General features: G+C 42.7%; 2 protein-coding genes across 5 annotated transcripts in view; both read left to right on the top strand.

Moving 5' to 3' along the window:
- cep112 (centrosomal protein 112) overlaps nucleotides 1-36,915 on the top strand; it is a 116,744-nt gene extending 79,829 nt beyond the window's left edge. For all 3 annotated transcript variants that reach the window (XM_028600583.1, XM_028600581.1, XM_028600582.1), the window contains 6 exons: nucleotides 933-995; nucleotides 10,368-10,517; nucleotides 25,645-25,734; nucleotides 34,610-34,711; nucleotides 36,093-36,157; nucleotides 36,694-36,915. In XM_028600583.1, the coding sequence (XP_028456384.1) occupies nucleotides 933-995; nucleotides 10,368-10,517; nucleotides 25,645-25,734; nucleotides 34,610-34,711; nucleotides 36,093-36,157; nucleotides 36,694-36,697 (474 nt within the window). In that variant the 3' untranslated portion in view covers nucleotides 36,698-36,915. The remainder of the gene's footprint in view (nucleotides 1-932; nucleotides 996-10,367; nucleotides 10,518-25,644; nucleotides 25,735-34,609; nucleotides 34,712-36,092; nucleotides 36,158-36,693) is intronic.
- An 8,389-nt stretch (nucleotides 36,916-45,304) lies between these two features.
- On the top strand, nucleotides 45,305-61,519 carry axin2 (axin 2 (conductin, axil)). Of its 2 annotated transcripts, none has more exons than XM_028599438.1 (11): nucleotides 45,305-45,834; nucleotides 47,311-48,237; nucleotides 50,078-50,209; nucleotides 52,396-52,498; nucleotides 54,457-54,597; nucleotides 54,708-55,231; nucleotides 55,354-55,521; nucleotides 55,634-55,849; nucleotides 56,063-56,197; nucleotides 56,945-57,094; nucleotides 59,834-61,519. In XM_028599438.1, exons 2-11 carry the CDS (start codon nucleotides 47,429-47,431, stop codon nucleotides 59,958-59,960), a joined length of 2,505 nt encoding a protein of 834 aa, XP_028455239.1. In that variant the 5' UTR covers nucleotides 45,305-45,834; nucleotides 47,311-47,428; the 3' UTR covers nucleotides 59,961-61,519. The 2 variants fall into 2 exon arrangements, with proteins under 2 accessions (XP_028455239.1, XP_028455241.1); XM_028599440.1 differs by lacking the exon at nucleotides 45,305-45,834 and adding an exon at nucleotides 46,142-46,207.
- The last annotated feature ends 10,570 nt before the right edge of the window (nucleotides 61,520-72,089 follow it).

Below are 72,089 nucleotides of genomic sequence, written 5' to 3'. Positions count from 1 at the left end.
TATTTCCTTCGTAATCAGGAAGCTTTCAAGAATTAAATATAGGTGCGTTATACTTTGTTCTATACTGGCTCATCAACGGCATTGCGGGATGCTCACTGGGGAATATAGAGCAGGGAGTTCAGCATCCCCTTAAAAGACTTGCCTGCCTTTCAAATAATGACCTATATCCCCCAATAGTTCAAGTCTGCTCTCTGCAGTACTTGTATAGACCTTGTCACTGTGCGTACAGGCAGCTATCAACATCCCTATCGAATTCCAACACTTCACACCTAATTATCTCACTCCACTGTTTAGCCTCTCATTGAAACTCTGGCATCACAACACAGCTAGCTGAATGGAGGCAGATCTTGTATTAGACACTCAGAGTCTTTGCTTCCAGCTGGCTGGCTTCCCATAGAGAAACAACCATAAACAAAGAGATGAGCGCCGCTCAATAAACTCCTAACAGCAACAATCTCCATTCACTCCTATTCTGTCTCCCCTGTTTTGTGTCTCCCAGCTTCTCCCGATCATCTCTTTTTTTTTTTCTCCCTATAGCTAATTGGCAGCAACGTTTAATTCCTCCCCTCCCCCCTTCTTGTTAAGTGATGATTTGTTGGCAAGTGATCAAAGGGGAGTGCCCGTGGTGCCCACTGTGCGCCATGCCTGTCACTACCTGCTGGCACACATGATCAGTGGGACTGGCGCTGTGCCAAGGGGCCACAGGCCTGCACCGCGGGGGCACACTGCCAGAAGGCAGAGGTCAACGTGTGTGTGTGTGTGTGTGTGTGTGTGTGTGTGTGTGTGTGTGTGTGTGTGTGTGGGTTGGAAGGGTAGTGTGTGCATGCACTTCCTAATAGAAGATTCATTTTCAAAACTCTCTCTCTTTGTGTCTCTCTATCGGTCTGTCTGCATATCTCTTTCTCACACTCCCCTCTCCCTTCTTATTGCAGACCAACAGCAGGTTGAAGCAGATTGAGAAGGAGTACAGTCAGAAGCTCGCCAAGTCTGCCCAGGTATTCAGTTTTCTTTTTTACCCTTCGTTTTTCCCGCTCTTTCATTTTATATTCCTCTTTTTCCACTGAACCCCTTGAAAGATTGGACAAACTGATGGAAGAGATGGGGAAGCACATATGAAAATATGCACACAAACACACACACACTCTTAAACACACAGCAAGCCACCCTGCCCTTTACCCTTCAGGAGATTTGCCCAGACACACTTGTGCACAGCACACACACATCCCATATCAGGCATGAAGTTCAGCAAATAAATCTACACCTAAAACATTGTTGGTATTGCATAATAAATATTAAAGCTTTGCTGTCTGGCTTTTCTCTTTACTGTTGCTGTTCAGCATTTCATCTCTGCTTCCAGAGGTGTTAGAGGTAGAAGCTTTCCTTCACAGCTCAGACAGAATTGTGTGAATGCAGGACAGGTTATCAGGTCCCGTACCTGATTTGTTGGATGTTTTGATAATAAAAATGTGCACTAATCAATATTTTTTTATATTGAAGTGAATCAAATATCTACATGTAAGGTCACTTGTAGCGGGCGAGAAAAGGGGGCTAGTAATAATTTATACTTTATAAATCCCGCAATCCCGCAAATTACAATGTTGTTAGAATACACATTACAGAGAGATCACGTGACCGACTACTCTCATTGAAGAACGTTTACGTGGCGCTTATTCAAGAATCACATTTACGTAAAAGAGATGTAAATCGTCTACAAAATAAATGTTTCAAAGTTGCTGCTTCATCTAGTGACAACACCAAAACCAAGGGCTCTAGTTTGTTGCTGTCACGGAGATGCACACTCACCATAGACAAAAGTAGTAGACACTCAGGCAGGATATCATATATATATATATATACTATGATAAGGAGTAGGAAAATAGCCTTCATTTCAGTATACATACCGGCTACATATGACGAAAGCTTTTTCCTGCGCCTAACCAATGAATTGCTCTCTTTCTCAATGAATATTAATTAATTATATGGGGAGACATGAATGCGGTACTAGATTTAAATCAGGATAGATCAGGGGTCAACCACACGAAAGCCCAAAAACACATATCGGACATGTTCAATGCAGTTGTGGAATCCCACCATCTTACAGATATATGGAGAATGCACAATCCTACTAGCAAAGATTACACCTTTTTTTTCCACACGTCACCTCACCCACTGCCGCGTTGATTATCTTTTGTGCTCCAGTGAACTTAAGGCAATGTTCCATACGATAGCAATGGAACCAGCAATCCTGTCTGATCACAATGCGCTGAAAACCACATTCCATTGTGATATGTTAGGAGAAAAATCCAGAAGGTGGCAATTTAATAATTCCCTTCTCCAAAACAAAGCTTTTGATACAGAGTTTAGAGCCAAACTAACGGAGTTCATATCAATCAATACTGACTCAGTTTTGGACCCGGCGTACATCTGGCAAGCCACTAAAGGATTTATAAGAGATTTCAAATCTTCCTTTGCAGCAAATTTGAAGAAAAAAAGAGAGGCAAGGATTGCGGAGTTGAAAGAACGTTATAAATCGTTAGAAAGGTCTCTAAAGACATGCTTTTCTAAAACTACACATACTCTTTTAGTCACTAATCGAGCAGAGCTAAATGACTTGCTAAAAAGGAGAGCTGAATTCATAATGCACAGAGTGAGGCAAAATTACTATTTTAATGGTTGTAAACCAAGTAAATTGCTAGCTCTGAAATTAAAACAAAGCCAGTCCAGAGCTGCTATCAGTTGCATCTGCACAGACCGAGGTATTTCAACAAATCCTAAAGATATCACTGCCACTTTCCAATCCTTTTATTTAAAGTTGTATGAATCCTCCTGCATTCCGGCCAAAAGCTCCTGAAAGAGCTAAACCTGCAGAAGAACTGGGTCAACCCATTACGTTAGAGGAACTCAAATTAGGGCTGTGCAATTAATTGAATTTCGATTTCAATTTCGATTTTGGCTCCCAACGATCACCAAAATAATATAATCGAGAAAAACAATTATTTTGCCATGTTCTGTTTTGCAAGAACACTCTTATTTTGTCTTGTGTTCTGAATAACACGCGCATGCGCACATCCGCACGCACACATCCGCCCATCCCGAAGCCATAAACTTTGTCAGCCTATACAGTTAGGGAGGCAAGTTGTGTGCATATCCTCCGCTGGAATATAAAAACTCATAGCGAATAAAGATGGCAGAAGGAAAGCAGCCACAGCAGCGTTTTGGTAAGCAAAAAAGGCAAAACCAACTTGGTTGTCTGGGAGCAGCTAACGTTAGTTAACCCTGCGGCTGGGGTCCCTCTGCCACTAACTCCCCGCTGTAGTAAACTTTGTATTCTCCCGACACGCTGTATTCACTTACTGTTTAAAACTTGTTCCAGCTTAGTGGCGGTGCATATAGGCATACTGCTCAAAAATAACAGGAAAAAACATAGTAACGTTCCCTCAGCATTTAGTTTTGTTGTTAAACTCTATGTAAAATGATGACAGTAGGCTAGTAGTGGTCATAGTGAGTGAAAATGTGATGTGAGATGCATATTGTGTTATGTATTTGGAATTGTTCATTAGCTGTGTAAATTATGTGTGATATCTGTAAAGCTGAACCGACTCACAAAACAGAATTTATTCTGATCCAAAGACTCTTTCTGTGAGATAAGATTATACCCTGGACACTATCCATTATATCCAAAGTTTAATGAGTAATCGTGTTAAATAATCGTGATTTCAATATTGACCAAAATAATCGTGATTATTATTTTTTCCATAATCGAGCAGCCCTAACTCAAATCATTGTTAAAAACAGCTAAGAAAGGGAAAACACCGGGTTTGGATGGAATTCCATCAGAACTTTTACTACAGTACTTTGACACAGTAGGACCTATCATTTTACAAACTTTAACCTCTGCCATAGAGAGGGGCACCTTTCATCAACAAACCAACACTGTACTAATTTTGGTCATACACAAAAGGATAAAGATCCTACGGAGTGCTCGAACTACAGGCCCATCAGCCTCATTGGAACTGATATTAAGCTTTATTCCAAAGTCTTGGCACTACGCCTAGAACGCTTCATTGAGAAGCTAGTCCACCCCGACCAATCAGGGTTTACACCAAAGCATCAAGCTACAGACAATATACGCAGATTACTCCATGTAATAGAATAGCCAAAAACCTTCCAACAACGGCAGCAGTTTTATCACTGGACACGAAAAAGGCTTTTGACCGCCTAGAGTGGAACTACTTGTGGCAAGTAATGGAGAGGCTTGGTTTGGGCGCCAAATTCATTGACATGGTACGTACTTTATATACGAATCCCACGGCCATAGTTTTAACCAATGGCCTGCATTCACAGCCATTCCCCATCGCGCAGGGATCGCGACAGGGATGCCCGTTATCTCCCATGCTATTTGCAATCTCTCTTGAACTGTTAGCCCAGGCCATAAGGCAAAAGAAAATATGTAATGTCCAGATAAAATCCATTAACTCAATATCGTTATTTGCAGATGATATTTTGCTGTACATATCTGACCTTGAGAACTCTGTTCCAAAACTTCTTAAAATCTTTAACAAATTTCGCTCAATCTCCAGCTATAAAATCAATTGGAATAAATATAATCTGCTCCTGTTGAACAACAAACAGGTGACATCAGCTATTAGTGATACAATACCAACCCAAAGCAAAATTACATATTTGGGCATCACCATTCACACATCGCTACAGCGAGTTGTCCAGGACAACTATGAAACTATACTAAGTAGTGTTCAAAGGGATCTGGCTAATTGGTCTGTGCTGCCGGCATCGCTCCAGTCCAGGATTGCTGTTGTTAAAATGAAAATAGTTCCTTGTGTGAATTTCTTAAGTACAATGATCCCCTTACCCCCACCAATATATTTCTGGAAGAAACTTGATACCGTAATCCGGCAGCATATCTGGAATAATAAACAACCTAGGCTAAAATACTCTACCATGCAACGTACCAAAAACATGGGAGGCCTGGCCCTCCCCAACCTTAAAGTGTACCACAGAGCCTTTCAGCTACGGGCCCACGAGTGTGGATGGACCCCTCATCTACAGTCCCATGGAGAGAAATTGAGCAAAACCTCACTGGAAGTCTAAGACTGCAATACCTTGCCTTCACAGGTGTGTGTCCAAAAAATTGTATGCTATCCTATGGCCCTATTATCACCAACACATTGACCAACTTTAAACAGGTGGAGGAGCAACTACGCTACACCAATAAGTGGCATTTGAACACCCCAATTTGGCACAACATACACTTAATGTCTGGTAACTGTTTTGTTACTTAATGACAAGTCTAAATTACATCTGCTTGGGAGACCGAAAAACATTTGGCTAGCCGGCTCAACCGCGACCAAGAAAATGATAGCTCAACGCTGGCTTCTACCCCACATGTGGACTCTTAAGCCTGCCCACAGGCTGCATCTTCACCAGCAAGTGATCCAATGAAATGAATGACGTTTGCGCGCAAGCTTTTCAAGAAAGCTCAATGAGACAGACACAGACTGTAGCTATTAGCTAATATGAAACGCAAAGCAGCTTGTTTTCATTTAAATTCAGCAAGAAACGCTCCGAGGAGCAGGAGGAGGAAACTCCCGCCATTTTAAGTAACACGGTTACAAGTGATGAGTTACCATCCGGCTCCGCTGTCCTCTTTTTTTTTTTTTTTTTTTTTTTTTTTTTTGGCTTATTTTAACTGGCCCATTCAGTTTTCTGGAGGCCCACCTATAATCAAAATCCTGGCGCCGCTAGTGGTCCTAATGACCTCAGCATTACAAGAAGTAGAGGAGAGTGACTAGGCAAGGTTTTTGTTTTTTTGTTTGTTTTGTTTTTTCTTTTCTTTTCCTCGCGACCATGGGGGTGGGAGTGGGTGGTTGTTCTTCTTCAAGTGTGTTTGTCTGTTCTGTATGTTTAAAATGGAAAAATAATTAAAAAAAAATTGATCTTAAAAAAAGAATACACATTACATACAGGCCTGAAATACACTCACATGCTCAGTACCTATACATGCACTAATGGAGAGATGTCAGAGTGAGGGGGTGGCAGCTGTCGATGGACATGCAGTTGGGGGTTTGGTGCCTTGCTCAAGAGCACCTTGGCAGTGCCCAGGAGGTGAACTGGCACCTCTCCAGCTACCAGTCCGCCACCATACTTTGGTCTGTATGGGGACTTGAACCCATGATGTAGCCTCTGCAAGATCTTGAAGCAGAAGTATAAATCAACCTTAAAAGATCAGTTAAAGTCCCTACTTATATTTCACACACTTATTTGTCCCCTGTCCGTTCACTTGCACCAGTATCCTCCTCCTCTCCATTCTCTCTCCTGTGCCTTTAATAGCTCTTTACTCCATACCTGTTTTTCTTCCTCATGTCATGGCACACTTCCAACTGAGGCCCATATGTTTAACATTACTGCTTGTCTCCTCAGACTGAGCCCCATTTAAAACTGAGGTAATTCTTCTCTCCAACCAGGAATATAACTTCCCAGGACACACTGTCATTCCGCAAAATGTCTCAGAAAGTTCAGGCAGCTTTTACCTCACCAGTTTAAAAGATCAAAAAAAACCTAAGTACTGTTTACATTACAAAAGAAAAGAGTTTTCTTCTTGATTATGTAGCAGGGTAAAATATCACAATCATTTGGCCGTAATTGCACCTCGTTACACAAAGAGGAGATTCAAAGGGGGGGGGAGAGAGATGTTTTTTTTTTTTTTTTTCTTCTTCTCCTCTTTAAATCCCCCCATTTTGGGTTGGCTGGCAAAGGCCCAGAGTTGAAAGCGGGGTTGACAAGCAGATGTTGTGAGAAAACGGTAGCTTATTAGGTTACACAATGCTCGACTTCAAAAGAAGTCGGATGCTGTGCGAAAGTTCAGCCATGTTTGCCTGCTTTGGCGGTACGCCGCCGCAGACAAAGCAACAAATGATTAATCCTCTGTTTTGGGGACACAAAGATGGCACAGGATCAACAAACAGCACTCTCTCTCTCTCTCTGACAATAAAGAAAAGTCTTGGTGTGCAGAATTCAACACCTTTGTTGAAGTGTTTAGTTATACACAGGCTTATGCTGAAAGTGTGGGTTTTTGTGCAAACACATTAATATGCTTGATTGATGCAGGGTATTTGTCATGAGCTTGGGCGGCTTTGTCTTAAAAGGTAAAGGTGGGACGGGTGGTGGGTGTTTCCTACCCCTTGGGGCAACTAAGTCAAATGTAAACAAGAGGCCTTTGAACCTCAAAGGCTAACCCCAGTTGTTAACCCCTCAGTGTCTGACATGGGGCATCGCTCTTGAGCTCAACTGCATGGCTAATAACCCAATTAAAAACATACCACACAGCACATACGGATATATGTTTACATGCATGCACACACACACACACACACACACACACACATATCCCTCTCTTGCACGTTAAGTCTTTGTTTTTGTCTCTCATTCTCTGCCTTTCTCTTTTACACACACACACACACACACACACATTTACACAGACTCCTAATTAGTGTCTCTCCAATCCAGTCCTGTGTGTTAAGCATCTAGCTGTGAGTGGTCCTCCTGGGTGACCTGTGAACTGAACAGGGCTGTGCTCCCTTCCCTCACTTAATGATCCAGCTACAGTGGGTGGTAGCTGTGGTACTGGCGGGAGATCATTACTTTATCCCTGACCGTCCCACCGTGGGAGTAGGTAGGTGGTGGAGGGAGTTTGCCATGGGAGGCACAGTACATGAGAAGTACCATGTTCTGGAAGAAAGAGGTTGAAGTTCACTCCATATGCAAATGTCCCTCATTTAATGTACCGCATGTATTAAACAAATAGGATATGTTGCAGTATTAATTCAAATGTAGGGATGAACATCACCAGACTTTACCGATTTTACTGTTCATCAGCGCTTTGTTCTGGTTTTACGCCCGCAAATTTACTGTTCTTCTTCTTTCACTCTAGCTGCTCTCCTTAGTGTTGTTTTCAGTGAAAAGGCTCTGTACACCACCACCCAACACAAAATAGCAGTCAAAGTTAACAAACTAGCTGGTGAACATAGTGGAGCTGGTCTAAAAATAGTTTTAGATTTATAGTCGATATTCTGTCGATTAACTAATTGATTCATTGACTTATTATTTCAGCTCATTTGCGCATGCCAATGCAGTAAATAGCATTTTTCTGTCACTTGCCATTTTGTTCTCACCTCACTATTTCAATTGCTTAAAGGAACACGGCGACTTATTGGGAATTTAGCTTATTCACCGTAACCCCCAGAGTTAGACAAGTCGATACATACCCTTCTCATCTCAGTACGTGCTGTAAGGCTGTCTGACGCCGCCAACGGCATCAGGCCAGCACAGAACCTGCAAGTGAATGGTTCGAGTAATCCTACTGCTCCGAATTGTGACAAAAGTGACAAACAACTGTAAACAAACCGGGAACTATATTCTCAGACAGGTTCCTGCAAAGCAAATCATTCCGCCCAAGTACTATATTCTTCCGCCTGAGAATATAGTTCCCGGTTTGTTTACAGTTAGAAGATGGCTGTGTCTCATGCTACGTTGTTTTTTGTACACGCTGTGACTCTACAAATCACAACATGTAAATAGGAACATGTTGGTGTTATTTTGTCACTTTTGTCACAATTCGGAGCAGTAGGATTACTCGAACCATTCACTTGCAGGTTCTGTGCTGGCCTGATGCCGCTGGCGGCGTCAGACAGCCTTACAGCACGTACTGAGATGAGAAGGGTATGTATCGACTTGTCTAACTTGTTGGTGTTATTTTGTCACTTTTGTCACAATTTGGAGCAGTAGGATTCTGGGGGTTACGGTGAATAAGCTAAATTCCCAATAAGTCGGCATGTTCCTTTTAACAGATCATAGGTGTGTGCAGCAATTAGGAGGTCTGGAACCAGGCTACACTATTTCAACATCCGCCACCAGGTTTTCACACTTATTTTCATGAAATTTTGCAAAGCCTTGCTTTTCCTATGGTGGCCATCGTTATATGGCCTTAGTTTTTCACCCTTCTGTTTACAAACAAGAGAATTAACACAATCTCCACTGCTTTTTTTTTTACCTCAGGCTCATGGATAGGTAATCCTGCCTTTAGCCCTGAACAGAGCTTGCTAGCAGGCTGGGGAAATAGACAAGTCTCACCAGACCAATTACAGAAGGCCTGGCTGGCTATCAGACAGTAAAAAGGTGCTGTATTGTGTATATATATACAGGAATAACAAGACAGACAGCTGAGTTCACTAGTTTAGAGTGCCGCCACCGCCTGGGGGTTAAAGACCAGCAGATGCAGGGAATCCATATTGTAAAATAATGATTACGCCCAGAAATGATGTTCCCATAATAATGTGTCATTTGTTGCTTTCATGTGGCTTTCCTGCTGACAAAATAAGCCTAATCTCTCTCTCTCTCTCTCTCTCTCTCTCTCTCTCTCTCTCTCTCTCTCTCTCTCTCTCTCTGTCTCTGTCTCTGTCTCTCTCTCTGTCTCTGTCTCTCTCTCTCTGTCTGTGGTCGACCCGCACCACTCACTCCCATACTCCCACACAGTGTGCAGATTCCAGCAGGGCTAGTCCTCCAGAGTTTGAACGCGGTAAACAATTATCTGTCTAGCCCAAAGCTAGCAGCAGCACTGCTCCCCAACACCGCTTCTGTCTCTCTCTTTCTCTTTCCCCCTCTTTCCGTTCCTCTCCCTCACTCTTTTTACTCTCTCTCATCTTTCCTCTGCCTTTCCCTGACAGTGGCTTAAATAGAATGTTAATTTTGACTGGAGGATTTCAAAGCCAAGGCAGTTTCTTTTCATCTTGGTGTGCACTGCAAGTTCACCAACACAAAGTCACTCAGCTCTTCAAAAAGGAAGTTGTTTTTTCCTTCCTGTCTATTTTTTATTTTTTTACTTCCCTCTTCTCTTCTTCTCTCTGCTTTCACTGTGTCTTCTGTCTCGTCTCAAAAAAGACACAAAACATGAGACTCTGGGAAAAAGCAGTGTTTCAAGGTGATTGTTACTGCCATCCAAATCCATGATGAATGTGAGGCACATTTTCCATTTGATACAAGTCATTTTATCAGCTGAGTGAAATGAAGCGAATCAGCATTTTGTTGAGTGAACATGTTTTGCATTTTGCAACAGGTTTTCTCTGCACTTTGACATTTTTTACTGTGTCACTGTCAAAAGTACTTATTACTTACCTATGCACTGGAAAAAAAACTTCCCAAGAGCATCCAGGTCCATTCCCCAGTATGTCAACATGTCTCACTGACCAGTGGGTCACTGTGTGATCAGTTGTCCATCTGCTGATTTTCTGTCAAATTAAGAATAAAAATCAAACTGGATTTGTTTTCCCTGTCTCTCCTCTTCTCACCTATAGCTAATTGCGGGGCTACAGACATCTGTCTGTGACTCAAAGGAAGAGGTTGTTCGTCTGCAGCAGGCCATGGCCAAGCAGTTGGAGGAGTCCAACGTTCGATGGGATGAGGAGAGGAGGACAATAACTCACCACGCTGATAGGGCCAACAAGGTCAGTGTCGTGCACTTAGAGGACTTAATCACACTTAATAATTGCATCTATAAACATTGATGATATGAGACACAAAATGACTATCAGTAGGTATGAGGGAAAGAGCAATATTACTGCATTACTGGAGTTTGCGGCAACATATTAGAGCCGGGTCACTTTACCTGACCCTACTAGCTAAATGCTGGTACAATATGTAAGTGGCTGATAGATTTGCTTCACTCAGTAGCCAAAAAACAGTGGTAATCTATTGAGTGGCTGGTACAATTTGAACATTCCCTAGCCATTAGGCTGGTGGACAAACAAAAAACAAACCCTGATCACAATCTATGCTGATTTACAGTAATGAATCAGAGCAGCATGTCACAATTTTGGGAAAAATTAAAGACTTTTTACAAGTTGGGAAAAGCACAAAAAACGTCCGTAAACTACATCTTTAAAAAAAAGCCTTGTCTGGATTTGACTTTTATGGAGTAGACACGGGTCGTTTTTTTTTTTTTTTTTGTTAAAGCACGGTCACGGTTTGTATGTATGGGCTCTGTCATTTATATGGTAAGCTGCAAACTCCATAGTGTCTTTAAGTGGCTTGTGTGCTCTGTGTCTGGCTGGACCTTGTAAATCTGTCTGCTGCTCCCCACTTCTTTAGTCATAGCCTCTATCATTACTGTCATTCTCTTTCACAGTTAAACTCCTTTTTTTAAGCATTCACATTTCTGTTTCTCACTTCATTTCTTTAAATCTGTTCTAATTAAACTTCACATGTAGAACAATATTAGTTGATACAATTAAGAGATTAGGAATGAAAAATGTCTCGTTGTCTGTTTGACTTTGATGTGCCACTGCTTAGTAATTGAGACACTACTAGCCCCTTTAACGATTCTGCAATAGTGCCGCAAAGAAGGTCTGCAGTTATGCAGGCTTTGTTTATTCACACAGAACCAAGCAAAGGCGGCATAATGCCGCCCCAGTGTGTGATTTCACATAGCATGCCGGCCTTCTGGGAGCAAAAGAGGCACGACGTGTAACAACAGCGTCGGTGTCTAGTGTGTGTGAGCCGATACGCACTGGTAATCAACCTCCCAACCAAACCCAAAAACTGCCAACTTTATGCATTATAGTAGCACAATGGTCAGTAGAGAGAAGGACAGAAATGGCCGCAGCTCCTGCGTTTGTATGTGTTTGAGACAGGGAGAGAGCGAGTGGAAGGGAAGGTGGACTGTTGCTTGAAATGTTTCTGTAAGTTATTAATATCTTCGGCTACTCGGAATGCTGCTTTGTCACTTTTTTATCTGCCTGTGGTCAACTTGTGCATCGTACTGTATGTATTCCCGCTATGCCGGCTGCACCTTCCCATCAGACAGTCTTTGTTAGGGCTCTGCGACTGACTCCCCTGCTGGCTTAACAACTCTGTCCCCCCATTCTGTCTTCTTAAAGGCACATCATTCCCGCCTGGAACAAGCTGTGCGAAAGGGGCTACCATATAAGTAAACAGTAAACATGCCATAGGTAGCTCAGGGAAACTGAAGTAAGCTATACAACACAGTTGTCATGCCTGTGACTGTCTTACATACAGTGCAACACATTTTTAAATGTAGATAAAACAATATTTTGTTCATTTCTTTTACCTGATCTTCATCCTCCTCTGTGCTGATTTCTCTTTTGGATTCGCAGGATCTTTAATTCTTCCTCTTGCCCTAGCAACCAGACAGGGACACAGTGGTAGTTGATTGGGTGTGGCTCACTAAATAAAAAGTTGTGTCTGGGATCAGGACATTTTCCCAAACACAACCTTGTCTGTTTGTGGTTTGCAGCTGCCTCATATAGTAAGGAAGCAGATCTGTGAGCCTCCTTTTACCTCTCCTCTCCTTCTAGGCCCTGGTAGCCCAGGCCCCTAAAGTGGCCGTTTTGCTCTAAAATGGCTTTCCCCAGTCCTGCCGGCAGCCGCACACCTAGAATGCCTAAAATGTCTTTTGCATTCCATATGCAATTGATAGTAAAGGCTGGTACTGGTTCTGTGGTCCAAATCATTCAGTCGTAACCCAGGAAGATCTTTTCAGAACCCTTGTCTCACTCATTTATAAACACATTCACTGTGATCATGTGTTCAGATAATCAAAAAAGCTTCAGGCAGTCATTTTCAGTGCGACTACACACACGCAAAGCACTGTAGAAGATGAGCTGATGACTTTTTTTATGCTTAAACCTACATTGTGTAATTTTTTGAGTTGATTCTTAGCAAAAGAAACACTTTGTTCTTTCACAAATATGTACTCATTCATGTGTAATTACTTCCACCAACTATTCAAAGTATTGTTGTATGCATAGAATCTGCCATTCATAATCATTCACAATACTCACTCGAATGACGGCAGCCATGTAGCACCTCCATCTTTAAAATACATTTGCCAAAGAGGGACATACCTCCGCATTTCGCCCTCTTACACCTATTGGCACCGTGACGAATGCAAGTGGGAGATTACACGCAAGGGAAGACCAACGTTAATGTTGGAGTGGCTAGAAGAGCTGCGTGTAAACGATAACATAATTTTGGGTTCGGGCACCGTAGGAGGAAGGGCTGGAAAGTAATATTCAGTTGGTTGTCATATACAATTTCACCGCTAGATGGGAGAAATTCTTACACAATGTAGCTTTAAGTGACACCCCTTAGTGTGAAGCCGATATGATCAATTTATTTAATCATTTTTATATTCCTGTTTCACTGAAGGGAGTCGTTACCTATTCACAATCTTTGCTTGCTGTCTAAATGGAGGACAACAACTACATAAACATTCTATGATGAAGTTACATACACAATAATTAATCTTCATTTACCATAATTTCCATGAAATGTTTGTCTTTATGTTATGGTGGATGACTCTGACCACACCTGCTCACATTGTGTCTCTGTTGCTTGTAATCTAACTACCATGACATAACAAACACACACACACCATCTCCTCTGTTATAGGCTGTGTTACAAGACACAGGCCATGGCATCTGTGTTGGGAGCAGACAAAGGCTTTCTGTTTCCATTATCTGTGTCCTTATTATTATGATCCCCCCTGTATTAACCACCTGCTAATGAGACTCCAATTAAAAGTTGAATTGCTTATTAAAGGCCAGACATTAAGGGAAGAAGAGAATCAATGAGGGAGAAGTAGGTAAGATTGACAGGAAATAAAGAGACAGAAAATTAATAATTAAAATAAATAGTTGGTGAAAACTTGAAGGGAGAGGAGATGGATGAGATGGTACACAATGTAGGGAAAGAGAGCGAGGGAGAACCAACAAAAGGATGGAGGAAGTTTGAGGATTGAGACAGCAAACAGAAGGACAAGGGAAGAAAGGGGGAGAGAGAGAAAACAAAGAAATGGTGGAGAGCTGTCAGTGGGCCATCGAGGGAGTGTGTCGCCTGCTGACATTGTTTCCATGCTGCTCACTTCAAAGGGCTCGGATTATGAAGAGAGCGAGGGGCTTCAGACAATGGGAGGGGAAGAAAATAACATCAAAGTTAGCCGCGCATTTGAATTGGGATAATCCCAAAACATTTGTTCTAAATGCATGCTGCACCGGATCAGATGTCCCTTTTTTTCCCTCGCCAGCCCCGTTCTGCTGTTTCTAGCCTGACTATAGCTCCATCTGTGGCTCTACTGTACTTGTGACTTCTTAAATGTGGGTGTTAACTGCAGAGACCTTTGTATCTCGTAAAGCCCATTTTTTTAGAACAACGGTAGTACAGTTAAGTATGTTTATTATCTGGGGTTTTTGTATAAGTGACGTTTAGATAGTATTTGCGTGTGGTGTGTGTGCATATATAGGCATGAGCGCTTTTGTGTGTTGTCACAGACAGGGCACTTGCATTGCTGGCCCTTCTCAGTTTGATAGGAAATATACTAAATATCAAAGTGTGTGTCGCAAACTGTTGCAGATGTGAAGTGCACAGGCTGGTTAGTGCGATGCCCCTGTCCAGATTAATGAGCAGACACACTGTTGGGCACCAAGTATTTTTATGTGAATGGGCTTTTTGTACTATAAACTGTACTGTTTAGCTCATTGTTTAGGTTTTCTGGTACATACATAAATTGAATGGTTGTGAGATTCAACAAAATGCTTGTGTGGACTATCCATCCATCCATCCATCACTCCATCCATTTGGAAAAGAAAGTTGCTGTGTCACACAGTGGATAGTAAATAAAGAGAAGCTGATGTTATGTAAATTGCCCTTCCAATGTTTCACCTTACTCTCTGCCTTTGTTTCCTATGAGTGATCTCTCATATGAAGTTGAATTAGTTGTATTTAGGTTACCAATTATCTCATAACAGTGGGCAAGGCAGGAGTGGGCAGTTGTAATGCACTGGAACCAGGCCAGTGTCAAAGGACTGTGGAAGGTGAAAACGAGATGAAAGCGTTGTATTTGCTTTCATCTGTCCAATCTATTCATATCAGTTAAGGGGAATGGGAACCAATATAGAGGAAGCCAGTGTAGCGCATTGGTACATAGCCAGCATTTGGGTGAGCGGATTATTCACTTCCTGATCTTTCATCTGTTTCCCTACGTGTGGTATAAAGTGTCTCATATTGTGGATGTTTTTTTTTTTCCTTTATGAGACGCAGGGGGTTGAGGTGAATGTGAAGTTTAATAGTAAGGTTATTGGGATTACTTGAATACATGATGTGTGCTTGTGTGGCCGTGTGCACTGCCTGTGTGTGAGAGTGTATGTATGAGTGTGTGCCTGAAATGTGCAGCTGCCAAATTTGACAGAACTCAAGCCCACATTAGCCTGCCAAGAGAAAGGTACAAAGACACACATACACACAGAGGCCTTGTCTCTTCTCTCTCTCACACACCCTATATTTCCAACTCTGTATCTGCGAACTCTTTCTGTCTCAAACTCTGTCTGTCTCCACACACCCACATACACAAGCACACATGCTCACCTCGCCCTGCCAAAAGGAAGAGGTGGCTGGTGAATAAACAATGGCACTCCGCCCATAGTGTCACCCGCATGGGCTTTGATCAGCACCGCTGTTCCTGCTCCCCACAGCAGTGCTTCCTGTCTTTCTGCCTGCCGAATGCTACACACACACACACACACACACCTATAACTTAGTGTTCATGTCTCATTCTTATACAAGGGCCTACATATACTATCTCTCTCCCATTGTCTCCTCACTAAGTCTTTATCTGTATCTTTCTGTCCCTCAAACTCGCACACAAACATAGCTTTGAGTTAGTGCCCCTGTCTCTTCATCTTTCAATAGTGTTGCATTTTCTATCGTACACCCACATACGCCCAGTGTTTTCACACACACAGGAATACACGCTTTTGATCCAGGCCCATCCAGCAGTAACTTCAAGTGCAAGTCAAAGGGAAGGTCCTGTTGTAGTGTCCTCTGGGTGAAGTAACAGCAGACACATTACATAATGTGAGAGTGAATATATGAGGTGCACTGTTCTTTGTACATTTGACAGTGTGGGGTTTACATTTCATTGTCAAATTTAGATGGAGTCCATGTGATCCAGGTGCTTTTGCTTTTATGCATGCATGCCAGTAACGAGTAACAAGGCTCCTGTGTGTGTGTGTGTGTGTGTGTGTGTGTGTGTGTGTGTGTGTGTGTGTGTGTGTGTGTGTGTGTGTGTGTGTGTGTGTGTGTGTGTGTGTGTGCACATGCACGCCCTCACAAACATGCACACATTCAATGGGGCTAGTTGTAGCTGCTGCAGTTTGTCTGTAGTTACATATGCATTAGTTTCTGAGGGGGTTGAAAGGATGACTTTGCCTGTGGGAAGGAATGGCAGCAGTGGATCAAGAACAGGTGTGCTGGATACCCTCTGAGGCAAAGAGCTGCTTCGTGTGTGTGTGTGTGTGTGTGTGTGTGTGTGTGTGTGTGTGTGTGTGTTTGTGTGTTCTCTTTTCGTGTGTCTGTCCATGTCCTTCAACACATCTCCATGTTCTTTATGTCAACCTTGAACTGTGCATTTGTTTACTGAAGTTTGAGCCATCTGTGTTTTAGGGTTGCTCGATTATGGAAAAAATACTCATTAACATTTGGATATAATGGACAGTGTCCAGGGTATAATCTGTTAGTGTCCTTTATCTCACAGAAAGAGTCTTTGGATCAGAATAAAATCTGTTTCACTACTGTGAGTTGGTTCAGCTTTACAGATATCACACATAACGCTACACAGCTAATGAACAGTTCCACAGACATAACACACTGTGCATCTCACATCACATGTTCACTCACTATGACCACTACTACTGTCATTACTAAATATTGTGCTAAAATATCAACTATAATGTTGCCGTCAGTGGGCTTATTTGCTAGCTAACCTTAGGAAAAATCCAGCACATAGACGGTACCTTAGAGTAACGTTACGTGAAACAGGTGATTTAACGTCCCTGCTCATTTACATATAGCTACTATAGTCTACTACAGCGGGGGGGGGCAAAGGCAGAGGGACCGCAGGATTAGCTAACGTTAGCTGTTCCCGGACAACTGAGTTGGTTTTGCCTTTTTTTGCTCACCAAACGCTGCTGCCATCTTTATTTGCGCTTGTCATGGTGGAAAAAAAATGAAAAATTGGATATTTTAACCCATTTTTCTGTTTTTGTTTGTGCTTAGAAAATTGAACTGATAAGCGTTACACTGACCGACTTGCCTCCCTGACTGGCTTCGGGAGGGGCGGATGTGCGCATACGCGTGTCATTCAGAACACAAGACAAAATAAGAGTGTTCTTGCAAAACAGAACATGGCAAAAAAATTGTTTTTTCTCGATTATACTATTTTGGTGATCGTTGGGAGCCAAAATCAAAAGTGATATAGAAATTCAATTAATTTGCACAGCCCTACTGTTTCTGCCACTTTCTTTTTCTGTGTGTGGGCACGAATGTTACTTTCACAGTTCATTTTCACTTAAAAGTGTTAAGAAATGTTTCCAATATTAACATTAAATCTAATGGCGCCCATTAATATGGACGGGTAGTACTACCAGTGTCACTGAGAATCAACACCTCAGTCTGTGCAGACTGTTTTAACTTTATCCAATAAAACAAAACAGCACCTCTGCGTATAAAGTTAGGGGTGACTGTTCCCAGTTATTGCACACTAGCTATCCAGTGTGAAATGGCAGAGAGACAAAGCAATAATAGTAACTGGTGAAAACATCAAACATTAGCAAGGCAAGGAGATTTACCTACAGTGTTTAACTCAGCCATTAGCTGACTACACTTGGGTTAAAAGGTGACGACGTGATGAGAAAGAGGTTTCCAGCGGCACGTCCATGTTACTTCGTTTTTGTCGAATTTTGTAAGTAGACAATGATTTACCAACATATTAGCCTTAAGAAGTTGATAATTTCATATTGTTTTTAGCCTAGTCTATTATAATTCACTTAGCCAGTGTTTTGCTCAGCTATAGCTTGATATAGCTATGATAACTGCTTTTGTAGAATCCTGGGTATAGTCCGTAAGGGGCTTATGTGGCCATTGTGCTCTTAAATCCTAAAAGGAGTGAAGAGACTGTAGTGCTGTCAGTAAGGCTGCACTCCAACTTCCAGTTCAGCCCTGCTTTGTCCTTTTATATTGGCACTAGAAATGTCTCATCTTGGATCTGTAAATCTATTATGTGAAGGCTCGCTCGCTCTTTCTCTCTCTCTCTCACTCACTCTGTGACTCGTTTTATGTATCTGTGTAAGCACCCATCTTCCTGTGTGTGTGTGTGTGTGTGTGTGTGTGTGTGTGTGTGTGTGTGTGTGTGTGTGTGTGTGTGTGTGTGTGTGTGTGTGTGTGTGTGTGTGTGTGTGTGTGTGTGTGTGTGCATCTCTACATGTGTCCATGGTGTTGGCTGATTGATGACTTTTCCGGCTGTGGGCAGATTCCCGGCAGTGTTTGATCCACATATCAGAGGAGGTGGAAGTAGGAGAGAGATAACATTCCAGGATGCAACTAGGGAACGTGGGAAATGGAACAGCTCATAGAGACCATACTCCATTCTCAGACAACAAACGGAAATTACTCATTAAACCACAGGCCTAATGCTAAGTACAAAGAAACCATGACTGCCTAATGTCTTGTGCTTCCCCGTTTGAAGAATCCCATGTGCTGACAAATCTGAGATGTAGACGGAAGTAGACAAGCTGCCATTACTGCGGTGGCACCTCACTTGTGTATAACACTCTAATGTAAGCAAGGGATTACACTATTTAAGCTATTATGCCAAGAAATCTGCATAGCAGATCTTGTAGAACCGGTTATATGTTAAAAATGTAGTGCGCAAACTCCACACACGGACAGATGAGGTACATTATCTTTCGTTTTTTTACAAAAGCCTGTGTCATAACCAGTATCAGACTAGTTCTTTGAGACTGAATAACCTGCACATTTTACCTTCATCGGGTCGGCCAGTTAAGGCAACTGCCGACCGTGATTAACCCAAACATCAGCCACCGGATTCGTAGTTAAAGCTGTGTGATCACCAGGGGGTGGAAATACTCAAACACAATTTCAAAGAAACACAAGCCTGGCAAACTATTGTCATATCAAGTTGCTTATTTATTGATTTTTCTTCAGCCTTTAATTGCATTCAACCACATATTTTGGCAGGGATCTTAAAGAATAATTTTAATATTGATCATAGTCTTATTTGTTGGCTGATAGACTTTTTAACTGACAGGTCACAACGCGTGAGAGTTATTTATTTTATTTACAAATGCATGCCAAAGCCAGCACGCCAGGCGTCACATCATTAAGTTTGCTGACAACTCGGTAATAGTGTCACTGCTGACTCACAACGACCCCGAGTATGGCGCTACTTTAAATGATTTTACAGCGTGGTGCAAGTCATCTTTTATGAACATCAACGCGGCAAAAACTAAAGAAATGCTGATTGACTTTAGGAAGAATCCCCCCCCCTCTCTCCGACCCTTATTAACGATCAAGCTATCGAAGTAGTGAAGCAATACAAATACCTCGGTATTATAATAGACGACAAACTCACCTTCGAGCTAGCTGTCTGTAAAAAAGCACACCAGCGTATGTTTTTTTTATTGTAAACTTCGCAATTTTAATGTCTATAAGACCTGTATGAGGATGTTTTATTGTTTTATTGAAACTATTCTTTCCTTTGCCTTTGTGAGCTGGTTTGGGTCCCTCACTCTTAAAAACAAAAACAGGCTACAATACATTACTAAAGTGTGTGGGAAAATTTCCCTCAACTCTCTGACTGACTTAAAATCTCTATATGAGACAAGGACCCTGAAGAAGGCCCAGTCAGTCCTGGCTGATATAAGCCACCCCTTGAACAGCTACTTCATGTTGTTGCCGTCTGGCCGCAGATTCTGTCTGCCTAAATGCAGCACAAACGGACACAAAAACTAATTTGTTCCTGCTGCTATAGGTCTTGTTAATAATTCAATGTGAGATGTGGACTTTTGTGTATGTATTTACTTGTGTCCTCCATCGATAGTGTCTGTTGTCTGTATGGCTTATGTGTTGTTTATGTTGCACTTTATTTGCTGCAAAACGAACTTGAACTTGTCACCCACTCACCCAGCAGTTTAATATTGGGACTTAATGAGAGCAGTGAGACTCAGTAGTTTACGTAAAGGCGGCTAGAAACTGCATAGAGCTGCAGAGTTGGCTTCAGCCCTCCAAGTGACTTTTTCACATTCACATGTTTAAATATCTTAACCACTTTTTGATTTTTGGGGTGTAAATTACACTGGAATGCAGACAGCAAGCAATGGGTCTTCAGCTAATTTAGTAAAATACTCGATATATATATAGAGACATCTTGTTGCCTGCTAATATTTGTAGCAACTTGTGTGACATCACTGACAGCCGGAATCCATGTTTTATTTTTTTGAGTTTTCAGTCTGCAATTGTAAAAACTTTTGCTTAACTTTACATCCATTAAATGATATGCTATTTGATTAACAGAATATGTATGTGAGCCCACACAAACACACACACAAATACACACAAAGGGCATATGGTGCATATTTCAGAGTTGTTTCCTATTCTCTTTCTACTGTAGCTCACAGCAGCTGAAAGAGACAGAGACGGAAAGATAGAGAACATTGTGTTTCCCCTGTGGGCATAGCTCGGTTGCAACATGTCTTCATTACCGCTGCAATTGTCTTACTATTTTCATCAGTACTAGGAAAGGCGCCTCTATAACTGCGCCGACATTGCAATAGACGAGATAACTGTTCTATTTGCTGTTAAGGAGAGTTTGCTGCAGCCGTCATCACAGTATCTTCCCACTTCAGTTACATATTATCAACTCTGGGAAAAGTGCTGAAAAGCATCAAACCACTGAAAGCAAGTCACTTCATACCAGTATTAGGGGTGGGAATCTCTTGGCACCTCACGATTCGATTCTGATTCAGAGGCCAACGATTCGATTCTAAACCGATTATTGATGCATCTCGATGCGACAATTTTTTTATGTACATTTCCATGCGTGATTTAAAAAAATATACATCCGAAAAGTTTGCTACTCAGTTTGCTAATCACTTCCTAGACAAAGCAGCTAGACGAAGCTTAGATTTTGACATATATTTGTCACACAGTTTTAATGAAATGTTTTGTCTACTGAGATTTTTATTTTGTAGTCATTCCATGTTCACCTTCTCTCACAGTAATCTTCCATGTCAGAGGCCCAGTCATGTTTAAAGGTGGATAATTGGCTTCTTAGAACATGAAACATGAGGTGGTCAGATGTAATGTGATAAAGTAGATGAACCGCCTATATGTGTTTTGCCTAATTATGTTATGTATGTCTTATTAGATCATGTGTATAGATACAAAATTTAGATACACAATTTGTTTTTCCTTTTGGCCATTTTTGTGTGTCTCTTGCCTAAACTCTAAGTTGTTGTCCATTATCCCATCCTCTTCCAGTCACTCTGTTTTCTGATTTGTAACTTTTAAATAAAAAATCAACACATTTAAAAAATAAAAAATTATTAACTTATCAGAATCGAGCATCGAATCGTTCTAGAGAGAATCGCGATGCATCGAAGAATTGATTATTTTCCCCACCCCTAACCAATATCAGTTATATGTTTTAGAGGGGCTGTCCTGGTCCACTTGCTAAACCACATCTTTATATTCCTACACACACAGACAGACAGACAGACAGACAGACAGACAGACAGAAAGCTAAGCAAAAGTTTCACTTCTCTAACACCTCAGGAGGGAGACCTCTCTCCTCCTCCTCCTCTCTTACACTCACTGCTTTACCTTTCCCACAATCCTTTGATAAAAGTGCAGATAAAAGAGAGTCTGTGCTCATCTCTCTGGCCATCCACCTCTCCTTGAGGTTAGCACCTCCTTTATTATTTACTATTAGATCAGTAGACATACATACACACACCACCTTGTTCTCCTAAAGCTGGTGTGCGTGTGTGGGCGCAGTCCACATACTGTGTCTTTGCTTATGTCTGTGTGCTTCGTGCCCCTTGTGTATGTATTTGTTCTTTCTCTTTTGCTTGTGTGTGTGTGTGTGTGTGTGTGTGTGTGTGTGTGTGTGTGTGTGTGTGTGTGTGTGTGTGTGTGTGTGTCTCCTTGGCTGGAGGCGGTGCAGTGTGAGGTTTTCGCTGCTGTCTGAAGTCCTCCAGCCTCAGTGTCATTAGAGGATCTCTTTAATCCAGACTTTGGGAGAAACTTCTGACAGCACGCTGCAAATAGAAGGCCCCGCCGCACATGAAGAGCAGCTCTGCTCCTAACAAAACACCAAGTTTAAAGAGGCCCCTGGCCTTTTTTCCTCCTCCCACTAATACCTCCCTTCTTTCTTCTTTGCTTTTTTTTCCTGCCCTCTATTGCTTTTACTTCACCCTAGGGAAACATGCTTGCCTTATCTGCGCAGGAGGACCACCCAGGAAAGATGACTCAGGCATCAGTGTATCTGTGCGCCTGTGTGTGTACGTTTGTGTACGTACCACACTGGAATTGCACACTCATTTGACTGAGTGTAGCACCCACATTTTTAGAACTTTTGCTGTTAATATTAATGCATGCCTGTACCTGCATGGATCGCTGTAAGCGGTGCGTTTGTTGGTGCTGCGTGCGCGTGTGCCTCTCTAATCCTTTGAGCCAAAGTTTGGAATGAAAGGCAGAGGCACATTGCTGATGGAGAGGTGAGAGAGGCCTTCAAGCTCCCAACTATGGGACTGTGCAGCAGAGGTACGCCGCTGCCCCATTTCCTCACTCTGGCCACGTGTTTTTCTACTTCATGCCCCTCCCCTCTTCCTCAGTATCTTGCTGTCTCTCATTCTCACCTTTCTGAGATTTCTCTTCTTATCCTCCTGATATCCTCCTCCTGTCTTATCTTCCTAGGCTTTTTGCTTTGCATTTTGTTTACTTTTATTCTCCTTCATGCACCTTTCTCCCCAACTCCTTACCCCCTCCATTTCTCCCTAAGGAAATCTGATTTCCCCCTCTTCCTGGCCTGTTCACAATGATCCCAGTCTGCATGGCTGATAAAAAACATATCGCCCTGAGGATCTGGAGACACTCATTCACGCACTTGCACACACTAAATACTATAGAGACAACCAGCATCTAGTGTTAACGTGTGTGTGTGTGTGTGTGTGTGTGTGTGTGTGTGTGTGTGTGTGTGTGTGTGTGTGTGTGTGTGTGTGTGTGTGTGTGTGTGTGTGTGTGTGTGTGTGTGTGTGTGTGTGTGTGTGTGTGTGTGTGTGTGTGGTAGAGATTTAACTCCAACAGGACCATATTATTAGCCATATTAAGGTACAAACTTATTCATCATCTCATAGTCTAGCACTGGATTAAAGTCTAAGTCAGACAATGGTATTCAAACTGCATCAGGTGGGCTATTCATGTGTCTACAGTGTCCACTTCATTGTTTTGTTATTCTCTTTTCAGTAGTAGTATATTTTTAATTCATATTTATGGCTACGAGAGTTAGTTTTGCTCTATGCCTAAACACAGCCCTTAATACAGTATAATAAGACCATTATGTCTGACTAAATATTTCCGAAGGCTCTTTCTGACTCACAACGCTTTTATTCATCAGCAGAATCATCCCATGTGATTCTATTAATGAAGTGACAAGTGTTGAACCTCTGCCCTCAGAGTTGTTTTGAGAACATCAGCTACAGAACCCACATGAAAAAGACAAACACGTCACCAGTGAGGCCCACAAAGTCAGCCTAACTTCCCAGAAGAGCTGGTCCAGAAATGCTGTGTCACAGTGCACAGAATCCGAAAGGGGAGGGGTAGAGTTAGTTTGTCAGGGTCTTCTTTGTCAGCCGTACTGCTGTCTTTAAAAGATTGATGTGGTTGAGGTTAGGGTCACAGTGGGGAAGTGTTAGAGGAAGGAAGGGTAGGAATTGAAACTCTGTATGTGCAACTACCTTCTAGGTAATCCACTGACATACAGCAAGACATACAATTATCAATCAATTGCATTTACATTGCCCAAAATCAGAAATTAACAATCTGTACAACACATTCTGACACTTCAATTCAGATAAGGAAAAATGTAGAAACCTCACACTCCCATGCCTTGGTCCCTATTAGAAAACTTGTATGAATTGTGTCAGCTCCACTAAAAAAGGCTTTTCTAGTGTAGTCAAGCCTTTTGATTCACCAATAAACAAAATTAAATGATGAAATCGAAGGCAAGGCGTTGCAATGGATTGAGATGTGGGCTGTGATGGAATAGTGACTGGCTAAGAAATACCCTGATTAATAAGAGGATCAAGGCGCAAAGCTGTAAAACCAGCTGCCTTTCATGCTGCAGTGCTAAAACTGACCTGAACATGCTCCTGAATCATAATAATATAGTAAAGTGTGTTGATCTAGGAATCTATCCGTCCAAGGCTTAAATTAGCCACTGCAAAAGAAGGAGGTACATTATAAAGCTGATTTGACTGTATCAGTGCAGTTCGGGTGCGGGTTCACACTGTAGCATAATCTTATTAAAAGAAAATTGTTAAATGTCAATAAATGAAAATATAAGGTGAATTTTCCATTAATTCCAGCAACTGTGAGATCTACTGTATCTAACAATCTGACAAAAAAGGCTTCAACTTCTCTTTCAGTCAGTAGTTCTCAGAGAGATACCCAGAAGTTCAACCAGGCCCTGAAGCCTAACAGTCTGTGTGTGATTTATGTCAGTGTAGTGGGTTGTAGATCAGGCCGGTCATGCCTATCACCTGGACTGTGTTTCCATCAGCTCGGAGAATCGACAAGGCAACACCTGGCTCGCTCACTCAACTCCACTGGGGAGAAACACTGAGGATATTGATGCTAGCCAGTGCCCCATGCACTTGTTGGTGTGTGTGTGCGTGTGTGTGCTTTTATGTTCAGGTGTGCGTGTGCGTGCATTTGTGCACATGTCACTCTCTCTGCTTTTCGTGCAGACTAATCAAAGACGAAGTGACCACATGTGCGCTAAAAACATCTGGTTCTGCGTTGGATGCAGGAACTGCGCCTTTCTTTCCACTGCTATCACTTACAGGCAGAAAGGGGAAAAATGTCATACACACACATACAGTGCATTTTCTTTCTTTCTTTCTTGCCTGGATCTTAGAAAGCAAAAATAGATTAAATTCTTTATTGGCGCCCCTATGGGGAAATTTGATCAACTCAGGTATTTGGATTACATGTGAGAGAGGTTCTTATCCACTAAATGATACAGTATATCTCTTATTACTGCCAAAGAAATAATGATCCCTAAAGGAATGTAACTTTACAAAAGCCTTGGAAGTTTGCTAATTCCCTGAGTGAGCAAGTCTCTCTTTCTGCATGCCCTTGTCTAGAAATGAGTATGGGCTTAATGAGGCCAGCTTGCCAGTAATTACTGTGATGACTTTATTATTAGCCTTTTAACACGCAAAGACTAATCACAGGCTGCATCTTTCCTCACTGTCCCTCTGTCCTGAGTATTATCTCATTGGCTCTGTCGGTCTGGATCGGTCTTGTTTTCTCAGTCACAGCCTCTTTCTTTCCAGCTCAAATGTATCTGTAAATTAGTGTATATCACTTTGCGTCAGTTACACATTACATCACACAGATCGGGAGTTTATTTTTTTTTTTTTTTTTTTTTTTTTCGTCAGTCAGCCGACAACACTGACTGTCTCTCCCTTCCCCCAGGCTCTGCAAGAAAAGGTGGAAAGTCTACAGAGGCAGCTGCACTGCTCAGAGAAGAAGCTGCTTAGCAAAGAGCTTGAGACCGAAGAGAAGGTAATACAGTCCCTCTTTTTTCCCCTCAATCTCTCACTATCTGTTTTCCATGCTCATCAGGCATTCACAAGAGCGGCAGGCCGTCTCTCTTACTCAAACTCATTTGCTCCTCACCATTACCGTTGCATCACTCTCGCTGCCCTCTGCCTTTTTGTCACACTACTCTTTGCTTCCTACCAGCACAAAACCTCTATTTGACTTCTTTTTAATAATCATGAGATCCTTCTTTGGAATTGAATCCCTTTATTGAGCCCTTCAACACCCATCTCTGCTCTCCCCCATCACCTGCTGTCCCTAGCCCCTCACCCCTTAGTTGCCATCCTTACTAGACCCTCCAGGGGGCCACAACAGACAGAAAAATGGATTCCCTCTCATTCTCCTGTTTAGAGCCACAGATATGCCCCCTCGCACATTTCCCAAATTCCTTGAGATTTGGCTTCAAGAGCCAGCGCCTAGGGCCAGGAATGCCACCACCGCCTGTGTTCAGAGGGAAGCCTCTCTGTGTGCACACACACTACCCGTTGCTCTCCAGAATGCTCTGTAATCAAGGCTCTGTTTTGACCTTGACACACACAGAGAAGAAAGCCCTAATGACTACACTCACACAGGAGGCTCTTCTTTGTACCCTGGTATGTACACCAAAGGCATGCATCCTTGTGTCCCCTCTGATCCACCCACTGACCCTTGTACACACTTCACACACTCGTCACACACCTCAGTGTCTGGCCGTCATAAATCTGCAGGAAGGGGTCAGTTGTTTTTAAGAGCTGTTGGTCACTGAGCCAGTCCCAGAGACGCTGCACATTGTTTTTTCTATAACTTGGAGGAGCTGATCCCTGAACCTGCCTGCTGTATTGTCAGATCATTTCGTCTGGACAAGGGTTTGGGTTGCTCTTCTTCAGCTTTGCATTTATGTGTTTGGTTAGTGTTATTTACTAGGGATGCACCGATCCGACTTTTTCAGTCCCGATACCGATGCTAGGGCTTTCTGTATCTGTCGATACCCAATACCTTTGCTGAATTAATAATAAACTGTATACCTTCCACCTCATACTTTCCTTCCACCATGTGGAAGAGACTAAAGGCACCAGACCTTAATAACTAAACATTACTTTCCTAACTAAGACAAAATAACATTGATGTAATGTATTGAATTCTTATTTATTTGTTATTTTAAAAAACAATTGTGCATTCAAATCAAAAATATAACTTCTTAAAATATGTTTAAATAAATAATAATGGGCCTTCACTAATGGGCCACCTTTATGTAGGTTTATAATGGCTTATTCTACTGTCAGGAGTACATAAAATATCACAAAAACATGTTAATGTCATCATGTTTACTAAAAGCTTTCATTAAGGGTTTGCTTGGCTCCACGACATTATACAAGAACTTTATATGAAGGAGAATCCATGAAACAGTTACAGAAGCTAAACTATTTTTATTGTGCAAACTGCAAAGTAGTAAAATAAACTCAAATCGAATGAATAGCCTACACATACAAACAACTTTAACATTTTTTCCCTTTCAAAACAAAATAGTTGTAAGCTAGTTGTATAAACACTACCTTGGCCACAGGTAAGTTAGGTTGTTGTAGTGTAGTTGTAGTGGGCGACTGAACGTAGCTCCGCTGTCAGCCTCCTTCGCTGTTTGAATGTTAGCAGGGTGGCGGACGTATTTCAGCGAGGCAAGACATCTTAAATCCAGAGTTTTAGTCATTGCTCTGAACCCGTCTTTCTCAACGGTCTGTAGCGGGACCGTAGGTGGATTGCGTTCATAATGTTACTCCGCTGCATGCTTGAAGTGACATGTCTTTAACGTTAGCACAGTAACGTTACCACGGTAACGTTAGCACGGCAGAGTAACGTTAAATTGGTTACACACCAACCAGACAGCCGACCCTCGGCAGAAAAGCCAGTGGAAATGATCAGTCGCGTCCCCGAGGTCCAAAAAGTGCCACAGAACACACCAAAAAGACGAGACGAGACGTAATACATCTCTATAACAGCAGGCGGCGCTAATCTGTATTGTTGCCCAAGAAATGAAAACCGGCAGCTGATTGGACAAACGCGTCACATGGGTTTGTTTTCTCCGGAAATTCAAAGCCAGACTGTCATGGCGGCCTTTCAGAATACGATCTCATATTGTACTAAAATAGTTCACTGAAAAATTTTTCTGAAAACATTTTAAGCGAGAAATAGGCCATGCAGTTACTGAATCTGTCTTCATTTCAGCTCAACAAAGGTCAGTTTAAAAGATTTTTGTCAGATTTTGAGAGACTTTAGTCACCTCATTCCGCTCCCCATTTCCGGATGAGTCCCGACTGCCCTGCAGCTGACTGAACATGTCAGGTCGGCCAAAATGAACGCCGACAGCCCCTCAAACTGACGACAGCACAGGACACACCGAACAGATTTAAGTCACTGACCTCGCCAGACTGTCCAACCTCCGATAATCGGCCCCATGTGTCCCGGGCTTTAGAGCGACGGGTAACAACAGTGGCTAAATTATGTCCGATTTTTTAGAAACAAAAAACTTCGGAACATACGGCTCCTCTCTTGAACACACGTTGTTCTGGTGTATCTCCGGTCTTTCTTCATCCTCTAGCTAACTTTCTTCTCGGTTCTTGAATGTGCAGTACCGACCGGAGCCTCTCCCAGCTTAACAGACTGTTATGCTACCTGGCTAGCTAGGCTAGCAGCTGTAATGTTACCCAGCATGCCGTTCGGCGGTGTAGCTACATTTGTAAATGTAAAATTATTAGTGTTAGAAACTGTTTAAGTCACAAATTGTTATATGCTATGGTGTTTTATCCTTTTAAAGAGAGTTAGTTGTGGGTTGTTAATTGTTGTTATAAAGTTACTACCATGAGTGAGAAGGATACGCAGGTAACAGGGGTTAACCCGACGGAGGAAAAAAAGAAAACTGGATCGTGGATCTGTTCATTTTTCCGATTCCCGATCCAGCTATTTTTTTCAATATTGGGGCCAATATCTGATCTTAAAATCGGATCGGTGCACCCCTATTATTTACTGTGTTATCCATCACTGAAGACACAATCAATTGTTGTATTGGTGAAAAGTTTTACCACAGATAAAACATTTCACAGCAGAGTTTAGGTGTGCTGCAAATGAAAAGCGTGCGTTCCCTAGCAGCCACTATAGCATATTGTTTACATATTATAACCGCTTATAGTTATTAAGCAAGTGACAATAAGCAAGAGAGAAGTCAGTATTTTTCAGGATAATTTTTAACACCTTGCACATGACCTCAGATACTCAGTGTCTGTCTGTGTTAGTAGAAAAGTGTTTAACACTCTAGGCCATTGAGGCAAAGTATACTTCTGGTAGATGATGTTGGTTCAATCAAATGTTGGCCCACTGTTTTGAAGAGTAGCACATATTCTGATTTTCACACTATTCAACTGTGCAAAATGTCATGATGTTTTGTTTAAAAACAAGAATATTGTGGATGTAATTTTATTAATGTAATTTCATTTTATTATTTATATATTTTTTAGCACATGAAATCACTCAAAACCCACTTATTGCTTGTGGGCTATAGAGCTTAGTCTTGTATAACTGAAAAGTTTTGATACTGGCACCAGTTAAAAACAGATTTTAGTGCTGATACCAAAAAAGGCTTCTTTCTGGTATAAAATCAGCAACATTATGATTTAAATCCGGCAATATTGTCAAACTGAACTGGTAAACAATACTAAGAATTTGATTAAGCATTTGGTACCAATATTACATACTTATGTACTACTATGACGGTTCCTAATGGCACAATGCCACAAACACATTTCACTTGTTTATCGCAGATTGTTTAGTTGTAACAAAGTTGGCAGCAAAAACACAAACCGGAAGTGTGCCACAGTCGGATAACAATTAAGGAATCTCTGTGTATCAACCAACTCGGAGCTAAATGCCATCCCTCAACAGATACAACAGTTGAGGCAGGATCTGGAAGGATGGTTATAGTAAGAGGTTTTTAATAAGATGCCGCAACTAATGTTTACACGTAAAACATCTCTTCATCATAGTAAGAAAAGGCAGTGTTGACATTTGAAATGTCTGCTGTCTCATAGGATGGACAGGTTCTTAGTATTTCTACTCATCAAATTTCCTAGAAAACAGATATACAATTCAAACATTATACAGTAGAAAAATCACAGAAAATGTGATAGATTAATTTCTTTTAGTCCACATTATTTATTTGTGATCAATTAATAGATCCAGTAGCTTTCCCCGCACATCAGTTTGGTCACAGTTTGTCCCAGGAGGTGAGCCATATCTACCCAATGCTTTTTAGCCTTCAATGATAAACATGTGCAATTAACTCCAATTGGGGCTCCTTTTCTTGGTCAAAGGAATTTGCTGTTTGCAGTAATAGATGAGTGATGTTTCAGTACTACCGCTAATCTGTTGATTTTGTTGTACAGTTGTTTCTGTGTCCCCAACATTGTCCCTCTCCTGTCACTGCACCCTTATTTTCTCCCATTGTCATTCCTTGGCTGAGACTAGTAGGTTTACAGTTTCTTTGCACAGAGCTAAACGCGTGTGTGTGTGTGTGTGTGTGTGTGTGTGTGTGTGTGTGTGTGTGTGTGTGTGTGTGTGCGTGTGCGTGCGCAACGAGTCAAAGTTCTACTCCCTGTGTGGCAAGAGAGGCTGTCTGAATCATATATTTACTCCTGCCTCCTACACTGCTCTCACCTCAAGTCAGGTGTGTTGGAGCGAGCATGGTGCATGTCAGTAGGTAAACAGCTTTTCAACTATATATTTTTCATTTGGATTGTGTGTGACTGTTTGCATTAGTTTACATCATATGTGCTTCTGCATTGTTGTGTGCACACCGGTTCATTGTTTCCTTGTGTATGATAATGAACCTCCACTTTGGCTCTCCTCACACTGATATTGCCCTAGTTTATCTGCCAAGACTTGTCTTTGTAATCCAATCCCTCACATGCAAAAACAGCCTTTCTGCCCAGACTTCACACAGATGTTACTTGCCTCACACTCGCAGGGCCCTCGCAGGCTCCCCCACTCTAAAATGGCGGATCAGCAGCTCACTGTGTGGTTCAGTGCTCCTTGAAGAGAGAAGCAGAATGTTGAAGACTACAGCTCTTTGTATAAATACATAATGAGACAGTAGCAATGGGCACGGTGAATTGGACAAGTTTCAGAGATGTGTTCTCCTGCAACATGGAAGCTTGGTAAAATAATAAAATAATTTCTGTAGTTCAGTGTTCAGTATTGATGCAGACATAAAAATGCAGAGGAGTTGAACTTAAGTTCTGTTCGTTTTCCTGTGTGCTGTTTTTGTTGAGGCACATTACATTAGCAGCCAGCTACCAATCCATCCCATAGTTCTAACAACTTCAATAAGATCTGTAGGCACTTCTAATCTCCTCCTGCCTTTTTTTCTTTTCTTTTCTTTTTTTTTTTTTTTTTTGTGAAGCTGTTTCTTTTTTCCCTCTCGAAGCAAAGCGTTTTTAAATTCAAATGGTGAACTCTCTGAGTGCCAACTCAGTGGATGTCGAGGTGCAAACTTTGTGAGTGGCATCAATTTTGATGTACCCCCTTGTTCCTGACAAGGTTTTTGTCACTTTGGAACAAGAGGGTTTATCAAAAATGTCTTTCCAGCAGCTACTCACCTTCTCAACCTGTCCCACGCAAGCCTGCACACACACACACACACACACACCAACGTCATTAGCATACATCAAGCTTCCCAATGATGTGACAAACTTTATTTGAACGTTGAAAGTGTTGAGGGCTTGTTTCTTTCTGCTGGCAGCTGTCAAAAACCACGCCATGTGACAGTACCAAACGCAAGAGAAAGTCAAAACCACAATCTAAAGACTATATATAGATGAAATGTTGTCATTTTAAGATGACTGGGAGGGGAAAACGACTGCCGCTCCTCGCAGTCTTCAAAACGAGAGAATCACGCTTCATCAGGAACAAACAAAATCAGATTTTTAAAAGAGCTGTGGAGATGAAACCTGATTTTTCTCCTGAAAGTCGGTCCTTTTTCATTGCTTTGGGAAACAGTGGCACACTTTTTTTCCCCGTGTTTCCCTTCCTCTCTTTCCTTTCCCGCTCACTCTCATCTGGAGTCCGTCAATGACCAAAACCTCATGGAAGGGTTTGATCAACAGTATTGTTCAAAGGCACCCGACATCTGTCCTAATGTTGAGGAGGCTTTTCTTTTCCGTCACATGCCTCCTGCCACCTGTCAGAAAAACACACATGCCTTTGCTGTAAAAAGATGTTGAAAGAAGAGAATAATGTGTGTTTACGCTAAGAAAAAGTGAGCGGAGGGACCTTGGAAGAGGCGAGAGGATGCAAAGCTGAAGGAACCAGTCAGGCATCTTTGGGGAGTTTGAGAGATGCTCCTGTTTTTGGATTTTAAGAGACGCAGTGAAGTCACAAATTTGAATCGGCTCTTTACCTATCCTTGTCGGCTTTTTTCTGTATCTGTTAGCCAAGCATATGTTTCCACAACTGAGATGCTGCCTCCACCCACACACATTGCATAGTAAAATATGGCTAAGCTTTAGTTAGACGTGCTGTGGAAAGTGTGAAATAAAATGTGATCACAAATGCTTTGGTCTGCTACTGTGCAGCAAGAGCAGAAATGTGTATCATACGCTTTCGGGTTAAGCAATGCTTATTTTATGATAAGAACAATACAACTTTAAATAATGTTAAGGGATATTTTATAATGCTTCTCTGTCTGTCACAGCAGCCGTTAGGTGCAGTTGACCACGAAGTCATGGGACAGATGCCAGATACACAACCTTAATATATCACATGATACATTAGTTAGTTTGGACTTCTCGCTGTCATTGTTACAAAAGCATTCATGGCTGGTTTGATCACCCTTGCGACTGCACATACAATATAGAGTGATCCCCACTGCTCCCTGTGAGTCCCGGTAAATACGCTGTTGCTGCCGTGTCCATTCTAATGTATGGGAAGGAAGATGGAGACAGCATTGCCACAAAGGAGCTTGTAATTTAGGCAGAGCGGATCTCTCATTGCTGGGATCTCTCATTGCTGTGGTGACTGCACCGTACATGAACCAAGAATGCAAAACTAAAAGCGTGGCTTTTGAAGAATCTAGACTTATATTCAGAGTGGTTGTAAGGGATGTGTTTATTCAACCATTGTTTATTGCTTTGGTCTGAGGTAGTTGAGTGTGTTTTGTCTTGGCTTGCCATTTTGTTATGACTACAGAAGCTGCTATAGATAGATAGACTTTTTAGAAAAATTTGCACTCCCGTAGCTTCAGCTGATTTTTTTAACTCCCGGACATCCAAATTAAAGCTTCTGAAAACCCATTTCCTTTTTGCCACTTGTTTAAAAAGGTCACTCTCAAATTATTCTTGACTTCATTCTCACACACAGAGAAAAAGACATATTTTTGTAAACTTCAATATGAATAGGGCAGAAGGAGCTTGAAAAAAATTGGCAAAGTTGTGGCAGTCTAATCTACTGCACACTGTGCCGAGACAAAGTGAGCTGCTTCATGTTGGGATCATTTATACTGGGGGATGCTTTGAAGTGCTTCCCAATCCCTTTCATTGTGCCCAGGAAGATTAATTAGCCAAAGCCAGAACAATCAGTTAAATCCACAACAGGAAAATTATTTTAAGAAAACCAATATTTTTCCCCTCCCCCTCACCTCATTCACGCTCTCTTCACATGAAAGACTGGACTGATGAGAGGAGAGGTGGGGAGCTTAGGGATATTCTTAATGTTAGCTGGACTTTGGCTCTGTCGAAGACATTATGGACAGTTGAAATGCTCAGACTCTCCTGGTTACACCTTGAAATACAGTATGTGGGTGAAAAATGTTGCTTTTCACAGCCCCCGTTGATTCCTCCAGCTCTGCTAAACTTATTATCAAGCTCTGGATTAATTCATTCTGCAACTCTTTTCTAAATGCTGTAAATGCTTTAATAGTACTGTAAAAGCTGTGTGTGTGTGTGTGTGTGTGTGTGTGTGTGTGTGTGTGTGTGTGTGTGTGTGTGTGTGTGTGTGTGTGTGTGTGTGTGTGTGTGTGTGTGTGTGTGTGTGTGTGTGTGTGTGTGTGTGTGTGTGTGTGTGTGTGTGTGTGTGTGTAAAAAGGGGGGTTGAACTAACCAAACCCTTTTCAACTTCTATAATCAGACTCTGGTTTAGTGGAGTGTAATTTAGCCCCAGACAGACTTCCTCCAGTCCTCCCCAGTGGAGCTAGCTAGCTAGCTGTTGAGCTGCTGCTGTGTTTGATGTGTTTTGCCCTCCACCACTGCCCTGTCCTCTTCCAAACCCAGCTGTGCCAGGCCCATAAATGCATTGTGACAGCTCTTGCTGTAGTCATCAGCAGCCAGTAGGGGGTGTTGTGCAAAGCGAGTCATGCCAGTCGGCGGACCCCCTGTTGAGATGTGAAGGAGCTGTGAAGAGCGAGGGAATACTCTGAGCCATGAATAAAGAGGGGATACCCACTGTCTGTGTGTGTGTGTGTGTGTGTGTGTGTGTGTGTGTGTGTGTGTGTGTGTGTGTGTGTGTGTGTGTGTGTGTGTGTGTGTGTGTGTGTGTGTGTGTGTCCTCCAAGGGAGCTTTTCACTTGGGCGCTGTGTCTGAAAGTTTCTATATAAATGAGTATAAATAATTTACTTGATTTTGTCTTTTTGATTGTGTCAATGTTTTTTTAATCCAAATATACCAACAAATGAAATGCATACAGTGTTTGTGTGTGTGCATGGATAATGCATTTGCATTAATGTGATGATTTAATAACAAATGTGTAATATGGATTTATTTTTTCGGGTGTTCCTTCTAAGTTAACCGACACCGTTTGACTGCCCTGCCTCCGTCCTCTCAGGTGACTGTGGTGCGTCAGGAGTACGAGGAGAAGATCAAAGGTTTGATGCCAGCAGAGCTCAGACAGGAACTGGAGGACACCATCACCTCTCTGAAAGCTCAGGTGAGAACTGACTGTTTGCCAGATACAGATTAGAGACAGGCAGGGCCCAGAACAACTATGCTGACACATATATATAATCTGTTGGCTTTAGTTTCAAAAATGTTAAAAATTGTCTGGAGACTCATGTTCTCATTTTCAACCTGTAAAATATTCCTTTCATTAATCCATACCCTTTTAAACACAACAAACTGTATATTGGACAGATTGTCAAAGTAATGTTCTGTATCTTCTTTCTTTTTTAAAGTTGATTTCAATTCTTTTGTCTTTCACTTTCCCTTACTATTAATCAATTGAAACAGTCAGAAACATAACCCACACATCCTGTATGAATATGCATGTTGGAGTACCAATCCTCTTTATAACCCTTAATCTCTCCTTGTCTCTCATTAGATGTAATTTTATTGCATGTCTCTGAGCTGTGTCTCGTACTAATATCATTGGGCCCATTTTGACTAATAAAGGGCTTTCACTTTCTCAGCTTTTACATTGTAAACAAAAACGAGATTTCTGTAATGATGATACAACCACACAGTACAACTTTTTGTAAAAAAAGGGCTCATCATAAACCCCTGCCTTGTTTAAAAAGGTCTACCAAGATCCCATTTCAGTGTGCAGACCACAGCTCTGTGATCAGATATGTTTATAAGATGTAATTCATGAGCAAAGTGGTCTCTCCTCTCATTGACAACGTCTTGGGCTTTGCACATTAAAGTGCATTATTTTTACATGATGGTACAAAAAAGGTGGGGAGAGTTTCCAAGTCTCTGGAGGCATCTTACCACATTTTGTTGGGGTTTTGCATATACTTCACCACTGTGAAGTGCCAAATGAAATGCTAGAACTTTCCTGAGGTCTCCCCCACAGAAAGGAATGTACCCTCGGCTCCAGTACGGTAGTCCCAGAACAATACGGATTCTTTCGGAGCCGTGATTATTCTGCCAGGCTCTAGATGCCATGTAAATGTAGATGGGGTTTATTTTCACTTTCAGCCAAAGACACTTCATAAATATACTCCCACTTTGTAGCCAAACAAAAGAATGGCGCGGCCTCCTCTCGTAACGTCCTAACCTCAACTAACCTGGCTTATAATCTTCCCTCTGTCCCCATGTGCCTTAACCCTGCTGCCCTAATCTTCTGACCCCCAACCCCTGCTGTCCCGACCTCTGGACTCAACAACCAAGCCTTTCTTCCACTTAGCTAACCCCCTCCACCCAAAAGCACAATCGACCCAAAGCCATTATACCTTCTACACCTCCAGTGTCTGTATTCTGATGCACTGGTTTCCTACTTCCCTCATTCTGATTAAACAACTAATCAGAGTACATTTTTGTTATTGCATTATAGTTATATTATAATATTGCATTGTGTGTCTGTGTTGCAGGTTAACTTCCTTCAGAAGAGAGCCTCTTTGCTACAGGAAGACCTGGATGCCTGTCGCAGCAGGAGGTTAGCATGATTGTTTAGATTTGTTTAGAATGGTGTGTGCTTACGTGCCTGTACATAGTTATAGTACACGTATAGTATGTGCCTTTCTTTTTATACCAGTGTTTCGGGTTGTGAGTATAGTAAAGTATGAACACCTAGAATTACTCATCTGCAGTACACTTTGTAACACACAATTAATGGTGCAGTTACATTAGAAGTCTTGTCTTTGACTATGACAGCTTCCAGTCCTGAGGGCTTTGATTTGCCTTCCATCCATCATACTGTAAGAGCCATTTATGTCTTTATAAAAAGCATCTTATATATGCAGGGATAAGAGGCCTCGTCAAACGACGCTGCCGCTCACATCTCTGCAAACATCTCTCAGGACTGCCATTCACATCACAGTTATTTCACTGGGCTCTACCTCACAAATTAAAGTGGCAGAGGCGTTGTCACTCAGAGAGTTAGTTTAAATTCCATGATGGTGTTCTTTAATATTGATGTAATATGTTGGTTTATTGGTTTAACGCTGGAATAACCCAACTCTTTCTGCACAGGTAACTATGGGAGAACCACAGCCTGACGCCATGCCGGGATATGAAGGATTAAGACGTCCAATCAGGTGTGAGCATTAGTGACTGTTACAAGTATTTTACACACCTGTCATGCAACTGGATCAATCATCTTTTGGTTTGATGTGCTGTTGTCTCTCATGGTTTTATTAACATATGAACTATTTATTCATTGTCAGATTTAAGTTTTGCTTGAGTGTGTGTGTGTGTGTGTGTATATATATACATATATACATATATACATACATATATATATATATATATATATATATATATATATATATATATATATATATATATATATATATATATATACATATATAATTCTGATTACGTTGTTCAATTTTATATTTTTTTTATTGTTATGGATATCATAGGCATTTGATGCCAAAATCCATCATTTTAATAAATAAAAAAAAAATTGCATCATTTTCTGTTGTCATGCTATTTTGTTTTAATTCTGAGCATGTTTTTTAATCTTTGTCAGATACCTCATAATTAGTCCCTCAATTAGGGGAAGTCCTGCTGTTGCCCTTGTTTTTATATGACCACAACATGCATGTTAACCAAGATTAGCTCTGTAACATAACACTGAAGTCATAGACCTTGAATTCCCATTTCCCCCATCACTATTATGCATTGGCTTTCTGCTCAAAGCCCCTGTTTGAACTGTAAAGAGTAGTTGGGGGTTTGTGGTTGGTTCAGATAAAGAGTGCTGCGAGTCAATTGTTTGAAACTCAGGCCAACCGCTACAGTCCTTGGGCCCAGTGTTTCTGCCTCCGCCACCACTTTGTGTTTGACCAACGGCTCCACTCAAACCCCAGCTGAATTACTCAGACGGTGGAGTCCATGAAATGGCCACCATGTCTCCAAGTCTTCTCCAATGTCTCACTAGTGTGGTTTTATGATGAAGATAATAACATTTAGTGGACCAAGGATGGGCTTCATAATGAGCCCCCATCCATTGTTTTTTTTTTGTCTCTCTGGTAGGTGAGGAATGCATGGCTTTGAATACTGATCATTTCAAAAGAATGCAGTTTTTCCCTGGAAAACAATTCGGAGGCGTTATTAAATTCCAAAATCAGATTTGATTTCAAAGAGGCCTCTAAACTTATTTGCATTGGAAATGCTTTCTTTTTACACCCGCAGTTCGCGCACTTCCATGTGTTCCCATTGTCCGTGCGTGACCTGTTCTGTCTCCAAGCGAAACCCTATACCCATCTCTGTATTTATTTGATGTGCTGATTCTGCTGCCCAGGCAAAGAGAGAGAAGAAACAAAAAAAGAGAGACGAAAGGAGAGAGGACTGTCAGACCGACATCTGAGAAACAGGAATTTAGTCTTTCAGCACAAAGCCTTTGTACGGTCTGTTGTTTCTGGAAGAAGTGCACAGAGGATTCAGAACTGTTGCAACACAGCATCATAATGCATGTGCACTAGTGTAGATGTAAGGAAGTATGTGTGACATTTCACATACTGTTCAGTACGTACTGTATGTGTGGTTACATCCACGTGTCCGTAATGGCCTCAGTATACTTAAGACAAACTAGAATGACCAATACCGATTGTGTCAAAAGTGTTTAATCCTTTTCTGAATGGCCACAGTAAGCCTGACACATATGGAAGGCGACCGTCAGTCCAAGTTGGGCCAACGGTGAGCCCCCGTCGCTTTAGTTTGTGCGGTGTGTCACTGTCACCAAGTACCGGTCTTCGTTAAACAAATTCCTGATGTTTTTGAAGGTTTGAAGCATACTATGGTCCCCTCACCGGAGTTAGGGGGACCTACAGTACATCCTCCAACAATTATGCGTACCTTGAGCAATTATCAAGTTATTAGCAATTAGCAAGTTCTGTTTACATGACTAGTGCTATCAAATGTCATACCAGTGCAACACCTAGAACCCCTTCAAGGAGAGGCAGCTTGAAATGTGTGCTCTTATCTACATTTGTACAATTCATCACGTCTCTCCCTTCTCTTGATGACGCCAAGCCATTTCAAACAGATATGAACACTTGAGCCCTCAGACAAGTCAGACGTCGCATCATATGAACAAGTTTGTTTTACTCATACTTTGCCCTTTACAGATATTGTCGAACGCTTCCCCAACCAATTCTGCTGTCGGAAAGAATGTTTCAGATGCTGTAAGATGATCCAACAAAGACTTAATTTAAAGCATAGTGAGTCTTTATTAATAACTTTAAACGGAGCTGCTGATGCTGTAGATTTAAAGGGTAATGTGTACTCAGTCCTTTACACCCAAACAGGCTCCAGCTATAACCTTTGCTTCAATCTGTGTTATTACTGTGACATAGTTTCATTCTAATTGATTGTCTACCACCAAAATAACCTCCATAATTGTGCTTGTGTAAATACAAGCAATGAATGTCATTACCAAGCAGCCGACATGGCCCCATTAAGGATCAAAGCCCTTGCTTCCTCTCAGTTATCTCCACATCAGACGGTGGACTTTTATGTGACAACAGTAAAGGGCAGCCAGGGAGCTCCCAAGGTTTCCACCGTATTCTCACTTCAGTACTGTAATTTTTCATTTCATGTGTTTGCTTCAGCTGGAGGTTTAAATGTGTCATTGTCTAAAGAATAGTTTTCATGACATGAGTGCACAAAGGCCCATTTAAAAATCATTGCACACTCTCAAAATGCGCTCACGAAAAAAAAAAAAAAAAAAAAAAAACTGCCTCATGGCACTGAATCAGAAATGTAGAGCAATGGCAAATGTGGTACAGAGGAACCTTAAATCAGTTTTTGTTTTGAAATATTTTATTCCAACATATCTGAGAGGTCTTCTCTGCCTTTTACTAGATCTACACGTGACAATCTGTGTGTGCAGGCTTTATTCTGAGCGCTATGACAGGCCTCTGGGATTGACTGTACATCAGCATATGATTGACAAAGTCATTGTGCGTGTGTGTGCGTGAGCTGTGTGTCACTGGAGCTTTTTATAGCGCTGTATTCTGAGTCAGACCCTAGGAGGCCTGTGTTTTGCTGCTGTATGCTGCTTGCATAAATAAACCTGTTTATCACCAACACTTCTCACACACACTTCCACCATGTTTTCTGCCTTTGTCTCTCTCGTAGCTTGTATCACTCACTCTTTGTTGATACGGTAGTTATGGCAGTGATTTTTCCTTTTTTCCATGGGCCCTGTCACTCAAGGGCAACAAGAGCTGTGAAAAAGATATGCAGCTGTGTGAATTGAGAACAAGTGGGTTAGAGGCTATGCAGCCTTAGTGAAGAAGGCACAGCAGGTTGTGTTTGTGTGATTGTGGCTTGATTTTGCCATCTATAGTGTGGGTTGACCAAAGGGACAGAAGATCATGCACTAAAGACCGTGTGGGAGGTTTGTCTGTATCGCTTGCCCTATGTCTCTGTCTGAAAATCTGGTATCTCTGTCTAGCTCTTTACATTTATCTCTCTCAGCCTCTTTTATTATTCTTTACATATTCTTGCACCTGAACTGGTAATAGTTAAGTAGACTGTGGCCACACTAATGCAGAAAAAGTTGAAAATGCATGTTTTTATTATTCTTTTTGACCTTCCTTTAATGTTCCATTAACTTTTAAAACATATTCTCCAAAAGTGCATCATTTAAAGATCTATTACTGTGGAAGGGAATAATGTATGAAGACACAAACCTAACAGCTGGACTGTTTTGCGGTCTTTCTCACTTTTCCTTTTGTCTCTGTATGTTATGAAGTGCAGTCATTTGGGATAGGTGCACATTTCTCTTTAATTTGTGCTACCCAGAGTGAATTTGCATTTTTGTGCCCAGTCGTGTCTTTGAATTGACTTTACATACTTTCCATTAAGTTTAAACACACCAAAGAACTTTTTTTTAAATTACAGAATTTCACAATTCATTCATACATTTCACTTTTCAGTGTTTTCTTTACACATTTAATTTCTCAACATTATCATCTAAATGCTGTATGCAAGCCTTCTCTACATAGACACCTATGCAATTGTGCTAGAGAATACTAAATCCCCTTTGTTTAATCAATGTTTTGCCTTAAAACAGTCTCATCTGTTTGATCACAGAACGTAGATTTGTCCTGAGGTTATTGAACCAACATTCCCAGAAATATTATTGAGGGCATTTTGAGGACCTCTGTGTGCTCAAAGGTAGTTACTGCCCTGAAAAATTTGGTGTAAATGGGGATGTACAGTATGGCTGCCATGTAATTTCAAGGATGTGATTGTCACATGATGCATTTTGGAGAATCTTTACCTGCTGGCATAAACAAACACTTTAAAAAAAAAAAAAAAAAGTGTGAAGCTGCTGGCTGAAATTGCACACACAAGAAAATTCATATTCTTCTCTTGATTTGGGAATTCAGTGTTTAATGCCAAACATCTGACAAGAAACATGTCATATTGAGCTGCATGTGTGTGGACATGGTGTGTGTTTAAATGTGATAACGAACACTATTGAATCTTGTTGTCAAGCGAGACGGTGTTTGAGCTGTCTGCCCTCTTCAGAGCATATAGCTTTTGCCGTGGTGCTCACCCTGTTGATGTGTCACAGCCCTCTAATGGAGGAACAGGAAGCAGGGGGAAAGAGATACAAATCTGGCATTTGTTGAATGGACGAGCAAGTTAATCACCTTACCAGTCTGGGAACCCTCTGCGCTGCGGAGTCAGGAAAGAGGAAGACCGGGTTAAAGTGATGGATTAAGGATGAGTGAGGAAGCCCACAGGGTTAGGTTAAAGACTGATTCGGAGACGGATCGCTGTCCTGTCAAGCATGGCAGAACAGTGGCGTCCAGCCTGTGAAGTGTCTGCATGGTGCTTCAGTGCGAGCAGCAGCGGAAATGAAAGTCATTACTGTCAGTGTGGAGTGAGCTTCATGGCCCAAACGGGATTAGACAGTGCATCCGACATTGTTTCTATACATTGGTAGACTTAAAAGTCATGCGCAAAATGGGATTAAAACGAGGGAAAAAAAACACTAAATAACCTTCAACAGCCCCCCCCTCTCTCTTCTTGCCTCTCTTTTATTTCTTTTCTGCCTTCCTTCGCTACCAATTCCCTACCTATTTCATGTCTCATTCTTTCTTCATCGTCTTTTCTCTTTCACCTGTCTCGCTCCCTATTTCACTCTCTGACACATCTCTCTTTCCCTTCTTCCATCCTTCACACACTCATCCCAATCATCAAAATGCACAGGTAGGCGCCGACTCACACTCACACTTTACATTCTCTGTTTTGCAAAAAAAAAACATCCTTCTGGGGCCAATTGGCGCTTGAAATCCAACTTCATTCCCCTCAAACTGAACCCTGTCAAAAACAAACCCCCCTACCACCCGCGCTCTTTTTTTTTCTCCTCTTCCTCTTTCAAAACAGCTCCATAACAAGCTTGCGAATTGTTGCCCTTCTTTAACTTTTAAGGGTATTATGCACCATGTCCAACTTCAAAGCCTGTCTTGACTCCACACTTTAATTGTATCTTCCCCAGCTCTCTGCGTGCCATTTGATTCTGCTGACAACAGCACTTCTCCCTCCGTTCTCCTCCATCCTCTTCTGCCATTCTTTGGTCCTCGATTATGTTGTGTTTTGACCCCCGCCACCACCACCACAGCTCCTCTCATCAGCTCCTTGCTCCCTTCAGAGGCCATTGTCCCCCTGTTGTCACCTACTTTGAAGAGGTAGCCTCCATTTCCTCTCTCGGCAGTCGGTTGTTGCCCGGGGTGTGTACACACCAAACAAACTTGAAACAGTAACCCCCTGTCCTACATTGGCTGTCTCTTGCTCTTTTTATCTGCTCTCTCTCTCTCTCTCTCTCTCTCTCTCTCTCTCTCTCTCTCTCTCTCTCTCTCTCTCTCTCTCTGTCTGTGTGAGCTGACTTCCTCCTCATGGCCCTGGTTGATAATTGCCATAAGCTTCCCTCTTGGTTTCATTTTCCATTGTCCTCCCCCAAATTCTTGGCTCTGGCTTGAGATAAAGGGATGAGTACTTCAAAGGGGTCTGCAAAGAGTTTAACCCCAAGCCGAATGGAACAGCACACAATACTGTAATTGAGAGCAGTTACTGATCACAGAGCTGCGGCACAGAGAGGACAGCACCGGTAGACACACACACACACACACTCACACACACTGTGAGTGTTTATGACTGCAACTGAGGTGGCCAGTAGTAGTTACAACAGGCCAAGGCTCCTCAGGAGACCATATAACACAGTTGTCAAAACCTCTCTAGTCCTCCTAGTTGTTATATAGGAAGTGTTTTCCATTCAATCTGACTTGAGATACCATAGACAATTAAGATGCTTTGTGTATTCTGTGCACATGCAAAAAAAAAAGAAGCAGCAGTCAAGATGAAAGAATTGATTGGACCCGCAAGTGATTTATGCGTGCCCCCTCCGTCTCTATTTATAGGGCTCTTTGTAGTCAGACTGAATTTGACCTGTCTCTGTAATAATATCTTCCCAAACAGAGAGACAGTTGCACCTCGTAACCTCTCCCCCTGAAACCCTCTTTCAAGGGTCTTTTTATAGGGCCAGGAGCCAAGGACACCCCTTGGTCTCAGGCCAGTCACAGACCTGGGGTCAGCTCCTGAGGGGCAGCAGGGAAGACCACGACCTATAGGGACCTCCCATGAACCATAGAGAGGGTTGACAAGGCAGGACATGAGGGCTCAACTGGCCCCTGGTACTAGCAGGGGGTCCACACCATCGCCATGGTGATGGTTTCCACCCCGGTGTGTTTACTGTCAGAGGTCAGCCTGAGCCCTCCAAAGTTAACAAAGGCCGACATTGTTGAGGTCTGTATATTAGCCAGATGACTTGTACACCTACAGAAAGACCCAGACTGTGTAGATGAGCTTTTATGAGATACGAAATGATGTTTGTTTGGACTTTGTTTTAACTCAGAGTCATTAATGTCTCACATCTGACATGGTCTCAGATGTCAGCTATACTGTACATCAGTAGGCCCCAACATTTTTTTGTCAGATGCATTCACACCGACATTTAGTTTATGTGTTTTACCATTTTTATCTATCTCAACCATTTATCAACACTTTTCTGTTTCAACTTAACTGCTTGCTTCCTAATTAGTTTTCACGCACTCTCAACACATGAAGTTCAGGTGTTACGACTAAATCAATAAGTGGATTTTTGAAAATCTAATTTCTATTTTATTTCAAATAGTTGTGCTACTACACAATTGCTCCACATACCTGTAAGCAACAGCAGAAGTAACCCCAGGGGTACAGTTACTCGCTCAATGGTGTTTTTTGCCTCCAACGTCGCCTTCCAGGCAGCTAACCCTAACCTAAACCCTAAACATAACCATTGCCGCGCTGCCTGGAAGGCGACTTTGGGGGCAAAAAAACGCCAAATACCACAGTTACTCCTGCTTTGCAATTACTGCTGTTTAAGTTTTGCTGGGACAGTACGTTTGATGCAGACACATTGGGGATGTTTTTGTCCAGGATGTGAGCGTGCAGAATTTGAAGGCGATAAAGTGGCCTTTGAATCATGGCCTCTTCACCTCGATAGGAAGGAGGCATCAAGGGAGAAGGTTTCACAGCACCTTTAGTAAACAGGCTGATCAAAGTGCTTGCCGTCTTTGTACTGTACTTTTTGAATGTCCACTGAGACAACAAGGGAAACACAGACACCTACTGTCCCTTTCAAGAATATAACCATCTTGTACAAAGGGTCTCTCCTGTGGTGGCTCATTTGAACACTAAAGCCCTATCCAAAACACAATTGACTCTGTTCTATAAACACTAGTCATCACTGTCTGTAGCTAGTCCAGTACGGATTAAGAAAATGTAGTGTCCAAAATGTCCACTAATGCCTGTATCTTAACAACTCCAATAAGTCAGACCAGTGAAAGGATGTATAGTGAAAGTCTGGTCTGTCTATGGACTTTTCACTCCTTTTTGTGTTATCTGCTGCAGTTAAGTGTTATGCAGAAAGCTGTACTGTCAGAGCTGCAGAGGGGAGTAATTCTTCTGTTGCTTAAATGATATGATAACATCCTTCAGGGAACTTATCCTTGGTGAACAGATGTTTTAATCGGGTGTGCATGCATGCACAGCACCATGTGCCCTTATTGCCACTGGTAGGAGCTGTGGAGTGATGCACAGCACTATGATTTGATTTCCTATTGCAACATGTTGTATGTGAATGGTATGTGGATTATTAAAGTGTCTTATTTTAAATGCCTGGGGTTAAGCGTAATGTAGACGAAGTTTTCTTCAGCAAGTCTTTGAGTCCTGCAGGAGGGACACATCTGTGTCCCTATGCTTTCCAAATAGAGTCTTAAGGGGATTAAAAATCATAGTTTCATTATTCTCCTGGACTATTGTCTTCTTGTAATGTGACCAAAAAATGTATATGAGGATATGAACGTGCCATTCGATGCGCGCATTATGCATCCCCAGGTCTCCAATAGCACAATCTCAAAAACTATGCGGGTCTTGGAAAAGAAAGAAAAAAAAGCATCTCTGCGTCTTTAAAGTTTATGTAGCAACAGAGGGATTGTAGCGATAATGCTATTGGGGCGGCAGATCAGTTACTTCTTACGCTCCAAAGCCTCGGGGAGTTGGCTCAAGATTGCTTGTCTTTGATAAGGTCCTTACTATGTAGCTTCAACTAGGGTGATGTGGGAAACGATTGGTAAAACGTGGCAAAAAGCTCACGGGGCTGGAAAATAAACCGACCAACCCTTAAAATATGTTTCACTCAGAGTGATTGCAAAGTATCTGGGCAGCTCCGACACTTGTTTTGTTTTTTTCTTTTTTCGGAGGCATCAAGCTGCAATTGTTTTTTATGCAGCTGTCGGGACCCGGCGGTAGGTTCCTTACTTTGAAGTGCGCTGCTCCAGCCTGTCGGCTCAGTTGGTGTTGGAGTCGCCTACAGGAGAGACCTACCGTGCAGCATGGCAGCCTGAAACCACAGGGAAGAGAGAAGGAGGAGGGAGAAAAGCGGTATTTCTTTCCTCTCGTGTGCCTTTTTTTCTCCGTAAACCGACTCAAACCTGAACGGACTGTATGTGGATGCGTTGCGGAGACGAGTACTGTGGATTATACGCACTTTTTTTGGTGGATAAAACTTCAACAACTGGAGTTTAATTTAAGGAGAGAACTCGTGGATCGATGGTAAGTTACAAGAGTATGTGCCTCCTCAAACTAGCCCCCATTGGAGTTCCCTTTGATGTGCTGTTGACTCGCCTTTGAAGTATTGTTCAAGGGAAAAGGAACCGCTTTTCTTGCGTTAAAAAGGACCCCCACCCCCATTAAAAAAAAAGCGTCGGATCGTTTATGCATCATTGATTTAATATTATTTTCGATATTGTTAGATCCATATTTAAAGTTAAAGTAGAACATTTAGTAGTAGACTAGCTCGTTTCTTTTGTGGAACCCCCCCCCCACAAGATCTGAGACTTTGGTGTACTTGGGATTGGACCTTAAAGAGGAGTTGTTTTTCGCCTTAAGTGCAACATTTAAGAACCTTCTGAAAGACTACGTGACAGTGAGTGGGGTTGGAATGTACGCGGTCGCTTTGAATGTAATTTTGAATGGTTGCTTATTTATTTATTTATTTGTTTATTTTCGAAAAGTAGACTGAAAGATTTAGCATGGGAAGATTTAGCGCCAGTGTCCGGAGCCGCTTCTCTACTGTCTCTGACAAGTTAAACACTTGAGCAATGTAACCGTTTGTCAGCGACACAAAGTGACATATGCAGCGTTGCACATCAGCCGCTGATACACTGTAACAGTGATGCTTTGCGGTGATGATCGTGTGGCGATCATCTGTAACAAACTGCTCTTAAATCTGTGCGGTAATGGGACAAGAGATAGCTGGACGTTTTGAAACATTTTGAGCGTGTTAAAGCTGCTGTAGTAGTACACCAAACACAGAAGCCAGCTGCAGCCGGTTAACTCCATTAACTATTGTGGTCACGTTTTTCGATCTCTCAGAGTTCGTCCCACATCAATATCCTACAGGTACTCGCGGGGAGGCTCAATTTGACGTGATTTTAGTCGCCTGTGATGAGATGTTGAGACGTAGAAATGACTGCCCCAGAAATGGGAAAGTGGCAGGGGATGGTAGAAAGACATGTGCTTACATTCTGCAGCAGGCAGTCAGGCTGCAACCCTGACACCAGGTGTGATGGATCTGGAAGCTTTAATAAAGCCGTGTCCGTTTGGAAGGATAATGACTAGGCTAATTCTTAATGGTGATCAGTTTATAGCCCCGCTTGACACAGGCTACGTGTGATTACTAGGCTACTTCTGGTGAAAAGGGGAAGATGATGTAGATTCAGTTCGCTCAGGTGGTTTCTGCTCGACTGTACATGTGAGAGAAAAAATCACTGTTGAATGCTTGTAAATTTAACCAATAGCGCATCGGTAGAAATCACATTCCAGTTTTGAGATGTGAAGAAATGCTGTTTATGTAATGCTGCTGCAGCGTTTTCTCACTTTTTTTTTTTCTTCTTTTTCTTTCTGTGAACTAGGCTGTATTTTTCTGTAGAAGTCAGAGAGGGTCTGAAAAGACTCTCACTGCGTCTCTCTCTCCCTTTGAAGTTGGCGCGGATCTGGTTGTGATTAGATCAATACTGTGTGTTTCAGAGAGAAGACGGGCAGCCACAGAGAAGCTCCCCCGCTGACACCAGAGAGTGAGGAGATTACAGTAGAAGCTCAGAGGAGGCGAACAACACACGGGCTCTCTCCTGCTGCCTTCAGAGCCATGAGCCGGGCGCTTATGGACCATATCGCCAGTAGTTTCCGAGAAGATGCTCCTCGACCCCCGGTGCCGGGGGAGGAGGGCGAGGCGCCCTGCTACCCCGGCAAACTCGCAGTGATGAAACCCGTGGAAGCCCCCAAATCGGTTTTGCTCGGCTCTCCGGGATCCTCTGCGAGGAGGAACGAGGATGGTCTTGGGGAGCCAGAGGGGAGTGCCTCCCCGGACTCGCCGCTTTCACGGTGGACAAAGTCTTTGCACTCTCTCCTCGGGGACCAGGACGGCGCTCTTCTTTTTAGGACATTCCTGGAGCGAGAGAAATGTGTCGACACTTTAGACTTTTGGTTTGCCTGCAATGGCTTTAGGCAAATGGACCTCAAGGATACCAAAACGCAGAGAGTCGCCAAAGCAATTTACAAGCGCTACATCGAAAACGACAGCATTGTCGCCAAACAGCTCAAGCCGGCGACTAAAACCTTCATACGGGATAATGTCAAGAAGCAGCACATAGACTCCGCGATGTTCGACCAGGCGCAGACGGAGATCCAAACCAACATGGAGGAGAACGCGTACCAGATGTTTCTGACCTCTGACATTTACCTCGAGTACGTGAGGACTGGGGGAGAAAACCCGAATCACGTCAGCTCAAACGGATTGGGTGACCTGAAAGTTGTATGTGGATACCTGCCCACGCTCAATGAAGAGGAGGAGTGGAATTGTGATTTCAAAGCCAAAGCGCTTGTTGGATTGTCGGCAAAGGCGCAGAGGACCACCGTGTCCATGAGGGCGGTGGAGGTGATGGAAAGAGGATACAGGTATGGTTGCAACACTTTTTTTTTTTTTTTTTTTTTTTTTTTTTTTTAATTGTTTAGCTTAGAAGCCATGCTGCGCATTAATGAAAGTCCACATTACAAGCAACTAGACACCTTCTTGTCATGCGTAAAAGTGCAACACGTTTCCCCCTCCAAATTACTTCAGGGTTTCCTTTAAATTTGTAGAAAACTCAGTCTGTCTTTCACTCCCTGGCTCTATGGCCCCTCTCACCATCACCATCAGCATCATCAGCAGCAGCCCTCTGCTGGCGCTCGCCTGGATTTCCGGGTCTTTGAAATAGTTCAGCAGAATGAGGGATCGTCTTCCACGGAAAAGTTCACAGAGCATGGCTGGCTCTGGCCCCAGCCATCAAATAATAGATGATGACATTGTTATGCTATGCCTCCTCTTGTACCATACTGCCCTCAAGCCTTTGGCAGCGATATAAATCTATAGCAGATATATAGAAGGCACTTTTGAAATGGTTTTTCGTAGCTTCATTTTGATGCTTATGTCCTTTCAAGCTCTGCCTGCCCATTTTTAGTAAAAGAGTAAAATCAAAGTTCACATAAAAAAAGAGGACTTTTATGGACCTATAGAATTAATGTTTTAAATAGAAGTCCCAACATGGAGACATCTTCTGATGTTGCCGTAGATAATGGGACACTGAAGTTGCTCAGATCTTACCTTTTTATGAGTAGGGCAGGCTAAGTAAACTGACAGCTACCTGCTTTGGGCCACATGGATTGACAGCTTGTGTGTGACGATCGGCGTGGAGGGGACTTTCCTACAGTAGGGTGCTTGTTGCTTAAAGTGAAAGAATAGTCCTTACAGATTCAAAACATGTGGAACCCATTTCTCCCTTTTCCGCTTCCCTGTCCTCACTTCTTCTTCTCATCTGACTTATTGAAAACAAACCCTGAACAGCAGCAGCTACAGTACAGAATCAACATCCACCTCCCCACCACCCAAACCCTCTCAATCTCACCTTCCCTCTTTTCTCGTTAGCGTCAATTCTCCTCTGATTTCCTCTTTTGCTGCTTTGCCCCTGCCTTCTCCACTTTTAGCTCTTTTTTTTTTTTACTTTTTTCGAAAACTCAGGGATGGGGACTACAAGGCATGCTTAGAGAGAGAGAGACAGACAGAGAGAGAGAGAGAATGGGGTAGTGGGAGGGGCGAGTGCACCTCATGAAAGGGAGGAGAAAGGATAAATGAGGGGAGAGAGAGAGGCAGGGAGGGAAGAATGCAAGGCCAGCTGTGTTAAATACCTGACTCTTTGCAAGCCCCTCTGAAGGTCAGCCTGGAGCTGGGGGCCTACAGCTTTAGTCCTGCTGGGTCTCTCCCACATGAAGAGCCCCCTTTTTTTTCCCTCTCCCCTTTCTTTCCTTCTCTGACACACTCTCATGCTTCCGCTCTATACTTTTTTTTCCCCCCACTCTTTTTGGTCCCCCTTTCTCCTGTACCATGGCAAGAATGCATGCACAGCGGGAGATGCATGCTGAGGAAAGAGTGAGTGTGAATGAGAGAAATGGAAAGAGAGAAATTGTGGGCATAAATGCTGCAAACCACAGCTTTCCCAGTGCAGATTAACTTGTATTTGAAGGCTGGAGCCTGCCAGCCACCAGAGTAGCTGGTCCCATCCATTCATTAGTTGTTATTGGTAGCAACTATTGAACATATGAATCACTTCTTCCTCTTAATGTCATTAAAACCTCAGAAGATGCAACCTCTCTTGATGCTTAACATATGTGAAATACAAACGGAATGTCACCCACCTGTTGGATACTGTTTCATAGTGTTGTGTTAGGATTAATCTGATTTCTGTTGTTTTAACCTCTCCAGATCATACAAGAGAGGAGACTCACTCAACCCCTGCCATGTGGGCTCTTTTGCCCCCGTCAGCAGCACCAATGACAGCGAGGTTTCCAGCGACGCCTTGACCGACGATGCCATGTCTGTGACTGACAGCAGTGTGTAAGTGAATATTAACCGTGTGGGTGAATTATGGCCCCTTGAAAACACTTAAAGATACCCTGGAGCAGCAAGGATAAGGCATGAGTTAGGTTCCATCCTTGCATTTTTTTAAAACAACACTGTTATAATTATAGTTACAATTATATATTTTAATATTATTCTGTAAACGAAGAAAGACTTTGTGAGTTGATACATGGGAATGAGATATAGAGGCTTTACATTTAGTGCATCAGTTGACCCTGTTGGTAAGAGTTTCACAAAGTAGTGGCAAGTTTCTCTGTCTAGTTATTACTATATTCAATCAACTCCTTAATAATGTAGTCTCAAAAATGTCACAAGTTGTGAGATTCCATGCTAAAATGTTTTGTCTGACCAACAATCCAAAATATAAAATGTACAATGAATTTTTCAGCATCCCGAAAATGAGCAAATGTTTGGCACTTTTGCTTGCTAAATGTCGTAAATGATTAGTCAATTTTCAAAACTGTTGTTGATTAACCACCTCTGGGTTGACTCATCAAGGAATTGGCTAGTCGTTTCAGCATAGAAGTAATGCACAAGTCTTATGCCTCTGTCCACATGTGGTTTGTGCTTATCTGTGTACGTGCCTCGGGCCTCGTTCTTCATACGGATTACTTGGCGTAATCACGTGTCTCGGTGACAGGGTGCTATGAAGTCATTGCATGGTGCACAGCTCAAGGCCAAGAGCGCTCAGGTCAGCTGGTTTTTGGACGGAAAGCAGAAAAATCTTGGCAAGTTCTTCTTCACCTCATCTCACATGGGCTGCGTCAAGGCCTACAGTATATGGATGATGTCACTGAAGCAGCAAAGGTTAACCGTGACCAAGCTAAAGACACTTAAAGACTGAGACACTGATGTTCAGTGCAACCAGTGGCCTGGGCTACACATAAATATGGCAGCTATAAAATTTTTTTTTTATAACCGGGTCTTCTGCTCTGGCATATCTCTAGACAGCCATGCTTCAAAGAGGCCGAGGCCCATATAGTCCTATTCTGCTGTACTTTGCCCAGTGCCGTTATAAAGCCCTGGCCACAGGGACGCAACCCCCACACCGAAATTCCTGCCCACTCTGGCCTTGATCAGAAAATCTGCCGCTCTTTAGGTCAGTTAAAAGGACCCATAAACATTTGAATCTCATTTACAGATAAAGAAAAGAATAAAAGAGGGAAAAAGCAACGGGGAGGAGGCGGTTGGGTGGGAAGAGAAAGCGAGTGGTGGAGGGGGGGGGGGGATTTTTGCTTATATCTTATTTATGGATTTGCTTGGACGCTGGGGAATGCAGCTGCGCAGACTTCAAACATTACCTTATCTTACAAACCAGCCTTTTGATGTGCGGAGATCAGAGGCTGGCTGCGCTTGCCAAATGAAGATTGGGAGGGGGGGTTGCTTATGCGCATGACTGTGGCATTTCAAAGCAAAAGTGGAAAAGTGCTCCTCAGTTAGGCTAGGTCACCAGGAAACGGCTGTTTAGCATGGAGAAAAGACACTGTTTTACACTGTCAAGTGCTTCGGTTTGAAGCTTGAGCTTTTGTTTGATTACATTTTTTTTTTTTTAGCCAGTCAGCCATTCAGTCCCTCAGATAGATTTAACCAGGTTAGTTACACCCTTGGGTCCTGTCCTGCAGTAACTCTCTTTGAATGAATATAATGAGTTGCTAATGCTAACTGATAACTAAATGTGTCCTCAGCTCAACAGAAAAGTCAGTAGGGGAATGCTAATGCTGACACTACTTCTAGCCCGTAGAGCAGACTTTTTTTTTTTTTTTTCTTCTAAGAGTGTGTGTGTAGTGTTGAAAGGAAATAGCCAGCAGGATGCCCAGTTCTGTGCTGAAGCCAGAGATGAAAATTAGTGTCATTTCTAGGGCAAGCAAAACCCTCACTCAAAACCATGTAACCCGGTTTGCTCTGATACACAAACAAGACCGGAAATGCTGATATGATTTACCTCTGAGTACTTTTTTATTTTATTTTTTTATTCTTAAATTGAGTCTAAAAGATGAAAAACAAAATGGATGGCATAATGAATTGATTAGATTTATTCTTGCTTGAACTGCGTTTTGATCTACCCTGTTGGCTAATAAGCTTCTTCCTGAATGGCTGTTTGGTCTTAAATCGTGTGTCTTATTGGGTAAGTGACCTTCTGTGATCTGTCTGTACACCCTCAGAGATGGCATTCCTCCGTATAAACTGGGCTCAAAGAAACAGATACAGAGGGAGATGCAGCGCAACATGAGGATGAACAGCCAAGTCTCTCTGCCTGCTTTCCCTGTAAGTACACACACACACACACATAACCACACACACACACACACACACACACAACACATGCTCCAAAGTCTTTTTGAACCTGGGTCCCACAGTGTAATTTCCATACCACCCTCTGTTCCGGGTCTTTCTTGGTTCTATGAATAGTACCGCACAAACTGTATTCGGCATTCTCAATTGAACAACACCAGCAAAGATCTGAAGAGTAAAGTCAAAGACCCAGCCTCACACACACACACACACACACACACACACACACAGACACACGCACGCAAACTCTGACATAAGCGCACATTCACATACAAACACAAACCCCCCTCGCTACCTTTGGTGTCACCTACATCCCCATTAGGGTTCCTTGAAGTCTGCAGGAGCAGAGGGGGGTCTCTAAGCTGTTTATCGCCGCAGCGCTTGGAACACACCAGGGTTTTTCTTCCCTACCGATGCTGTAAATATGGAGAACAGGGAGAAATGAGGAAGATCTCTGCCGCTTTATCCCGAGGGCGCTGAAATCAGCCCGGCTCCCAACAAAAACACAAAGATACTCAGACTTATTCACACACATGCACGCACACACACACAGCACTTTGATCCAAGGATGAATGGGGCAAACGCGCAGGAAAGTGACAACTTCCAACAGAGCCCCCTTTTTTTTTTTTTTTTTTTTTTTTTTTTTTTTTTTTTTTTTTTCACAGCACCCCCTCCCCTAAAAGTGAGGGATCTTAGGGAAGAGTTTGAGCGTGTCATGTGAGCTCTCAGTGGGTCAGGGGGGAGTTTGTAGCTTAAGGCTTAAGAAAGGCTAACTTCAGTTTGACAGAAGAACAGGAAACCTCTTGCAGAAGTCGTAGTAACAGGAGCAGCTTGTTGAAATAAACTTGACGTAACCCCCTCTTTCCTCAACATTATGAGACATGCAGCAAGTGTTGCTTGGATGAGGGAGAAAAAGATCCACAGATTGGTTCACGTCACTCTTCTCTAACTGTCCCCCTTTTCGCTTTATTTTCGCTTTTATTCTTGTTTTGCTTTTCCGTCAGATTTTTGGCGATGGCTTCCATTCCCATGGTGCGCCAGCCCCAGGCTCCATCAGACACTGTCTCTTTTTCTCGCTCTTTTCTCCCCTTCATCCCTACAACAAAGGGATGGGAGAAACAAAAAGAGGAAGAAAAATCAAGAAAGCCCCTGTGCAAAAATGCAAATAATTTAAGATGTGTGTGTGTGTGTGTGTGTGTGTGTGTGTGTGTGTGCACACACACACATATTCTCATACTGTCACTATACTGTAACTCAAAGGTGCCCAGTGTGTGACGAGGGGGGAGTGGGGGTGGGGGATAAATTACCTCTCTCTACCTTTCTGATCTCTCATCCTTTTTGGCACCTTTATCTCTTTCCTTCAATCCGTCCCTCTCTTCATTTTCTCTTTCTCTTCCCCCTGCGAGCACACATCTCTGCATCTCAACTTCTCCCATTTATTATTATTTTTTTTTAATCCATCATCCTTTCCTCCCTGGAGTTCTCTTCCACCCCCTGTCGATATGTGGCTTTTATTCCTAGATGTAAAGCCACTGCTTCCCATCTATCTATCGCTCCATCCCTCCCTCCACCACCCTATTCTTCCCCCGCTGAGTGTTTGATATTTGACGAGGAAGCCTTTGAAGTGAGCTGACTTTAAAGAGGCCTGCTGATGATGACAGAGGGAACCAGCCGAGGCCTAGCCCAGCATGACCATACACCAGACCTGCCACCCCTTGAAACAGCCCCCGTAGCCCTGGGTGCCTATGAGAGTGCCCTGATCACTACCACCAATGGTGGAGCAGGCCCTGGTGGCGAACGATGCGTACATGTAGACCGATGAGGGGAAAGGAGTATGGATATCTTTTGTAGAAGTTGGGGAGGGTTCGGCGTTTTTGTCATGGAGGGATGACCCATGATACGATGGCTAACGTATCTCCTTCTCCCTAAAGCGTACTTGCCGTCCACCCAAGGAGATGGTCCCAATGGAGCCGTCGCAGTTTGCAGCTCAGCTCATCTCCCGCCTGGAGAGCCTGAAGAGAAAGCAGGACACCCTCAGCTCTCTGGAGGAGAAGCTGCAGCAGATTCAGGAGGTTTGTAGAAGATTTTTTTTTTTTTTTTTATTATTTGAGGGGTCAACTGTAAGGTGTTTTTATTTTATTTTTTATTCCTCAGTTGATGATTTTGTATGCCTTGTTACCAGGAGGAGGAAAAAGAAGACTCCGAGATCCTAGGAAGTGCTCCCCAGCTCTCTCCCCACCCCTTGACCCTCCTCCCTGGCTCCTCTGACGAGGACCCCCAGGCAATTCTGGATGAACACCTGTCTCGCGTCCTGAAGACCCCCGGCTGCCAGTCCCCCGCTGTCATCCGCCACTCGCCTCGCTCCAGCTCCCCAGAGCACCGGCCCATCATGCGGGCAGGCTTTGGAATCAAGGCCCTGGTTAGGACGGGGCCCTCCAGTTCTTCTGTCTCTAGTCCTGACCAAGGGGCTATCACTCTGGCCTTGGGCCCCAACAGGACCTTCGTAAGCAGGCAGAGCACAAAACACATCCACCACCACTACATCCACCACCATGCCAGTCCTAAGAGTAAGGAGCAGATTGAAAGGGAGGCAGCCCTCAGGGTGCATGGCCTGTGCTCCAGCAGTGCCGAGTGCCAGCCTTACCAGCGCAGCCGCAGCCTGGGCAGGGAGATGTGTGGGTCGGTCTCAGCAGACAGCAGCGTGGGGTCAGTTCCAAGCACCTCTTTGATATTCATGTCTTGTTAATTTACGTTTTTCTTGTGTTGATTGTATAAAAAAAAAAAAATACAATACTAATTCTCTGTCTCTCTCTCTCTTTTCCTCCCAGGCGTTCCAGCTCTCTGTCCAGGCGCGTGTGTCGTTCAGGGGCTGAGGATGGAGTAGCAGAAAGGTGTGTGGAGGACTTACAGCTGCCCAGTGACACGGCAGATCCCACCCAGAACGTGCTGCAGTGGATCCTGGAAAGTAAACGGCAAGGCAGGCACAAGTCTCACAGGTGAAGCAGTTGCTAGAACGTGGAGTGCTTTGGTTTTTAAATGGTCTTAATGTATGTCTCACCATTGCACGTTAAATAATGCATGTGGTCTTATTTTTATTCTTCCTTGCAGTAACCAGAGCACCAAGAAATCCTTTGGAGGCTCCTCTACGCAGACGCACACGTGGGGTGGTGGTGGAAGCTGTGGCCACCTACGTAGCCACCAGCCAGCCCAACCATTCATCCAGGACCCAGCCATGCCTCCCCTGCCCCCTCCCAACACTTTGGCCCAGCTGGAGGAGGCCTGCCGCAGACTGGAGGAGGTCTCCACCAAGACCACCAAGCAAAGGTACCAAGAAATTAGAGAGCAGTTTTGCTTTTAGCCTCAGTCTGCTTTCTTCTTTCATTTCTAGATTTTTTTATATATATATATATATATATATATATATATATATATATATATATATATATATATATATATATATATATATATATATATATATATTGATGTTTTGGATTTTCACTGCAGGAAACATAAAGTTTATGCTGTATCTCTTCCCAGGCATTCCATTTCCAGTCTCCAGCAAGAGAAGAGCCACCTAGTTCCTGTCCAGGGTGAAGGGTCCATCCCTCTGTCTCTAGCCAATCCCAGCCCGGCTGGCCTCCTCACCACCAGCCCCGGCCTCCAATCAGAAGAGTACGATGCCTCTAGCGTCCTGCCCTCCCTCTCCTCTCCTCTCCTCTGCTCCTCTTCCTCCTCCTCTCAGCCATAACCTCCACCTTGCAGTGTACTTCTACCCTTTTAACTCTTCCTGCTTGTCACCCGCACTGCTCACCGCACATGTAGGGAGACAGACGTGTAGTCGTTCGCAAACACACACATCCCACACATGCACTCATCCACACACATTCACTCAAAAGAGAAGGTGACCCCCCTTTTGCAAAGCTTGTTTTAAGCTTTGTACACAGATGCCTGTCTCTGCCTCGATTTGCATGAATCTTGTATATTTGTGCTGAGTGTGTAGTCACTGCACCACCTGACTGAGACATCCCTTTCATATATATGCATCATTTTTATTGGCTGTCCTTCAGTGAGCTGGCCGTCGGCTGGGGCGAGCAGAGCTTTGCAAAGTGAGCTCCTCTGAAGTGGGCCTACAAAGCCTTGGACATAGCTGAAGGGGAATTGATAATACTGTGCCCCTTCTCCGTGCACACGCAACACATAAGTACACACTTACTGATGGCACTAGGTCACTCACTCACTAGTGTTATTCTTCAGTCAGGGTGCTGTTACTGTAGTTCTGCTCTGGTATTGTAGTCGATTGGTGTTAAAGTCCTTCAGAAGCTTCGCTTCGTTTCTCATTTCTCTTTTGAGCATTATCTTGTTAAGCATCATGAGTGTGACTTCTTCTAACACACCCTCTCACTTTTTGTCTACTTTCAGGATGAAGGAGTGTAAAAAGGGTTTCGGAGGCGAGACGGTGGTGACCTATTTCTTCTGCGGTGAGGAGATCCCCTACCGCAGGAACATGAAGAGCCACAGTCTCACCCTGGGCCACTTTAAGGAGCAGCTCCGCAAGAAGGGCAACTACAGGTGTGTAGAAATTGGAATACACAGGTGCCGGTTGAAGTTTTACGAGAGACACGTAAAATGAACTTTTGCCACTGGTGCTTCTGTGATATTGTGATTGCCGGCAATAAAACACTATCCGTTCATTGGCCTTGATGTCAAACAATAATGGCTAACAAACCGTTGCCTTTGGGAGTATAAACACAAACCCTCTTGCAGACTGTGTTGAGGAGGTGGGGGGGGGGGGAGTGATTTTAGATATCTTCAGTGGTATGGGAGCTTTACGGCTGAATTTGCGATCCATGATCTTTAGTGTCCTCTCATCATAACCTTGGTGTCATTTAAGACCTTGTCACTCTAACCAGGCTAAAGGTAACCACAAACTGAAGCAAGAACGGCTAATGTCAGCTAGCTGAAAGGCTACATGTTACACTTGTGTGTGTGTGTGTGTGTGTGTGTGTGTGTGTGTGTGTGTGTGTGTGTGTGTGTGTGTGTGTGTGTGTGTGTGTGAAGTATAAGAGGGAGGGAGGGTGCTGCGGGGGTTAGTGGAAGAGTTTGAACTACAGCGATTTGGGTCCCATCTGGTATTGATTTCCATGCTAAGGCACACTTAATACACATGGCTTTGAAGCCCCGGCCCCTTTCATTTCAACCAACAAAGACTCACACAAATGGCCAGCGTGCAAATTCTTCACTGATGCTATCAGTGCCTCTTTTATTTTTTTCTGCCCTGGTGTGTGTGTGCATGTGACTGTGCTTGCGTTGAACGTGCACAATGTTTACACGTTATCATTTTATGGATATTTTTTGAAAGGCAGATTGTTAAATGCCAGATTTGCTTGTTTGCTGTACTTCAGGGCCCTGACTGAGGCTGCACAGCTTCGATGTGTTTGCGGAGAGAGATTTTTACTTTGATTGCTCCTTTCCAGTTGTCATCAGGGGAAAACGATCAAACATTTATTGTTTAGGCTGCCGTGGTCTCCAAGATAAGCATGGCTTGAGTATTGTGTTAATAATTACAAGTATCAAACCATTTCTTGAGGGCGGGAAAAAAAAAAAAAAAGCAAAAGAAACTTCTTCCTGTCCAGATGTGTGCAGCGTTTTTGGATCAACGAATGTGACGAGCACTTCCCACCCCCACCACCTCTCTTCTTTTCTCTCTGGCTCGCTGTCTCAGTTCCTGTGTCATACCGTCCACATTTTTTGGAGAGAGCTGCACGGCGCTTTAATAGCAGCCAGAGAATGTATGGAGTTGGGTCATTTCAACATGGCAGCGGTTCAACAAAGAACAGTACTGCAGGGCCCTGCCAGACGATATTGGTGCCAGATGTCAGTGCAAACGGAGAGAGAGAGAGAGAAGGGGGGAAAAAACAGATCTAGCCACATAAAACATGTTCCAGTGGAAATTCAGGCTCTCTCTGTCTCTCTCTCAGCAAAAAAAAGATCATTGCTCTTTGAAGATTTTTTTTTTTTTTCCTAAGAGTAGCACGGCTCCACTTTTTCTTTTTTTCTTCTTTTCCCTACCTCCTTCAAAAAGGAAAGGCGGATACAATTAGCAGGCGTGTCTTGTGCTCTAATTCATGTCCTCTTATTTATCTACTTAGTCTTATTAACTCGTCTTTATTTCCCTTAGAGAGACCTCTTGTATTCCGTTTAGTTGAAGCCTTCCTGTATTTCAAATGTAGCTGCTTTTTTATTAGGGACCACCCTCATGCTGATTGGCGCACGTGTGCTCAGACCTTTGCGAGTATTTTTTTATTTTTTTAGAAGACTATAGCTCTTGTTTTAGTATTGCATGTTTCCACTTTGTCAGCCTCCCGTCTCATTAAAAACAAAATGCTCACAAACATACCCACATTCCAGTCACCCCACACAAGGAGCAAATCGAGGCATTTTTCCATTACATAGTTAATGAGTGAATTCTGAGACACCCCCCTAGCCAACCCACCCCTGCTGGTTTCTCTTCCTCTAAAATGAGGATGGGGGGGTGTGTGCATCATTAATGGCCCAGTGAAGTCATGGCTGACAAGAAGCCCCTCCTTTTTAGATTTTAGTTTTTTTTTACACACACACACACACAGAGAAAGTTGTCAGTCGGCTGCCCTTCCTATAGCTCAGCGAGAGCTCATGCTATCAACGGGGGTAATGAAGGACACAGTGTACTGCTAGCTCTTTCTCCTCCTCCTCCTCCTGTCTTCGTTCTTTTCTTTGTCCCTGTGATAATGAAACAGGGATGAGGAGCGAGTGAAAGCCTGTGCATGTGTCCTCTAACATGTGCGCAAGTGGGTGTGCAGGAGTTGGGGGGGGGTAATGACAGGCAGACTTGCAGGCACCCAAAATTTCAGCCTTTGTCAAAGGACCCCTTCATTTGCACGTTGGCCTAATTGGCCCCTGTTAGCCGGGGCAAAGCTCACGGCAACACGGTGGAGAAAAAGGAAAGGGAGATGTTAAAAAAAAAAAAAAAAGAGAGAGAAGGAATGGAGGGAGGGGATGAAGAGAGCGAGCCTCTCATTTTCGACTTTTCAGCAGCATGTTCCACCCCACCCTGAGAAGTCGGTCTGTAGCTCAGCAGGCTTGGTTGATTGTGTACCGAGTGGCTTTTCATGGATGGCGGAAATGAGGCTTAATGTTAAAAAGGTCAAAAGGGGGGCAACAAGCTGTTTTAACTTTTTTAGATTTTTTTTTTTGTGTGTGTCTTGAATCTTGCTTGTTGTGTATGATAAAGTCTTTGGGTGTTAACTCCCTCTCGTCTCTCTGCTGCAGGTACTACTTCAAGAAGGCCAGCGATGAGTTTGAGTGCGGCGCGGTGTTTGAGGAGGTGTCAGACGACGGCTCCTTACTGCCCACCTACGAGGGCAAGATCCTGGGCAAGGTGGAGAGGATGGAGTGAGACCTTCCCATGTTGTGGATTATACAGACGTTTCACACCTCCATGGATGTACTCCCTGCATATGCTCACACACACACACACACACACAGACACACACACCACAAAGTATGTCTTTTAAGCTAAGACTATGACTGGAAATGTTGTTGAAGGAATGTCAAAGAGGTTTGGGCTGATGGACTGGATGAAAAATGGACAGGAAAAAAAAAAAGGAGGACAAGTTATCGCTATAACAGGACTATGATATGGACAGCCCGCCTTGAAGTGAAGAAAGTGAAAGACTGTGTTGCTGGACTGAAACATCTTCGTGTTTGCAGAAGAGAATACTCTTAAGAGACTCTAGGTGAATGACCACTCCTCAAAGAAGCGGGCCGGTGGGTTCAAAAGACTGACCGCCTACCTGAGCCTGCCTGGGCTTGCATCTGCCCATGGGCACTTGCTAGCACACCGCTAATATGTATATGCAGATATACATGTACATTGCATTGTATTGTGATGCTCGTATTGCTGTGTAAAGATTTATATTGCTATTTATTGGAAATATCCCTGCCCTAACTCTATTATTCCTCCATGGACAAGCTGCTTGGAGTTGGAGTAACTTCTCCAATTTTCCACATCTGTGATCCCCCCCCACCTCACCCCTTTTGAGCATCAGTTCTCAAGCAAAGGAAATGGGTTTTATGCATTTTCTGCCCCTCGTATTGAACTGTAAACTTCAAAAATACCTCTTCAAAAAACTCCACTTTTGTTCCTGGAGATTTAGTGGGACATCATCTCTGATCTTTTGGCTGTAGAGCTTACTGCTGAAGCTTTGAGACTGGCTCTTTATCACTTAAAAGCTCGATAATATATTTACTACTGCAGTGCTATTTGTGGCTGTGTCCCCATCTGCTCTGAGTGTACTATTGAAAAAAGGAACAAAAAATGCTATTAACGTTTAATTCCCAACTCTGGGACTCTGCCCAGCTAGCCTTGATCTGTCGCGTCTTAGTGCCTTTGTTTCAGTGGCGCAGGCATCGCACAAATAGCCTATGTATTTACTATGAGGAAACTGCCCTGAACAGGTCCTAGAGTCCCCAAAATGTGTTTACACCAATATTAATATTTACCAACAAAAAGCTCTATAATATGCTCCCCAACGTGCTTACCTATGTGATTGTGTGACTGAGTTGCTTTTGAGTAGGGTTACTGTGTGTATTTGAAACCTGCACTATGAGCTGCAGATGATAACGGTGGTGATATACACTATGTCCATAGTGTGTTAATTGAGTACAGTAGCTGTGCCTACATGGATTCTTGCCGTGTTTTACCCAATTTTCAGGGTCCTATTACTCCCTTGGTTTTTACAAGGGGCCTTATGTTGAAAATATATTTTTATGCCTTTTAGTATCCGTTTCATCATGTTTATGTTTTATAATATTTTTCATGGCTTCCTTGGCTCCACTTGTAAACTGTAAATGATGCGTTCTATAGAGCTCAGTTATAAAAGATGCCTCGGTACTTTAATTATTGTAATTATGAAGAGATGTAGCCTTTATTAAAATGTTCTATTTTTCAAATTAGCAATTGGCTTCCTATGGTTTTGTGTGTTGTGATGGAGGGGGGGTAAGGTGAAGGTGTGTGTGCGTGTAACAAACTTCACCACACACACCCCGCTGCGGAGAGTGCAGCTCGTTGGATCCGGTGAGAAATCTCTGCCAGATTTGCAACCATTATCAGCACTTAATTTACTCCCTGTTGGAAATGTAAAACATGCAGCATTAATTTGGCCACCAGAGCCTCTGTGTGTTTCAGTGTAATACGGAAAGAGAGAGGTAGAGTATCCAAGTATGTGTTAATGAGACTTCTGGTAAATGCGTGCCATAAGTACATTTTTCCCAGCTGTTTGAATGGTTAACTGTTCCTATGGCCCCACACGAGCTGTGTATGAGTGTAATGTAGTCTTTTGCTCGGACTCAATCAGGTTCCCAGTAAATAGATGATAACTCACAGGGTGGCTGAAAACAGACATGAATGTAAGTTCTAGGTCAGGTAGTCTGAGAAGTAACATGTTTTTAAGATTAGATTCTGCCTTTAAAGGACAGGTTCACATTTTGTCTTAAAACAATCAGTTGCCTATATGAACATTTGAACGGGTTTTGCTTGCTGTAATCCTTCTGTTCATACTGGCCAAAGAAGCCTTCCTAGGGCATCTGTAATTCAAGTGATGGACAAAGTCTACAGTAATCTTTTTATGTAATGTAATATATGTTAGAAAAATCAAGTGGGTATCTTCCAAAGTTAGACATTTTAGTACAAAATTAAACTTTTTGCAGCTCAACAAGGAACTGCTGAAGCCTCATATTGGCTTCAGGAAAAAAGTGGAATATACAGTATATATATATATTGCACAATATCAGGACTGGATTTTGTCTCCCATCACTTACATTGGAAGTGCATTGGGAAGGGGGCTTTCAATGGCCAGTATGAACAGGAGGAATGATTAAAAAACATACAAACATACATGCAAGGTCACACTATCAGTACATGAACTGAGTTGTAGGTTTAATGAAAATCTACATTTATGTGACATTATCTCATGAATGAAACTAGAGACAAAAAAGTAACAAAACATAGTCATTTGGTTGATGTTCTTAGATCATTGATCATTTATAGTCTGACATTTTTAACATCTACCCTTTTAAATGCCGGTGTTTTTAAATGTTTTTCTTATTGTCAACAAATCTCATTAAAATAAATGTGTTAGTTCATCTCTCTCTCTCAATACTATCTTACTTCTTTACCCCGTCTGTGGCTCTCAGACAAAAAGCCATTGGTTCTTACTGGAGACGTAAATCTTTATAAGTCATTCGTTGGAGACTATTTTTTATGTGGATTAATACACAAGTAGCATCGGCTCATAGATGTGTTTTTAACAGTTTTATGACAACAATGTACGTTATTGGGACAGGAATAGTCTGTACCAGGCTACACAGGCTTTGTTTTGGTCTTTTCATTGGATTTGTTGGCAATAGAAGAAAAATAGCATTATACTTTAATATCAAACAGATAATAACATTTATTCTATCCAGCTTTTGTCAAGCTTTTTGTCAGCTGAGACCTGCAGTTGTGTAAGATGTAAAGAAAGCTATATATCACAGTGTACACCAGGCTACCTTACTTGATACCTTAATTAATTGTAACATGTAATAGCGTATAGCTTCACACACATGCACACTGATATCTTCACATACGTTTTGCACACCACACTCCTTTGCCACCCTCTTTCCTTTTTAGTTTCATTGGCTAAGAGTGTTACTAATGCTGCCTTTCATATTAAAAGGGCATCATGATATTGTTAAAATACCATTTTCAGCCCTTTCATCAGCAAAGGTCAGTGCATACACTTGAAGGCCATCCTTTGGACTCTTTAGAACTAAGAGGGTCTCACTCAGCGGCGCTCCACTGTCAGAAGGCCTTGTGAAGCCATCTTTGTATAGAGGGCTATTTTAGATGGGGTCATCTCTTTGAACAGTGCACTGGGCTAGGTAGACTCTAAACTGCTATTCAAACACATAGGTGGGTATTAAGATTTAGGGGCATTTGAGGGTCACTGAAAACTGTTTATTGGTGTATGTGTATTATTTGTATGACTGCAATCTTAAGCCATAGGTTTACAGAACATTATTTAGCTGGTTCTCTTCCGACTGCACCGAAGATGATGGTTATAAAAAACTAAACAAATTGCACTTACATGTGGCACTTTGTAGTTTGGCTTATTTAAAGGAATACGCCACCGTTTGTTGAAATAGGGCTTATCACTTATCACTAACCTGGCTGTAGATAGGTGTGCCAATGCATTTTTTGTCTCAGTGCAAGTAATTAGGTTTTGTTGTCTTTTGTTGGTTCACTTTTACTCACAACATGCTAACCGGCAACATAGGATTCCATTCACTACGCTAAGCTAACTAGGTCCAAAACTTGCCCGACCTGCCTCCTAGCGGGCTGCTGTGATGTGCCGATCCCCGCCATGCTGGGCTGATGCGCTGAGCCAGGCCGAGCCAAGTCAGCATGTGTATGGAAAACCATGCTATACTGGAACAATACTATGATGCTCTAGGTCTTTTGTTTGCCACTTAGTTTGTGGTAATTTAACAAAACACAAGATTATTTAGGAAAATGCACCATGTAAAATATAGGGCCACAAGAATTTGTATGTATGCAGGCCCCAGTTGATATAATCAAATTACACCCAGTAAACCTGGGGCTTTTGGGGCTGCTGGAGGTCTGGGGCCACAGGGCAGTTTCACACATTGCTAATTGGTAATTCAGCCTTAATGTAATGAGAAATTAGTCAATTTAATGCCAAATGAGAAAACTTGAAAACTCTGGAAAAAGCAAGTAAATTGAGTTGGGTTTCAGTCTTTTCAGTCAGATTTTTAAGTAATTATTAGTATTTTAAGTAAACACCCCAACATCCCCATGATCAAACAATGTTTTCTAGCTTAATTTTACATCCATACATTCTTGCCCTCAGGAGGTACTTATAAGATAAGTACTTAACAGGTACTGACAGCTATCTGGGACACTGAATGTTCACCACTTTAATAAATCAGCTAGTGAATTGGCACGACTTTGTGCCAACCTGCCACCTCACCCTCACCCTCACCCTCACCCCACCCTCATGTCCATATCTCTGCCTGCTATTGTTTCCCCCGATGATATCCAACGTCTGCTACCTGTCCCGCCCACATGAGGCAAGATCAAAGGCTCAGACTGTGAACATCGACGCACAGGAACCTTAACAGGAAGTCAAACTAGGATCACACAGATGCGCTTTGATTGGTGGAGGCAAGGCTTTGACGTCCATATGCAGTCATTACTCTGCTAGACACTTTCCAAAATGGGTTGTTATAGTACAACAGACGTGGCCTCGACCCCCTTCAAAGAGAATCCATTACAAAGCAGTGGAGATGCCTTTATCAGTAGGAGCAAATAGTCTGAAATATGAAGGATTTGATCACAAAAAAAGAAAATATAGATGAAAACACAATGTAGGTTAATGTAGATACATCAAACCAGAGCACAGCTGAGCATGGAGGCCATGGGAAAAAAACTGTTCACTGTCTGTCACCGCAAACCTCAACCTCATTGAAATACACTCCAATCATTCCACCATAGACGGATACAAGAGAGTGAGACCCCCAATTTTGAGTCTTGAACCCCTTCATTTGGAACCTGGATCAGCCATGCGAGTTGTTCCACACAGGCATCGACCCAGACAGCCATGGGATTGTGGTCAACCAGGGGGCCTCGTCTGGAACCTGGCCAGGCGCCACTGTGGTAGCTGATCCCCCTACCATGTGACCAATCCATAGGACCAATCATGTGACTTTATACTGCCTGATACCCTCTTCTAACCAATGGCAGACTCAGTATCAACCAGTGCCAATCTGCTGACATGTGTAGATGACAGCTGCTTGGCCAAGAAGAAGCAGAACCTATCAATCAAAAAGAAATTAACAGGGTTATTATTGTAGCTTACAGACTGTTCAAATGCAGTATTACTGAAAGAGTGGTATATAGGCATCACTTAAATTATCGGAGAGTGAGGTAATACAGAATACCATTAGAGAAGATATCCTATGTCTATAAGCTTGGAACAATACATTGCATTGCTCCTGTTTTTAGGAGACAAGCGCCTGGTAATTTAATGACCAACATATGTGACCAAATCATTTGAAGTCTGAAACAAATCTTCCAAAGTAGTTTTTTTCCCCCAAAAAAGGGCTGACAGAAAGAATAGCCATTATATTTCCCTTCCTAATCACATGGCAAGAACCTGAAGAGATTATGTATCTCACAAATGCTTTGGAAAATGTAGAAGACAGGGGTTTTGACGTTGAGGGCCAGAAACCCAATCTGCCACCAGTGTAGCGCGGCGGTATCGGATGCTGTGCTGCTAAATGGGCGCTGAGGACTTGAGGTATGATACTGTAGCTGGATGGGCCGCGCCGGGGGATTCTGTGTGCATCCTCCCTGCAGCTGTAGGAAAAGCATCTTTTGTAAAAAAGAGTGAGCACCATTGTCCTCCTTTGGTGTTTACGTTTGTCTTAAATTTCACCTAGTGCACAGTGCGGCCGCACCAAGCCACAGGATAGGCATTGTTCTGGGCCCGTGCAGGAATGGTAGCCTGCAGTCACCTTCTTTCTGACTGTCGCCATTGTCCCACCACCAACCCCCCAAACTTCTTTGTTTTTGCTCCCCACCACAGACAGCTCAGATTGTTGCCTGATGTTGCTTCCTCTCGTCCCATTGTTTCCACGTCTCCTCTTATGTATGACTTTTCTCCTCCTTGTAGGTCAATGTGTGTGTCGGTTGGCTGAGTGGTTGGAGGGGATGGGAGCGTGGGGTTGGAGGGGGGTTAGGGTACACAGAGTGCATGTGAAGTTTTATGGCTAACCGCATGTGTTTTTGAATCTTTGAGCCTCCACGTTTTTTCCCAGAGTGAGGGGTTGGGGAGAGTCTGTTAGCATGAGGACGGGGCGGAGAGAGGGAAGTAGGGCATGAGAGAGAGAGAGAGAGAGAGAGAGAGAGAGAGAGAGAGAGAGAGAGAGAGAAAAAGTTAAAGAACCAGGACTGGGACATGTGGTTCTTGTTTGGGGCACTGCATGCAGAGATGGTGGATCTGGCTTCTCTTTGCTCCAACCTGCATCTACAATCTAAACATACCACTGATTATTAAACAATATGGATGCTCTAATGCCTTCTCGATGTGAACCAGAAAAGGATAAACACAGCAGGATCACAACAAATCAGCCTCACACTTTGTTATCAAGGCAAGCTGTTTCCTTCACTAAAGTATGCACAGAATTCGAGGACACATTCTTCCATTACAAATCTATCATATTTCCTTTGTATTAGTCTACAGTATATCTCCAACATCCGAGATCAGGTTACTTATTGGTTGTAACTGTGTGGGAGCATATTAGCATGATGCCTCTGGGCTCTGTGAATTCACTACCGTATGTAGTAAAGTTAGACTGTGAACTACGTGAACACCAAACCACAGCCCCCAACCCCCTTAATTCTAGATACAAGCAACACCCACATAACTCCATGCCCTATGGGCTGTTTTACATGTGCACACAACCCCCAAAACACTATAAGGCCACAGTGCAAGGGCAATGACTTTATGTGATATAATCTGTGGCAAAATTACCCATAACAATTAGAATTGTATTGAGATGATCTCGTAAATGCTTTATTTTGCAGGTTCATAGTCTCTTGACTTCTATTCTAATTTGGAAGTTGATGGCAAATTAGACAGTAGTCACTTCTAATTCATTAATTCTGATGACTAGCTAGTGTAAACTGGAGAGCCTTTTAGTGAACTTAAATGTGTCTAGGCAAGAATACAATTCAGTTACTATGATATCCACATTGATTATATTCTTCTCAGCTGGATATTTTTCATTTAAGGAATTTGGCTGCACATTATTCACACAAATTATGATTTACATTTTTACAAACTTAACACTAGTGGTGGAATGTAACTAAGCACATTTACTCAAGTACTGTACTTAAGTATATACATTTACGGTACTTGTACTTTACTTTAAGTCTTTTCTTTTCATGCCACTTGCTACTTCTACTCCACTACATTTCAGAGAGAAACATTTTTGCTCCACTATATTAATCTGACAGCTTTAGTAACTAGTTTTGCATTGAATACTTTTACTTTTAATACTTTAAGTACATGTTCCTGATGATACTTACATACTTCTACTTAAGTAACATTTTCAATGATGGACTTTTACTTGTAACAGAGTATTTTGTTGTAGTATAGGCCTACTATTAGTAATTTTACTTAAGCAAAGGATCTGTAATTTTTATCTCATAGCTATGCGTCACACTTTAAATAGTCAAATGTAATTTCCAGCCTGGGGGTCTAGCAACTCTCCATTGGCTTGCGAGCTGGAAAAGCCAAACTCTAGCCCAGCCAATCACATTGTGTATAGAGTCGGTGGGCGGGCTTAACATAATGACGGCAGAGTTACGATGGTTCCGTGTTAATTCCCTGCTACTTGAACACAAAGACGATGGCCGCTGCTGCTGGCGAACAGCGGTCTTTCGAATCAGCTTTGGCCGCGACTTTGGAAGACTTGGACTTAATCTTTTCTTTGAGAAAAGAACAAAGAACGGCACTGAAGTCATTCTTAAAAAAAAGAAGATGTGTTTGGAGTTTTGCTGACCGGATACGTTTAATCTGTCAACTAGCGTTGCTCTGGTTGGATGTAGCGATATCCTATTGCGTGTGGAGGAAGGTCTGGCAATGTGAGACTATACACTTTAAACAACATGGATGCCCCCTTAAAGGTCCAGTGTGTAACGTGTTTAGTTGTTAATTATCAAAATCTGTGTTGCCCGTTCACAAACCACCACCATCAATTCCAAGTATTCCTTTTGGCTTGAAATTTTGCATTTGCATTCGCATGTACTGGGGTAGATGCTCCATATTCATGCTCCATCTTGAAATATGTTAGCCGGTAAAGGACATACAGGACATACTGCTCCGCCTTTCACGTTTTCGCTGTCACATGATAAACTCACAGGTGCTGCTAATGCTGCTAATGGGTATCGTAGCTTCACGGCCCCGGAAAGTTTTAAGAAGGAAACTAGCAAGAGACCATCTTTTTGAAGCGTGAAGGCTACCGTAGCTGTAATACGTACTTTGAACTGCGTGGTGCGAGAGAGTTCATTGCGATATATGATCTCAACGCTAGATGGGAGAAATTCCTACACATTGGACCTTTAAACTGAAGAGCCTAGAATTGTATTCATTGTTCAGCTTCTTGATCATGCACATGGTTGTTGTTTTGCAGATATTTGAAGACGGACATGTACAATGCAAGATATTTATCCAGCAAGTTTTTTTGCTTAATTTTTGAGCTTTTTTATGTCGGCAGGTTGTACGAGACGTATTCAAGGACGATCGGAAGTTTGACAATCCGACGAACAATAAGTTTTTTTCAGCTTCTTTTTAGGGTAAGGGTTTTTTCTTAGGCAATCTTTTAAACAAAACATTCTTTTTCAAACCCTACAGGCTGCTACTACAGGCTGAATCAACCGTTGGGTTACATTTTTGTTCAATACATGTTAATAATTTGAAAAAGAGTGCATGTTGATGATGATAACGAGGAGGAGAAAGAATCACTATTTATATTTTTGCCAAAGAAATCTTAGCTCAAGGTCCAAATATCCTACTTAGATAGCCAACATGAGTCTAGCTCACACATTTTAACATCAGTATTCTTGATATAAAACCCTGGGTAAGACCAGAGAGGTGTAAAGGGAGTTAATATTCTCAAAATTTCCCGATAATCAAATTAAAAAACAACAACCTCTCTGTCTCTTAAGCTGTTGAAACCATGGTAACCAACCTTAATCCTGTATCCTAGCATTAGACTACAGCTGGAAAAGACCCATGCTGGTAAGATTTAATGATGGAGGACAGTGAAGGCTGTGGTCAAAATCATTACTTGATTACCACATGGCCTTACACAATCATCACTGCTGGTTCTTACAGTTCTACATCCTCCTGGGCTCCCCTGAATGATGTCATCTCTCCATCCTCAGCATTTACCTTGTTGGAAAGAAATAAGAAAGGGAGGAAGGAGAAGGAAAGAGCTGGGAAGGGAGGTGGATATGTGTATGAGCTGAGGGTCCTCACTCCTGCTGGTCTGCCTGGGAAAGGAACAGACCTGGCTTCACATCACACACAGCCTGCATCAGCATACGTGTGAGCATGCATGTGAGTGCATTTGCTTGCATGGGAGTGCGTATACTTGTGCGTGACTGGGAGAGCGCACAAAGGGAGGAGAATTGTTTCAAAGGAGAGAATTAGAAAGGATAACAGGGGACGTGTGAGAAAGCAAGGGGAAATCAAGGAGAGGGTGTAAGTAAAAAAAAAAAAAGAACGTTATAAATGTGATGAAAGAAGTCATGCGGAGTGTGACCATGGATGAAGGCTTCACAGGTGCAGGAGAGAAGAAGCACAAGGGGTAATCGACCGATTAAATTTAGATGAGACATACAAAAACCTTGGGTGTCTGCTGACCAAAACTTTTCAGGGGCAAAGAGGGCAGGGGGAGTCATCAGAAGTTGGAATGAGGAAGGGGAGGGAGGAGAAGGCTGTGATCCAGATGAAAAGCAAAAAATGCCAAATGTGGAAAAAGAGCTGCAGTGCTTGCGTCCCTGGCTGGGCGTGGGTCAGAGCCGGAGTAAACAAACCCACAGCTTAGCAGCGCGTTTGATCTGTTCAACTGCGAAACACTGAGTGAAGTAAACAGAAAAATTAGACTGGGTCAGCTACACACCAAAACAAGTTGGATGTTCCAAACCAAAAGCAAACGGTAGGGGGTTCTCACCATGGTCTGTGATGACCACTTTTCAGCACCTCAAACTCAGTCTGTCATCACTTATTTTAGGTGTTAATGAAACATGATGCCTTCTACCAAAGTGGGCTTTCGAATTAGACAAGGATGTTACTATACCAGCTGAGTTCAACTGATTCCAATTTTGCTTGTGTTTATAGGATTGTGGCATGTTACAGGATTGTTTATTTATCAGATTAAAAAAGCTTGTGGAATGTATCTAACTCTCTCCTCGTACACATGTGGGGGGGGTAGATGAACAAAAAAAGGTTTTTCAAGAGTCGGATCGCTAGTGGCGGTTGAACGACACAAACTAGGTCGCTAGGTCACTCATCACTAGTCTATATCCACGACTTTCCAATTCCGGGATTGCTCCGGTGCTGCCGGATTCACTCTTTTTGGCCGGATGTTTGTTACCTTCCGCTTTCTTTGTGTTGGAATTTTAAACTCTGGTGGATTTATGAGGACTATGGTAAACTGCTCCTCAGATCTCTGCAGGGTAAATCCAGACAGCTAGCTAGACTATCTGTCCAATCTGAGTTTTCTGCTGCATGACTAAAACAACTTTTGAACGTACACGTGTTCCACCAAAACAAGTTCCTTCCCGACCACAATTGTGATTGGTTTAAAGAAATGCCAATAAACCAGAGCACGTTTTTCTCCCGTCCCAGAATGCTGTGTGCACTAGCCAGACCGTCCTCCGCAGCGCTGTGAAGGGCATCACTAACAGCTTTACTCACTTGTTCAAACATCATACCCTGACCTTTATGTCAACCAATCAATAGTTATTTGTCACATGAAATCATATGAGGTACAATTCCAGTGAAATGCTATCCCATCAGCTCCTTCAACTTGTGCATGATTCACGATAAAGCAGAATGTGGCCGTCAGATCGGCACACAGAAAAAGAGTTACAGGTTGAATGACACCGGCACTCCAGGATCCAGCCAAGTCTGGGCGAAAGGACACCACAGCTCCAAACATCCTGCTGGAAACCGACGCAGCCACAGAGGCCACCCAGCTCACCGTCTGACGGCTAGCAGGTTGCCCAGTGGAGAAGTCGCAGTCGGTGTTCAATTCGCGTGCCCTCTCTGATGTAGAGATAGAGATGAACGCAGAGATGGTCTTGCTTGTCTATTTAGTCGGGATCGTAGCCACAGGTCGTAGCTGATGGCCATCTTCCCCTTTTCCTCTGTCCTTCTGATGTTTTCATTTGAAAACTTTGAGCGGCCAGGCTAGCGGAGTCAGCATGAGCCTGGTGAGTTGATTTCCCTATCCTGATGAGCAACTGAATTTAAGTTGAAGTTTAAGTTAAACGACAAACCAACAAAGTTTGTGCGAGTTTTTTTTTTTTTTTTACAAGTTTGTGATGATTGCATGATAAAGATGAATGATGGCGCAAATGGTGAAGAAAAGGAATCATTCATTAAAGTAATACACAGTTTCACATTTGTTAGACGTGTGAGAATACTTTCTCATGTGGCTTTGGTATGATGATCATTTTCACAATCATTTAAACCTGATCCTCTCAAGATAAAAGCTGATGTGCAAAACCTGTCAAAGGCGCAATGCTCCATTTATCAGCCTGCTGACACTGAACATCAGAGGCACGGTTTTACTTTGGTGGACCCTGGCTACCTTTGAATGCTCGTTACTTGGCTGAAAAAGAAGCACGTCAGGCGGAAGAGTCTTAACGACACACCTTTGCCTGTTTTTC

Source organism: Perca flavescens, chromosome 15 (assembly GCF_004354835.1).
Source record: "Perca flavescens isolate YP-PL-M2 chromosome 15, PFLA_1.0, whole genome shotgun sequence".
Lineage (NCBI taxonomy): Eukaryota > Metazoa > Chordata > Actinopteri > Perciformes > Percidae > Perca > Perca flavescens.
Note: the sequence above shows the minus strand (reverse complement) of the source record. Positions and strands in the feature narration are given on the sequence as shown.

Bases quoted from the DNA above. Each gene is read 5' to 3' on its own strand.
- axin2 (XM_028599438.1), top strand. From the start codon at position 47,429: ATGAGCCGGGCGCTTATGGACCATATCGCCAGTAGTTTCCGAGAAGAT. The intron at 55,850-56,062 runs GTACCAAGAAAT...ATCTCTTCCCAG, and splicing joins ACCAAGACCACCAAGCAAAG to GCATTCCATTTCCAGTCTCC. The intron at 57,095-59,833 runs GTGTGTAGAAAT...TCTCTGCTGCAG, and splicing joins CGCAAGAAGGGCAACTACAG to GTACTACTTCAAGAAGGCCA.